Below are 64,680 nucleotides of genomic sequence, written 5' to 3' on the forward strand. Positions count from 1 at the left end.
ATTCTGAATACAGATTTGGAACCGAAGGGATCCAAAAGGGCACCTAACCCAAAGCCTTCCTTCTGCAGAGGAGAAGACTGAGGCTCAGAGCGGGCCCGTGACTGGTGATCCCACGTCCAGCACTCTCCACCGGCCCACGCTGACTGCTAACGCGGGGGGCCATTCCCCACGCTGCAGCGCCTGATCCACGTGGAGGAGTCACGTCCTTGGCTGGTGCTTACTTCTGCCTGCACCTCCGAGGCCATCACTTAATGCGGGACGTTACGGGGGCCGCCCTGGACCTACAGACTCGTCTTCGGTGTCAATCCGACCTGAGGGACCCCGGGCCGGTCACGTCACCCTGTCGGCCTCCGTTCCCTCGTCTGTAAAACGAGCTGGAGGAGGCGGCCGACCGCCCCGGCATCTCTGCCCAAAGCCCCCAGCGCGCCTCGACCCAGGAAGCACGTGAGGACGGGGAAGGGGCCGCGCCCCGCCTCCCACCCGCAGCCGGCATCCCGGCGGGGCCTGCGGGCCGGGGAGGTGACTGGGCCTTCCGCGGCCTTCCCCTCCGCCCGGTACCGCTGGAATGCCGAGCCCCTCCCCGAGGACGATGAGGTCACCCTCTGGGGCGGAAACGAGGCGATGGATGTTTCCTCTGGGGGGGCCGGCGGGAAAAGGGGTGCTGGGTCGGATGGATGCGATGGCCCCTTCCCTGTGGCGGCCCCCGTCCTGTCTTATGCAGAATAAAATCTGGGTCCAATGGACCCCACAGGGAAAGACTCCGAATCTCTCCCGGCATCCGCCCCCAAAGCGCGTCCTTACGTCACGGCTCCGCCGGGAGGCGGGGCGCATGCGCGCAGCGGAGGCCCGGGTGCGCACGCAGCAGTCTCCTCCTCTCCCTTCTTTGCGCCCCCCTCCCCCCGTCGCGGCTCTGTCCTCCTCTCCCGCTCCCTGTCACTGGTCGGCGGCTCCCCTTCCGGCTGGGGATCAGTCCGGATCGACCCCGGCCCGGCCAGGCAGCCCTCGCCATGTCGTACGGGCCCCTAGACATGTACCGGGCGGCGGGGCCCTCGGGCCCGCAGGGCGCCCAGCCCCGGGACTTTGACAGCATCTTCAGCACTTGCTGCGGCCACATCCAGAGGATCAGCTACGCCAGTGAGTGGGGCCCGCGGGCGGCCGGGGAGGGGGCGACCACGACGGGTGTGGCCGCGGGAGGGCTGAAGGCCCCCGGCCCCGCGCCGGGCCCTGGCTGCCTGCGGGGGCGAAGGCGCCGCCCCGCCTGCTCAGCTCTGCCCCCTTCCCTCCGGGCCACGCTAGAGCTGATCGATCGGCAGGTGGGGAAACTGAGGCCCGAGAAGGGAAGGGGCGAGGCCAAAGCAGAACCAGCCGGAACCTGGAGCCCCAAGCCAGGCTTGTGCTCGCCCCAAACTGCTTTCCTGGGCTTGGAGTCCGGTCCTGGGGCTGCCTCGTTTGACCAGCCCCTGTTCTTCAGCCTCCAGCCACCCCTCCTGTCCTTCCCAGTCTGCTCGGCTCAGATTATGTGTAACAGTGTAGCTTCCGAGTCTGCATTCTCTGTGGTCCTGGACCAGCTGGAATTCAGCGCAAATGTCAGCTAAGGTGAAGTGAAGGTTGCGTGACCTGAAACACCTCCTGAATGTCATGGTCGTAAGGATGTGGAGGGGTATGGAGCCTATGGGTTTGTCTTCTGTTTTAATTTCCCTTGACAGCCCAAGATCCAAGGAGTACAGCTTGTTTTATTAATCTCCTTGGAAGCTTTAAATTCAGAGATTTCCTCGTAGTCCATCCAGCTGTTAGACAGCAGCAGTCAGTATTTGGTTTTGATCGGTCTTATTCGCTGTTTCTTGAAATGAATTTCATATACAGAGAAGTTTAGTGACTAACTCCAAATCGCATAGGAGTGTATGTCAAGCCACAGTGAGAGGTTCTGTGTTTGGGACTTGTCTTACTTTCTCATTATGTAATCCCTCCCCGATGTGGGGGGAGAACAATTTAAAAGTATCCCCCTTCCTGAGACAAGGTCAAGTAGCATCATCTTTGTACAGAAAGGTATGCATTTTAGGGGTTCCAGCTATCATCCTAGACTAGTTGTTAGTAGTCATTGATCTTGAATGATTATATTTATCAGTTCATATTAACAGCATATTTATAAAGCTTATTTAAGATTTGCAAAATCCTTTCCTCACAACAATCTTGTGAGGAAACAAAGTATCTTATCTCCACTTTCTATACGCTGGTTCCTGATCCTGAGACCCGTGCTGTTTCTATTACCTCAATGCTGAAGTTTAAAGAACTGTGTCACATTTTGCTTTGCCTTTAATTAGTTGTTTAAGAAAGCAAGAAACAGTATGTGGTAGAGAGAAATTCTGAGTCAAGTAAACTAAACTTACTAGCTGATTTTCCCAGTTGTATTTAGAGATGGCTGGCTGTAATACAAGTTAACCTCACAGCCTTGTTACAGGATTCATGTATTTCAAAATATATGCAAGATACAGCTCTCTCACATCTTAGTAGATAGTCCTCAGGGGTTACTGTAGCACAGAAATTCGTATTTGTGGACAATAAATCTCACCAAACTTGCCTGAAGTAGTCGTTGGACAGTAAACTTTTGACCCCTGAGTTTGCACTTGAAACTTAATTTTACTTGAGAGATCTTGTGGAGCTTGTATTCAACTAACCTAGCCTTTGAAAACTCGGGATCATCTCCATGCCATGATGAGACACTGGAAGATGATCTTAGTGACAGGCTGCTATGATCAGCTACTAATAACTCTCATTTATATAGTGTTTTACTCTTTGAAGTATATAGTGCAAATATTAGCCCTAGTTTACTAATTTTGAAATTGAGGCTCAGCTAGGTTAAGGGACTGGCCAACATCCCAGAGCTAATAAGTGAAAGACCTGGGGCTCAGAATTATGTCTTCTGACATTTCAATCTCTTGCTCATTCTGATCCTGTGTATTTAATTTCTTGTTCTTTGGTTTTGACAGTGCAGATATAATAGACTAAAGTTCATTTTAAACATTACCCAGAATTAGTTTTCACTGGGGAAGATTGGCAAGCAAGGAGTAACATTGTTATCATTTCTTAATTAGCAATATTAGAGGCCCATCAATGTTACTACTTCAGGTGAATGAGTGAACTTATTTTTTCTCACTTAAGACAAATTTGAGAATGGGAACTCTTTTTTTCCCCCAGCTTCACCTTGCCAATTACCATTGTAGGATCTTTTTACTTTTCTCTCATTCTGACTTTGAACCCTCAGTAATTCTGGCTGAAGTGTCTGTCCTCACTTGCTGCTCTTTGTGGAGAATCTAAGATGCCATTCGGAGATGAAATAGGAAGAATACCTTAACTGTTTCCTTATTTGTCATCTGGCTACATTCACACACACATCCCAAACTTCTCCGCGTTTTCCTGCCTCACTATACTCACTGTATTATACTTCAGTGAACTGAAAGCGTGATGCTCAAGAAAATAATTTCTTGTCCTTTGTATTAGATACAAGGATAAACAGAAGACATCGTACCTACATTGTCCATTTCTAGTTTGTGGTAGAGCCAGGCACTCTCCACATTTACGATGTTTGCAGTTGTAGTAACATTGTTAAATCTTTTTTTCTGGATAATTTTAATTGCAGTTTTTTTAACTGAAAATGCAATTTTAATTTCTGTGCTGGTATATTTGGGAAACTGCAGGGTCATAATTACCGCATATCTCCATAGTCTGACTAATGTACTTCAGTTGTTTTCTTAAGATACTGAGTCATCTGGTGGTTCAGATGCTGGAGAGCTGTTGTCAGTATCTTTCCTATCAGTGGACTTTATGTTTTGAATGGATCAGAGTTCATTTGGACACTGTTATTCTCTGAAGCCCCGATGTTAAATTATGGAAAATATATTCATTTTAGAACACTTTGATCTTCATTTGAATCATAGGATGTTAGCACTGAAAATGTTTTTAGAGGTCATCTAATCTCATCTTATAGATAATGAAATGGAAACATCAGCTGTTGTTAGACTGCCCCATGATTTTATTCTTAAGTCTTTCAAAATTTTTTAGCCAGTCCTTGCTTTGAATAAGATGTTGGTGATAGGAAGTTAAGATGTCCTCATCCTTAAAATACACATAAATGACTTTAAAGGAATACTGCACTACTGAGGAACTTGCTTGTGTATTGGTTTGGACCATCTGGTTTCTGATTATCAGCGTTTTTTAAAAATAGGAAATCCTGTCACAGGATTGTTTTGGATCATCTGATTTCTGATAATCAGAGTTTTTTGGTTTTTTTAGACAGGAAGTCTTGACCATTATCTTGAAATAAGTAAATCTAGAGTAAAACATATCTTGCAGTATGCTTTCAGTTGGGTGGACAATAGTTGTAGCTTTGTAAATTTTCTGATTTTCTGCAGATTAATCAATCAACAAGCATTTATTAGGGCTTTCTATACGCTAAGCCCTGTGCTAAGTGCTGGGAATTAAAAAAAAAAATAGCAAAACAGCTGTTTCCCTAAAAGAACTTGCATTCTAATGGGCAAGGCAACTTATACATATGTAGGTATATACAAGACATATAAAAATTAGAAGTGAAGTCACTAGCTGCTGGGGACATGGGAAAGGCCTCTCAAAGAAGAGGGTCCTTGAGTTGAGCCAGGGCTTCTAAAAGGCAGAGGTAAGAAGCATTCCTGGCATTGGGAATAGTAGAGAGTAGATGGAACTCATGTGTGAGAAACAGCAGGTAGGCTGTGAAATTAAACAGATAGAAAGAGGCCAGGTCAACTGATCAAGACTTGTCCATTCTTGTGATTTAATATGAGTGAGTGTTTACTCTGGCTATTTCTCAAGTCCAGTCATTTAGTAAACTCCAGCGGGTCCCTATTGCCTTCTAGGAGCAAATACAAAAATGCTGTGTTTGGCATGGAAGCCCTCCCTCCTCCTTTTTCAGTTTTCTGGCACAGAGTAGGCACTTAATAAATATTTATTGAATGAATGAATGAATATGTACGTCAAAGAGAAAGAGTTCTTTCACCTCATCCAGTAAGTGATCCTGTGCATTCTTTTCTATATAAAAAGCTTAGCACTACCCTTTGCACACACTAGGCACTTAAAAGTGTTGAACTGGAGAACAACAAACCACCCAAACCTACTATAGTTTCAAGAAAGGAATCTAGAAAAGCTCAAGATGAAAAAGAACTTTATAACCATATGTTATCACTGAGAACATGCAGAATTGCTAAATATTGTTATCTCCAAACAATAAAGCTGTGCATCCCAGTATGCTTGATATGTGTTAAGTTGTTGTAAGCCACGTGAGTTATTCATATCATATCTTTGGTTTCTGAAGAAAGCCTGCTTTTCTTTCTCTCTCTCTCTCTCTCTCTCTCTCTCTCTCTCTCTCTCTCTCTCTCTCTCTCTCTCTCTCTCTCTCTTTCTTCCTTCCTTTTTCATTTTTAGCAACTTGTTCAGGGTCACACAGTCCTCCTGATTCCAGGGCCAGTGCTGTATTCATGGCACCACCTAGCTGCCTGTAACCTACTTTCTTGATAGGATAATTAAACCATACAAAGTCAGTTTGAAGGTCTCAGAACTGAGGTTTTACTCTGCGTAGCACCCAGTCATTATTATTGATGAGGAAGCTGTCGTTCAGAGAAATGGAGTGAGTGTGTCAGAGGTGGAATTTGAACCCAGTCTTCTAGGTGCCTTCTATCCACTGGCATGCAGTATTCCCATCTATAAAATGGGGACAGCCTCACAAACCTCAGAGGGGAATTGCAAGGAAAGCACTTTCTAAATCTCAAGATTTAAATGCAAAGGTCAACCACTGTTTGCTTGACTGTGACAGTGACTCTGAGCTTTTATCTTTTGGGCTGGTTGTAACCCTTCTTGGCTTTTCCATTTTCTATCATGACTGTAACTTTCTATCAATACTCAATAGATTTTTGTCCAGTGTTTTGGAAGTCTTCTGGTTATTTGTTTGGTTTTTAATACTTTACAGATACTAGAGCAGCATTCAGGCCGTCTCCTAGAATCCCTTGCTGTACTTAGCACACATCTTTTGGTGGGGGCAGCAAGGTGGCAAAGTGGATAGAGCATTGGACCTGGAGCCTGGAAGGTCTAAGTTCAGATTGGGCCTCAGATGATAGCTGTGTGACCCTAGGCAAGTCACTTAACCCTGATGAAATGGAGAAGGAAATGGCAAGCCACTCCAGTATCTTTGCCTAGAAGACCCCAAATGGAGTCACAGGGAATTGGACATGACTGAAAACAACAGACCAACAAAACAGAATGTTCTTGATGTGCTTTATGCACTTCTGGCATATGTCATTGCTGATAATACACCTACCATGAATCTTTCCATTACATTTTATGTCACCTATAATTTTGATTCTGAAATCATGTTGTGCTTAATCATTTGCAGCCCTAACATTTCCATTGAAAGCACCACACAGTTTCCCATATGGGATCCAGCTGATTCTGTTTTTCCTATTCTGGGGGCTAATAATTGTCTTTCATTAGTGCCTGCCCAAGCAGTGTGTACTAAGGAGCTTCCTGTCCTACTGCATGTCACAATCTGGGCAGTTTACATTCATCATTCAGTTGTTTTTTCCTGTGTAAATTGCTCGCCTGATCTCTTTGAAGTGACCATAGACCTCATTGAAGAAGCCCTATAACATGGAAAAGGACTTCCTTCAATCAGCACAATGGTATTCTCAAATAAGAGCATCAGGAAATCTCACCATCTATAGAAACCCACCCTTACATTTGGACTCTGACCAGAATATTCTCCATTGTGCTAGTGAACCCCCTCCATGAGCCTTTAAGTCCTCTTTTATGTCTCACTTGATGGTCAGTTTGTTGAGAACATGTCTGTATATCTCCATGGTTGTACCTGTCAAGGTTCATTCTTAACATAGGCACAGAGGATTCTTGTTGAACAAGAGCCTTTGAGCCTTCTTTTTGTTTGACTGAGTCCACTGCTTTTTCATAACCAACAAATAATAAAAACAGGAGATCTCTTGTTCTCTGCACCTCTTGATCAAGTCTGAGATTGTGAAGGTGCGTCCTGTTATAAAAATGGTTTTACCTTTCTTATGATTTCATCAAGCATACCCTTATACTAGATGGACCATTCTCGTTATTGGTTTTTTGTCATGTTTTAGCAGTCAGTTATTTCTCTTTTTTAAAAAAATTATTAAATCCAAGTATACTCCTTCCACTCTGTGTCCCCTCCCACCTGCGACTAGGAGCCTTCTCTTGTTTTTTTTTTTTAAAGTGTTCTACAATCACTACCATATGACTTAGATTTTTCTTCCCTCCTTCCCCTTCCTCCCTTCTCTCCCCAAGACGGCATACAATTTTATATAGGTTCTACACATACATTCCTATTAATGACATTTTCACCATAGTCATGTTGCATAGAGGAATTAAAATGAATGGGAGAAACCATAAAACAAACCAAAACGTAATACAAAAGAAAATAATCTGCTACATTCTGCAATCCGATTCCATAGTTCTTTCTCTGGATGCGGAAGGCATTTTGCCTTAAAAAACCATTGGGAATTTTTTAGGTCCCTGCATTGCAATGAAGTTCCAAGTCTACCAGAAAAAACTCTTGCACACTGTGGTTGTTGCTGTGTACAAAGTTCTCCTGGTTCTGCTCCTTTCACTCAGCATCAGATCATATAAGTCTCTCCAGGACTTTCTAAAGTCTTCCTGTTCATCATTTCTTATAGCACAATAGTATTCCATTACATTCATATACCACAATTTATTCCCCAATTGATGGGTATCCCCTTGATTTCCAGTTCTTGGCCACTACAGAGAGAGCTGCTATAAATACTTTCATACATGTGGGACCCTTTCCCATTTTTATGATCTCTTGGGGATACAGTCCTAGAAGCAGTATTACTGGGTCAAAGGGTATGCACATTTTTGTAGCCCTTTGGGCATAGTTCCAAATTTCTCTCCAAAATGATTGGATCAGCTCACAGCTCCACCAGCAATGAATTAGTGTTCCAACTCTCCCACATCTTCTCCAACATTTATCATCTTCCTGTTTTGTCATGTTAGCCAATCTGAGAGGTGTAATGTGATATCTCAGAGCTGTTTTGATTTATATCTCTCTAATCAATAGTGATTTAGAGCATTTTTTCATATGACTATAGATAGCTTTAATTTCTTCTTCTGAAAACTGCCTGTTCATATCATTTGACCATTTATCAGTTGGGGATGGGAGCCTTCCCTTGTAGCAAAGAAAAGTAGTTAAGCCAAACCAACTAATAGCAGAGACCAAACCTACAGTCTTTTAATTCGCCAGTGAAGGGAAGAAAACACTCAGCTGTTAAGCCCTACTGTGCACCAGGCACTGTGCTAGCGCTTTACAAATGTCTCATTTGATCCTCCCATCAACCCTGCAAGGTAAATGCTATTATTATTCTCATCTTATAGTTGATGAAACTGGAGCAGATAGAGGTAAAGTGGCTTTCCCAGAATTACATAGTAAGTATCTGAAGTCACATTGAAACTCCTGGTCCAGTACTCACTGAGCCACCAGCTGCCCTGAGGCAGAGTTGGAAGAGGACGAAAGGCAGGTACATTTCCTCATCCATCAGTACAGTTACGCAGTGTTCAGTTTTGTTTTAGTGTTCATCTCATTTACCTTTTTGCAGTCATTATGCACATTATTTTCTTTATTCTCCTTACTTCACTGTTAAACAGTTTGTACAAATCTTCTGATCTTTCATCCTCATTGTTTCTTATGGTATGGTAATATTTTATTACTTTTTTATACCACATTTGTTCAGCTGTTCCTATGTATTGATTTTCAACAAATCTCAAAGAGAAGACTCCCCCCAAACTGGATCATTGGTGATCATGGGTGATATTGCTGCCCAAAAAAGTTGAGAAAGCTATTAGCAGCTACCAATCAATATATATACACCCTGTCTCATTCCTATAAAATCTTTTGAGCCATTTCCTAATGTGTAATTAGTGAAGGGATATGTATAACTTCCAGAACCAAATAATAAATAGGAAGAATTCAGAGAATCCGTAGAAGACTTGTGTGACTGATTTTGAAGGAATCAAACAGAACTAAGAAAACAGTATACACAATTACCACAACAATGTGGATGGAAAGAGCAGAAAGGGACAAATGAAGTTACGCTAATTAAATTTGGCCCCAGAGCTGAGAAGAGTCATCTCTTTCCTTTCATTGCGGAGGTGGGGACTATGGGTACAGTTTGCATCTCCTGGAAGATGTGGTTGAGGTTGGCTAATTTTGCTAAACTGATTTTTGTTCTTTCTCTTTTCATCTTTATTACGAGGGAGAGCTCATTGGGTAAGGAATGGAAGAGGGTTATATATAATCTTCTATAAGGATTTGTTTTGCATTTCCTTTCTGGTAGCATCATCAGGTACTAAAACACTTTCATTGCTTAAATTTTGAACAATATTTTTTACTATTTTCTCCAGCTGAATTTGCCAAATACTAAGGTATATGTTGATTTAATTGAGAGAATCTTGTCAGCCTTTTCTTAGTTTCTCTCCTTCATCCTGGGTACTACTTATGATGAACAAGTGACCTATGAAATGCTGTTTCTTCATGTCTTTGGGAACACAGTGAAAGCAACCTCATTAGCTCCTTTATTTGGCCCCAGGGAGAACCGGTGAATTGTCCTCCTCATACCTTCTGTATACCTTCTTGTTTCATTCAGAGCATGAATAGCAGTGTGGTTGTGGGAAATTGCTCCAGTAATGAGTCAGTCACTGGACAAGCATTTCAACATTAAGCATCAGCAGTGAAATATCATGAACTCTTTAAAATAACTGGTTCTTTTCTGTCATTTTGACTGTAGAAATGGAAAAAAAGCCACACAGAACCAAGAGTCGTTTTATATCTTTTACCTGTTTCAGAGTCACAATGGCCAAACAATTTATCTTTTGTGATCAGCCTACTGGTGATGATCATTTTTATTTTTTTACTGATCTTGGTCTTGGGTCAGCAGACAATTTATGGCCTGGGACCATTCTCAGAGCTTTTCTGGCTTACTATGGAAACTGTCAGAGCTTGCATGCACTAGCATATTCTCCATACCACAAGAAGCATCAGAGGAGAACTTTTGTAGAGGGAGCTATTGTTACTGTCATAAATAACATTTTATTGACCATAGAAAAGTATTGCTCGTCAATATATACATGAATTAGTCTATTTTTGGTAACAAGGGAATCTGGGCACTTCAGCTTGAAAACAGTATCAGGCATAAATCAGTGGCCTGATGACTCCAAATTCCATAAATTTGAAGGGCATTGAATTATGAAATGAATTTTTAACAACAGAAATTTTAATTTAATTCATAAATAATAACTAGCATTTATATTGCACTTTAAAGTTTGTAAAGCACTTTAAAATATTATCTCGTTTGATGTTCATAAGAACTCTAGAAGGTAGATGCTATCAGTATCTCTGTTTTACAAATGAAGAAATTAAGGCAGACAGAATAAGTGACTTACCCAGGGTCACAAAGGTAATAAGTTTAGAGGCAGTATTTAAATCATGTCTTCCTGACTCTAGGTCCAGCACTATTCCATTGTGCCACATAGCTCAATTTGTTGCATTCAATTCTGCTGTCCTCCAACCTCTCCCACAAGTCACCCATTAAGCCACCTGGAGTTGAGTCAGATTTTAACAATGATCCAGAAAGGATGGGAAAGACAGTTTTAGAGTAGTGTTGTAATATGAAGATAAAATATGGTTTATCTGTGCAGAAAATTTTCCCTCCAAGTGTTCTTATATCATAGCCAGCTGTCACTACATTATACTTTAAGATGCTACCATTTTTCAAAATCTGTGCCTGTGTTGGTATGGATACTCCCATACCATCTGTCAGATTACAACCTCTCTACAACTCAGGAGATTGTCTTTGAGAATTGCTGTGGCCAAAAATTTCATTATCCTGTTGCCAACTGAGTGATGAGTCTCTTCTTAAGTTAGCTAGATTGGTCCTTGGATGACAGACAAACAGTCTGTCAAATGGGACTATAATGAATAAACATTTCAGCTTGAGTAGGATATGCCAAAGTCTATCCTTCACATACAAAACCTTTGAGAATCCAAAATGACCATGATATCATGATGAAGCATTGGAGGAGTCTACCAGTTTTATGCAGATGGACTTTATGAAAAAAAATGTAGTCTGAAAATACATGCCATTTTGGGGGGAAAAAATCAAACTCTAGACCCTAGAAATCCAGGGACTTGGGGAGGATAAAATTGAACCCAGAAAGATAAGTGTAGAAAGAAGGACATTAAAAAATAAGAATACTGCATCTAGTCTAGCGAGTCTTAAACTGTGGGTCATGAAAACATGGGATCATGAAAAATTTGGCAACAGTAAAAGGTTTCTGAGTGCACAGTGACCAAAAATTAATTCAAAACCAAATGCATAATGAATCCGAGGTGTTTCTGGCAGCCCTTGTCCATGTTGAATAGTACAACTTCACTACAGCCTTGGTTCTGAACACAAAGCATGTGCACTCTGCACTGTGCATGCCCTCAGGACACACAGTGGCCAACAAACTCTGCCTAAACGAAAAGGGGTCATGAGTGGAAAAAGTTTAAGACATAGTCAAAACTTGAAACTTGATGAGGAAGACAACCTAGTGTGTTTTTTTTTTTTCTTGGTGCTCATTGAAATTTGGAATCATAAAGTACCTGGCAAGGTTGACTTAATCCTCAGCTGGTGGTAAAATGACATGTAGTAGGTCTGGGAGAATGTGGGTGAGATCTTACTTCACAGCAACAAAACAGTACCCCTCTTGTCCATGGGAGACAATTTATGTCTAGGGAGCATATGGTTATACTGTGAGAGAAAAAGCTACCTCGTCACTAGTTTGGGATAGAATAGATTTTCCCAGGTTTTGATCCCAGCATGCTTCCTCATAAATAAGTAGTTGGGAAGGTATGAAGACATAAATAAGAGAAATGTAGGGCATCTGTGAATCTGATGAATGCACTCTTCCTTTTTCCATAACCTCACTAAAAATCTTTCTCTATTTCTTTTTTTCTAGCTGCTCAGATCAAGAATTTGATGAGCCAGCTGGGGACTAAGCAAGATTCTAGCAAATTACAGGAAAATCTGTGAGTAACTCTATAAGAAGACTAAGGCTTTTGAGGCCCCTTGATCCTTCGGGGCTCATTGAAGTTCAAGGCTCTTGAGGTTAAGATTATAGGTTGTGGAATGTTAAGGTCATAGCTGGATCTGGTATAGGAAGAAGCAGAACTTAATGCTGTGAGCTTTATATTTCAAGGATCCGTGATTTTTATTGTAGTGGGTACTTTTCCCATTGACGGAGATCCTGAAATCTTCAGTGCTGTGAGACACTGTGTGAGTTTCCCCTGCTGAATTTTGTGATGGCCAAGTTTCTTTGTACTTAGACCAAGACATACATCTCTAAGCTCCAAACTGAAGCCTTTCTAACTTGATAGCACCTACTATAGTTTTTTTCCTCTCCCCATCAGTCACTTCCATGGCACCAGGGTAGGACTTTAGTGGAAGGTTATAAGCTTCCCTAACCTAAAATTCCACTTATCTGGCTTGCCTTCTTCTTCAGGCAGTTTAGCATAGCTTTTAAGGGAATCTGGAAAGGGACCTCCTTGCATTCCCAAATTGTAATTAGGGCACAGTAGATAGAACAGTGGCCCTGGAGTGAGGAGGACCTGAGATCAAATCCAGCTTCAGACACTTACTAGCTGTGTGACCTTGGGCAAGTCACTTAACCCTAATTACCTCACACACGTACACCCAAAAAATTGTACTTAGGTTAGAATCTTTATTGAAATGAATCTCATTGGTAGTTATTGCACACGAAAGTCTATAATGGGAAACCAATTCCAAACAATCTGTTTCATAATATTAACAGTACATTTATTTTTAATAGAAATATTTTTAAATACATTTATTTATTTTAAATAAGGGCCATATTTTTCAGCCCATCTTTAAACCTTAACTTAGCTACTAGATATCTAAATGTGAAGGCAAGCAATGTGAAATCATCCTGGAAAGGTAGACTGGGGCCAGATTATGAAGAATTATAAAGGCCAAGCTGAGAATTTTGCAAGTTAGTCTAGAGCCATAGAAGATAAGGGATAGGATCACTCACCACTATGTTTTAGAACTGTCATTTTGGTAGCTGTGTGAAGGATGGATCAGAGAAGGGTGAAACTGGAATCAGGGGGACAAAGCAGGACATTGTGGCAATCGCCTGTGCAAGAGCTGTTGAGGGTAAGAGTAGGTGACTGCTGTAAGAGATGAATGTCATTGAAGAAATATTTCATGAGACATTTGGTCATCTCATATAAAATTTGCAAAAGGACCATCACCAAAATAATGATAGCTTGTGCTTCAACATGGGACAGCTAGGTGATACAATAATAGATAAAGTGTTGGGCCTGAACTCGGGAAGACTCATCCTGAGTTCAAATTCAGGCTCAGATACTTACTAGCTGTGTGGCTCTGGACAAGTCACTTCACCTTGTTGCCTCAGTTTCCTCATCTGTAAAATGAGCTGGACAAGAATTAATAAACCACTCCAGTATCTTTGCCACATGGAGTCATAAAGAGTGGAGCACAACTGAAAACAACTGAACAACAACACTGCTTCAACATTACCTTCAGAAGATGAAAAAATAGAAATATTTCTATGAAGAACTTAATAAGACCCTCTCAGGTAAATCATCACATACTTTAAAACTTGCTCCTTTCAGTGTGGAGGTGAGCATAAGGGAAGGTGATGAAAAATATTTTGGAAAACATAATATGAGCTAGAAAAGAGAGGCTAGAGCCTTGTAGATTATATACAGTGTCCCAAAAGTCTTAAAAGCTTAAAACTGCATTGAGACTTTAGGACTTCATCTCTATACCATGAATACTTTCTTCTAGAAGAGTCAGGATACAATTCAATTCAATTTTTGATTCAATAAACATTTAGCAACACCCACTTTGTGCCAAGCACTGTGCTAAACCCTGGGGATACAAATAAGAAAAAGACAGTTCCTGACCTCAAGGATCTTACAATCTAATGGGGGAAGATAATGCACAAAAGGAAGCTGCAAAGAATGGAGTAGGGCTGTACCCCAGAAATTACCTGGAGGAAGGCAAGGTTTGGGAGGGGTGGAGCATCAGGCATCTTATTCCATGGAGTTGAAACCAGGCATAACTGCAGATGGGAAGTAGAGGGAGTTGGAAGTCCAATTTCTGTTCTCTGTAAAGGAAGGCTTTGAAAGGACTCTAGTACTCCACCCTCCAGACCTTCAGTCAGAAAGGAGAGGAAGCTGAGGGACATTCAAGGCTTAAAATTAGTGGTCTGGTGATGAAAATGAGAAGTGATGGGCTTTATCTGAGAGGGGCAACCCGGCAAGGCTGCAAAGGAGAAGTGGAATGACCAGTGGATGTGGGGAACACCAAACAGCATCACAAAGAATGAGATCACTTATTTTTTAGTAGATGAGAAATTACCAGCTTACCTTTGTAGGAGTCATCTGTGAATCAATTGTGTACAGTTAGGCCATCAACAATCAATCCCTTCGATTAGGAGAAAACAAAATTAGTTATAGTACACAGTTGAATGGTATTCCATCTTATCTAAATAACCTGTCAACTCTGGATAGACTCACTAGCTAGTATAGTTTAACCATTGTAAATCTGCCACAACAGAGAAACCAAGAGCCTAGAAATAGCTTCAGCCAGCAGGCATTTGATCTCCTTGCCAAAAGGAGAGATAGCCATCAAGGACAAAACTGGTTTAGAATGTAAACTTGTTTGAGGAGGATGGAAAGTCATGAGCAGTATTTCCTTGTGAAACAGTGGAGGGACAGACATGTTTACAGAAAGCTTGGTAAGGAACCCATTTCCAAGAGCTTTAAAGATGGAACAGGAAGGAGGACAATGATCAGTTGAAAAATGGAGGGAAAAACATGTCAAGAATTCTGTAACAGTTTCCTTTTTCCATCAGTAGTAATAGAACCACCTTGATGTGCCCCATGAGGACTCCTTCTTCTTTTCTCTCCTTTTTGTAATCCCCCAGCATTTAGTACAGTGCTCGATCATCATGCTTGTTGATTGATTGAAGTAGGAGTGGCACTCAGATAGAAAGGACCAAGCAGCTGACCAAGATCACTTATGCGCAGAGGAGGTAGAAGTGCTAGAAGTGATCAAAGTTTGAAGGATCAAAATTCTTAAGATAGTTGAAAGAATAAAGACGCCAAAGAGAAAGGCAACCAATAAATGATTACTAATGGCTGGTCCATGTGCCTCCTTTCCAATCTCTACAAAATCTTCTGAGTAATACACATCTATATATAAAGTGGTTTTTTTTAAGGGCACAAGGAGGCTTTACAAATGATACTCCACTGGCATGCTGAATTCCACTTTGTTTTGACTCTATTTATGCTTTTGGAACTGCAGTTTCCCCATCTCTAAAATATTTTTGATATTTCCTCTCCCATTTTGTTCAGAGGATGAGAAAATGCTTTTCATGTATTGGAACTTCTTTGCAGAAGCCACTAAATACCACGTGGTAACGTGGTGTACCACATTTAGGAAAGTGGGACTTGTCAGGTCCCTCTTTCGGTTACTTCCTCTGGTCTAGAAGCCTCTTTTCAGTGTCAAGATTTAATAAACTGGAAGCACGTGAACCAGTATGGGAATTTGCATTACATGATGCTGCATTATTTGTTACATGGATTTTTTTCTTTCTTTTTTTGGTTCAGTTATGGTGGATGGGGGAGGATGGAAAATAAATGCTTGTTAATTTAAAAAAATGATTAAGTTAAACTAAAAAAATAAAAAGTACATGGCACTGCCATTTCTGTAGAAATCTTCAAAAAGGGGGCAGAAAGAAGGAAACTCTGAAGAAAAGGAATTTGTCTCCTATTTCTACTGCCTCCCTTATCATAACTTCTCCAATCTCACCTCATAGATCACATTTCCTTTACTCTTTCATTCATTCCATTCCCCACCCCTTGTAAGCTTTTGCCCCCTAGCTACATAGGGTATCTTGTGTTGGTTAGGAGAAAAGCCTGGCAAGATTGGAAGTAGAATGGAGATAGAGGCTTGGATTGAACCAGCCCAGGACCAGAAGCAAGTATGGAGCCAAAACTAAAGCCAAAAATATGGCCAGTGTAAGGCATGAGTCTAGAAATAGGTCTTTAAGGTAAGAGAACTGTAGTATCTATCACACATTTATTCATATGTCTGCCTGAGATTCTGTCTGTAGTAAGTGGACTGTGACCAGTCCCAGGCATACAGGACTTTGTGTATGTTGAACTCAGAAGCTCAACTAGTCAGATTTTACAAGAAGCATAAATCATTCTTCTTCCACATTGTTAAAACTGGCAGCCACATTCTAGAATTGACAGAGGATAGCTGTTCTTTATTTACTCTTCACTCATGTTTTTGTGTATCTTTCTGCTGAAATAGTTAAAATTTTAATTTGTGGTCGCTTTAGAAAGCCTCACTAAGATAGGTCCCTAGTACTCTTCAGATGCTGCTTTGCTGTGTACTGGAAGGAGAATTACCTTGGCAACATTGCTTTGGTTCTGTTGAGCACCAGAAACTCATTCCCACCCTCGCCCTTCAAGTGTCCTTCCCCTCAGTTGTGGAATAAAATGATCCATTCTATAAAAGCCCTCCGGGAAATGAAGACATTCTTAAAACGGTCCTTTCTCCCTCAGACAACAACTGCAGCATTCTACAAATCAGCTCGCCAAGGAGACAAATGAATGCCTGAAAGAGCTGGGATCATTGCCACTTCCTCTGTCTGCTTCAGAACAGGTTGGTATTTTCCCCGTTTGGAGGAAAGGTTATCATAAAGGATTTTAGTTGAAGGAAAATCTTGATACTTATTTCTATCTGGTCAATGTTTAACAGTTGTATATTTGCAAAGCAAGGTTAGATTCTTTCCCCAAGATAGAGTTCTTTACATAATATCCCCTTCTCTTTCCCTACCCAGAGTGAGTCCTTCACAGGTTGAACTGTTCTCTGAATAGCCTAGTGGACAGCAGTAATAAGAAAAAGGGATTCCTCTCTTTTAAATATACCTTTTTTTTTTTGCCTTTTAAGACTTTTCCAAAAACAGCTTGAGGTTTATTTACTGGCACATGGGCTGTGTGCTTTCCCGCTTTTGTGCCTTTGTCCCCAGTATTCCCCTGTCCTGGATGCCTATTTCACTATCTACCCCCACTTAAAATCCTGCCTGCTCTTCAAGGCCCAGCTCAATGCCTGCCTTCCCCACAAAGTCTTGCCTGATTACCGGGTTCATGGAGGCTCCATCTGTAGGAAGGTCCGAAGTGAGGAAACACATTCTCACTAAGTCTAGCCACCCCTTTTAACAGCTCAGCCCTAGGAGTAACACAGAACCTAGTAAGTCTGAGGTGCTCGTCTTCCTCCTTGACAGTGACGATAAAGTGAAGCTTTTCCTGATAATTACAAGTTGACTGTTTACATATAGATGGTTAGTTTTGGGGGCGACTCACTTACAGATGAGTACATAACATCTAACTTCACTAAAGCGTTTTAAGGGTTACAGAGCGCTTTACATTTATTACCTCATTTGATTCTCACCACAACCTTGGGAGGTAGGTGCTGTTATTATATTTTTCTTACAGAAGAGGAAACTGAGGCAGATAAATTAACTGATTTGCTCAGTCATACAGACGGTGAGAATGGTGGGATGCAAACCCAGGTTTGTCCTGAGGACATTCCTTGTCCTTTCCATTGTACCTTGCTACCCCTGTTGGCTGAAATAATTACAGATCTGCTATATAGAACAAAAAGTAGAGGACTGTCATTGCAGAAATACCTCCTTTGTTCAGCATGGTACCACCTGCCTTTCCAGCCTTATTACTTCCCCATCTCCCACTCTTTGTTACAGCCATACTGGCCTTCTTCCTCGCACAGGGCAATCCATTTCCCAACTCCAAACTTTTGCACCAACTTCCCTTATGACTGGAATGCACTTCTGCCTCACTGTTGTAGAATCTTCTGTTTCCTCTGGAACTCTGCTTAAGGGACACCCATAGCCTTTCCCCATCCCCCAGCTGCTGGTATCTTCCCTATAAAAAAATGTATGTTGTGTGCAGAGAGTGTGTGTGTGTGTGTGTGTGTGTGTGTGTGTGTGTGTGTGTGTGTGTGTGTGTGTGTATTGATCCTTTTTGATCGAATGTGACCCCATTCATCTTGATTATAACAATCCTGGCTTTGTTATCTTTTTGCCACACTCAGGGATCCTGAAACCCTGATCTTTGTGTGCCTTCTCTGCACTATCCTTTGCTTTCTTATGATCATTTGGTATTTAGCATATACCTCATGGTATTAAATCTTTTTAACACATATGTCCCATGTCTCTAATTAGGTTGTAAACTCTTTGAAGGCTATGCTCTGCACATAGTAGATGCAAAATATTTTATATCACTTCATAATGTCTCTCATACCTGTCTCTTTCCATTCCCTCAATATCTTGTACAGTATTTTACATTTGCTAGGCACACAATGCATGACTCAGAAAATGAGCAGATTTGGGTTCCCAAGGATTAGGTCTGTTGAATGAGGAGACTATTTTGTAGTCACTTTTTTGTTTCCAGCAACCCAGGAATGTAGTTTTGGTTATAGTGAGAATTGCCTATATTTAAACAAAGTCAAATTTGAATTTAGTAAGAAATAAATGGTTGTTGATGAGGGCAGGAACATCCCATTCTATAGTTTAGGCAAGTACTACAGCTGAACTTTTAACATCACCAAGACTCAGCCCTTGAACATTATAATGAAGGTGCCTCTGGCACCTGTGGCAACTGTGAGTGTTTTCTAGATGAAAGCTTTCTCATTCTGGCAGAAGGCTTTTTTTTTTTCCTTTTTTTTTTTTTTTTAATTTTTTAATGTTTAACAATCACTGCCATACAACTGAGATTTTATCCCCCCCCACCTACCCCCCATTACCCCCCTCCCTCCCCACGACTGCATACAATTCTGTATAGATTCTACATATACTTTCCTATTGAGTATATTTTCACTATAGTCATGCTATGTAGTCAGACTAAAATAAATGAAAGAAATCGTATAACAAATCTGGCAGAAGGCTTTTTGAAGAGAAATATCTATTCTGCATCTGGAAGTATTTTTCCCTCCACATCACTTGTTTTTGTGAGGAATAAAGATTTGGAATTCCCTTTTGAATTTCTGAACAAATAATGTGAAATGGTAATGTTGGTTAGCTTAAAAGAAGGAACAGCCAGTTTGGCCTAGAAAGTGAATAGACTGGGCTTCCCAAGAACAGGAGGAGGAGACTACTTTGTGAGCATTTTTTTTATCTTCTGCAGCCAAGGTGTGCATGTAGATTTGACCTCAGTAGGAATCGAATATTTAAGTTCAAATTCTAATTTAATATTCCATTTCATCCCCTTAGCGCCTGCAGAAACTTCAGAAGGAGCGTTTGATGAATGACTTCTCTGTAGCCTTAAACAACTTTCAGGCTGTTCAGAGAAAAGTGTCGGAGAAGGAGAAGGAGACTGTTGCCCGAGCCAGAGCGGGATCCCGCCTTTCTGTAAGTTTGTTTCCAAGAGGAAAGGTTTTCACTTTCCTACTTTTTCCCTCAGCCTTTATTGTTTGGCTTTTGTTTTCCTTGCTGTTAAGCATGAACGCAGTCCTCTGAAAATGCCAGGGTGTTTTTGAAGTTGCTCTGTCTTGTGCAGACTCAATTCCTAATGTAATATTGATGTCCATACTTCTAAAACCTGTCTCAGTGACATTTTGTGTTCCTGTGAGTTTCCAGCTTTTCCCCACTGGCCTGGCAGACCATGGCTCTTTATAGTCAGTTTCTTCAGTCATATCCATTTTCTCTGTGGTACCATTCAAGCACTCTTCCTTCCTAAGGCTAGACCTGAGTACAGATTTCACTTTAACCACTTTCTACTCAGACCCTCATTCTTGCCAGAGTGTACTCCTCTTCAGACCTCATCACGGCTGAGAAACGTCTCTTCCTTTCTTATTTAAGCAAAAGCTATCAAGTGTGCTGTGTGTCTCTGGTGTGTTTCTGGATACCAGCAGCAATAATCCCTCCTCTTTCATAGGCGGAGGAGAGACAGAGAGAGGAGCAGCTTGTCTCATTTGACAGGTAAAGTATGATTCTCTCTCCATTTTGTTAGATGTTGGGAAATGGAATTTAACTGTGTTGTAATTTTTTAAAAATACAGAGCTACGTAAAGTACAACAGCTAAGGGCAGATTTAAGATTCTTGCTTTGTGGTGGAACCAAGTTCAAGGAAGGTAGAAATTTCCAAAAGGAAGCTCCACCTTTACTGTTGGTCGTCCTGATGCACTGGACCCAACAACAGTCATCAGTCTTAGAGACCAGGAATTTGTATGTGCTTGTTTCTGTACCAGGCTATGATCATTTACATTTTTTTTAACCAATGTCATCTCATCTGTAAAATGGACACAATTTCTATTCCAAGGAACATTTAGAATAATATGAAATAAATGAGCAACAGGTGCTTGACACACAGAAAATGTCCAGTGCTAGATTTTTAGTGTAACCTATATGTCTCTTCCTTTATCATCTTTGACATGTGAAAATAAACCTGTTTTGTGTCCTTTGATTTTATATCAACTTTTCTCCATTAGTGTTAGGGTAAAAAGAAATGTCCGTTGAAAATTAATCTAGATAGGTCCTTCATTATATACAGGATATCCCAAAAGTCTGAGTGCAGTTTTAAGCTATAAAAGTTTAAACTCACATTAAGCTACCAATGCTTAAAACTGCACTCTGATTTTTTCAATACTCTCTATTTGAAGAGACAAAGGAAGGGCAAGCTCAGATTCTAGTCTAGGCAGGTTATGCACCTCATCGATTTAGAGCCAAGAGGAATCTTAGAGATGATCTCTGGTTTTGTCCAACCCTTTCATTTACAGGTAAAGAAATTGACTTTAGATAATATCATATGGATAATATGGAGCAGAATCAGAATTCTAGCTTTTCTGGGGTCCTTCGACCACAAATCCAACACTCTTTGTACTGTGCTATTATGTTTCATAGAAGAATTTGAGATTGTCACTTTCTCAAGGAAATTCCTAACTATATAATTCCTCTCTGATACTTCATTTCCTACTCCATTCTCAATTTTGCAATCCTATTTAAATGCCATAATTCCCCAGAGAATTACATCGATAACCAGGAGAGTCTTCTCTGGCAAGCCAGAGGTCCCTGTGTATTATGCGTTGTGTGCATCTTGTGCTCAGAGGCTCTGGAGTCTCAGTGGCCATGTCTGTCGCTCCCTTAGCAATGAAGAGTGGAATCAGATGCAGTCACAGGAAGACGAGCTGGCCATCACAGAGCAAGACCTTGAACTTATTAAGGAGCGAGAGACTGCGATCCGGCAGCTGGAGGTAAGAGGTGATCCTGGCCTTTGCGTTTTACCTTATCCATGAAACTGTCAGGGTCCTTTTGTTGTTTTATCCCCCAGGAATTTCTGTCTAAACTCATGAGTTTATGAAATAGAGCCATAAGTCCTCAGCCTGCCATCCACGTCCTATGAGAGCCAGGCTGGCAAAGTCCGTGGATACAGGTGAGAGGGTGGCCTCAGAGGGCCATGTCTGAGCCTCATTCAGCTTAAGCAGTTGAATGAATGTTTTTATACAGGAAAGTTCACAGAGTCGAGTCGCAAAGCACAGCCTTATACGATAATGCAAATGTGAACTGAGGTAGCTGGTACGTATTTGAAGTGTGTACATTCTGTGTACTTTTCATGTTCAGCTAGGCTTGGGTTTCTGTAGTCTCACTGTTTCTTGAAGGTGAAATTGCACATCCTAATACATCAGTAATGTTGGGACAAATTCACTTTTTCAAAACTAGATTTTTAGCAGAAGTAACTATACTCCCCAAGTGTTTGTTTGTGGGAATCCTGACAAGGACAACTGTCCTTGAGAAGGACGTAATCCTCTACAGCAGGCCTGCATATCATATGGCCCACGGGCAGCATGTTGTGCAGGCCTGCTCTCCAGGCACCCTTGGTCCCATTGTATCTTGTCTTCTCCAGCATAGTGCCATCTCTATCATCCCCACTCTCACTAATCTGCAATCCTTCCCTACCTGCTGGCTGCCTCCCTGATGTTTATAAACATGCATCTCCTCCTTCCTTAAAAAAAAAATCTTCAGTTGACCCAACCAGACCATTCTTGCTATCATCCTACATCTCTCCCCTCTTTCATGGCTAAACTCCTTGAGAAAGCCATCTACAGTGCCCTCCACATCCTGTCCTCTTGCTCTTTTCTAAACCCTCTGTCTGTGATTTCAGACTTTATCATTCAACTGTTTGACTATCCCTAATTACTTCATCATCTTTACTCACAATTTGTGGGGAAATAGTCCTGAGTGTATGTAAGGTTAAATTTATAAACACTTGTAAACATATACATTCCTCTTATGTTGCATGGAGCAAGCCTAAGGAGAGAATAGGGAAAATGAATCAAAACATTGCTTAAGATTGTTATGTTCTTATGCCCAAAGGGCTATAAAAATGTGCATTCCCTCTGACCCAGCAATACTGTTTCTAGGACTGTATCCCAAAGAGATCATAAAAATGGGAAAAAGACCCACATGTACAAAAGCATTTATAGCAGCTCTTTTTGTGGTGGCCAAAAACTGGAGATCAAGGGGATGGCCATCAATGGGGAAATGGATGAATAAATTGTGGCATATGAATGTAATGGAATACTATTGTGCTATGAGAAATGATGAACAGAAAGACTTCAGAGAGGCCTGGAAAAGCTTATATGAAGTGATGCTGAGTGAAGTGAGCAGAACCAGAACATTATACATAGTAAGAGCTACAGTGTGCTAGGACTGTATCTGATAGACTTAGCCTTTCACAGCAATGCAAGGACCTAAAACATTTCCAAAGGACTCATGATGCAAAATGCCATCCACATCCAGAGAAGAACTGTGGAGTTGGAGCACAGAATGAAGCAGACTGTTTTCTCTTAATGTTACGTTTTGTTTTGTTTTGTTTTTTCTCATGGTTTCTCTAATTCATTTTCATTCTTCCATGCAACATGACTAACGTGGAATGTGTTTCATAAGAATGTGTGTGTAGCACCCATGTAAGATTGCGTGCCGTCTTGGGGAGGGAGAAAATTCAGAACTTATGGAAGTGATTGTTGAAAACTGAAAACAAATAAATTAATTATATAAAAATGAGATTGTTATGTTCCTCAGGCTGACATTTTGGACGTCAATCAGATATTTAAAGATTTGGCCATGATGATCCATGATCAGGGAGATTTGATTGGTATGTACCATTGTTGATTTAGCAAAAACAAAAAGGGAGGAGGGGGGCCCTGAAAACGCCTCGCTGTGTGTTTGCATTTGTGTTAAAAAAGAGTACAGTTAGATCATGTGCAAGAGCCTTGTGTGTATTGTTGGACATATTGAAAAATAATTCCCCTAACAAATGCCCTCTTTTTTTAAAAGTAAGAATCATGGCAGACTTTCTTGCATTCTAAGCTTCATTTGCCTATTTCTGTCTTAACTCTATCACTTAAGTGTGTGCCAGGCTGTTTTTTGCCGTGGGTGTTATTGTGTCTAACCTTCAGCTCCCCAAACCACACAAATGTAGCATCAGTGTCTTGTAACTCCACAAGCAGCTAAGATGCTGACAGCAGCCCCAGAAAGGGAGAGGAGCACCAGAGGGACACCAGGGAGGGCTCTCAGTTCATTCCCTTGGGAATGTGTGTGTGCGTGTGTGTGTGTTAACAGCCAACGTCTGTTGCTTTTCCAGATAGCATAGAAGCCAATGTGGAGAGCTCTGAGGTGCACGTGGAAAGAGCCACAGACCAGCTGCAGCGAGCTGCCTACTATCAGGTGAATGTGGAGGGCAGGCTGTCCCAGAGGACGCCCCGGCTGCCCCTGAGTTTATGCTGGAGACAAGCTGCTGTGATCAGCTCTTGGTCCTGTTCATTCTCTGCTCCTGTAGGCAGTGTTGGAAATTCACTTGAATAATAATAGTCTCTATTTATATCATACCTTATACTTAGAAACAAGAGAATTCTCCAGTAGGTGGTGAAACGTGCTCCCTGTTCATGAGCTCCATCTTACAGAAGAGAGAGGGAGGCTCAGGAAAGGGAAGGGGCAAAGCCACGGCTTGTGATTTGAAGGTTAGGCCTTCCTCCTCTGCTACTTGTGTCCTGGAGTCAAGCATGACTCTGAAAAATGAATGGCTGAGCTTTCGGGCCTGTATTGACTAGAGAGTGGGCAAGCTGGGTTGAGGTGATCTGTGCAGAATTAGCCTTTGGCTGACTCAAGCTCTGCAAACAAAAGCTGGAGGTTTGTGGGGGGAGGAAGCCTGCCCATCCTAGCTCTCCTGTGCAGAGCTAATAGAAGTTTACACCGGGCCTTGGTCAGTCCAGGTTTCTCAAGGTTAGGCTGCTTCCGTGTTCTCCCGATAGATTCAAGCCATGCTTTGTTTGTAAGTGCCTGCTGGGTGCGCTTCCTGAAGGCAGTATAAAATTTAGGTGGAACATTGTGCCTTGAAGTTGTCCTCAAGCATATAAAGGGTTTTTTATATATGCAATCTCATTTGGATGTCCACAGCATGTGTGTCAGCTAGATGATATGAGTGAGATTTGCCCCATTTTAGATGAGACAAGGAAACTGAGGCTCAGAGACCCTGAGAGTAGTAGTACTTGATCTTTGTGAGGACCATGAGACATACATGGATAACTTTTTTTTCCCTGGATCTGTGATTTCATTGGTATAGGGAGCTCCAAGGAATAAACTCTCTATCCATGCAAAGTAACACCTTCTCTGCAGTTTAGGATCTTAATTGCCTGGTGGCACCAAGAGCTGATTTGCTCAGGATAATACAACCAGGACATGTCAAAATCAAGACGTGAACTCAGGTCTTTCTGCCTCAGAGGGCAGCTTTCTATCTCTTACTTCACCCAACTTCCTGTGGGAAACTTGAAAACTTTGTTACCAGCTGGGGCAGAGATGAGTGGAAACTATGGAAAGGAAGGTAGTATTGAGTTAAGTAATAAACTGTGGGTTGGAGTTCCATATGCAAACAAGGAAAAAGACTTTCTAGTGAGGAGAAAAGGCTTGAGCAAAAGTATGGAAGCTGGAAAGACTTGGGGGGGAAGGGGTGCATCTCCTTGTCCAGCATAGTTGGAACATAGAATTCTAATTCTTTCTTGTAGTATAAGTAGGATGAAATAAGGCTGGAAAGCTAAGATAGTCCCAGCTTATGCTGGGCCTTGAATGCCCAACAAAGTGGTTTAAAGTTATGTGTTAGACTAGCTTGTTGTTCAGTCATTTAAGTCGTGTCTGGCTCTTCATGACCCCACTTGGGGTTTTCTTGGCAAAGATACTGGAGTGATTTGCCATTTCCTTCTCAAGCTCAATTTACAGATGAGGAAACTGATACAAACAGGGTGAAGTGACTTGCCCAGGGTCTCCGAGCTATTAAGTATCTTAGGCTGGATTTGAACTCAGGAAGATGAGTTTTCTTGAGTCCAGGCCTGGCACTTAGCTGTCCTAATTTCAAAGCCTGAGGGGGCCTTAATAACAGACCACCCTTGTTAGGCTTGCACAAGCCCTAAAGGTTTTTGGGAAGAACAGTGATATGACCAAAACTCCAGATGAGGAAAATTAGGTTGTGGAGCCACTATGAAGAACAGCCTTAAGAGACAAGTTGTTGTCCTTTGCTCTTGAAGAGACCAAGATGATATCACTGTATCAGGGCAAAGACACTGTGGCCGATCAGACCAATCAATACGAGCTCGGATCAGGCACAGTCCGTGTGAACCTTTGGGGTGGAAATGTCTCTAAATCTGCACATCTCATGTTTCTTTGGAGCTACTGCCGTTCTGCTTCTCTCATAGAACACAGCCCCTTATTTGATGGGGCATGCCGTGCTGCAGCCTTTGCCAGCAGCTCCCAAGTCACACAATCATTTCCACAGTTCTTCAGAGAGATCTTGAGGGCCACGTGAAGTTGTTGTCATTGATGTTAGTGAAGCCCTGGGTTCACGTGGTGATATGGGAACAGAAAGCAGGGCCCAAAGGCAGGAGGTGCTGCCCCCGCGAGACTGGTGCACCTGATAGTTCACTGGATATGAGCAGGGTAGGAGAAGGGAGGGTCAGCTGTCCCAAACAAGATTCTGCATGTTGGCAAGAGCACTGACAGGAAGACCAGATGGGAAAGATGTCAGCAGATCCTCCTAGAGACTCCCATTGAACTACTGAGTGTGCTAAGGCACAGTATTAGGAGCATGACAAGTATCAGGGGCTCCTATCACCCCCCACCTCCAACTTGTGCCATCACATTTAAAGTCTTTTCCTTCACATCATTAGGCTTGGGGGCCTGCAACTGAATTTAATATAAATTCCATTATCCAGTACTTAAACTAGACTAGTTGGATTCAGGGGTCCTAAGTTTTGTGCCCTCTCTTTAAGTAAAATCTGCTGGGAGGGGGCAGGAAGGGGGCAGGGAGGTAGGAGGGGAAGGAAGAAGCAGGTCACCATGAATCTTTGTGTAGCAGTGTGTGTTATTCAGAACTACTAGGAGAAGGCAGAGGTGTAAAGCCTTTTGACGGGGCACTTGGACAACCTGTATATAAAGGCTAGTAAGCTGTTTTCTTATCAGTCTTTTAACTGTTCTTCTCCTTAGAAAAAATCCCGGAAGAAGATTTGCATCCTGGTGCTTGTGCTAGCAGTGGCTATAGGAATCTTGATATTCATCATCGTGTGGTTATCCAAATGAAGTGGTCAATTCCCTCAGAGTCCACTCCTGCTGAACTGCTTCCAAGCAAGAGTGTGTCGGCATCTCCAGAGCAAACTGATCCCCTCAAGAGAGCATCCCCAAGCTCCCTGTTAGTAATCTAGGTAGAAACTAACCGCTGGTGACTAGATTTTGGGGTTGGGGAACCGTGGAGCTGGTGTTTATCGGTTTATGTACAAATTGTATCAGTTTTGCAAATTAGGAATTAACTTATGTGGGTTTTTGCTTTCTCTCGTATTGATTGCTCTCTGTCCCAAATGTCCGCTGACGAGTGAGTCTTCGGAGATTCCGTTCTTGAAGTTCTTGTTTGACAGGTAACACACTACATTCTTGTGCTGTTGTATTTTTATGTGTGTGCCAGAACAGCCTTTTTACCAGCAAGTGGAACAGAAGGATTTTCTGGCACCCAGTGTAATGGAGGCCATCAGGAACCTTTTATAAACCAGCAATGTTTCCTACTTGCCATTTTAATTTGGAATTTCCAAGAAAAATATTTCCATTTGCTTTGGAAGATTTCAGCTCTGTGTTTTTAGCTGAAAGTGCGAACTGGTCAGTCTTAATTAAGGGCACACCTCCCATTTGACTTCAAGTTTCATCCTTCAGTTTGCTGCTGAGGTCAGTTTGTAGTTGCCCCATTTGGATTTTGTTCAGATAGCACTTTTTGGTTTTCAGATGAATTAGCCAATATATTTATCAACACTCCCTGGGGCCCTTCTCTCATATATTTGTAGAAAGAGGATGACTGAGCAGTCATTGCTGTTTAAAAGTGGCATTCTTATAACAAGCTAAATGGGAGCAAACAATTTGTAGTGACTTAAATTTACTTTCGTTTAGTTTGTGACTCTACGTTCCTGGTGAATGGTAATTGTTGCTGTCACAAAGTTGAACACCTACCCAGCCCTTGCCCCTCAAAAGCTGCTGAGTGTCGAATGAAAGAGATTTTTAAAACTAGCCAGAAGTTTTCTTTAATAACTTGTCCTATGAACCTAAGGCTAGAGTAGGTAAAAGGTTCATTTTGTAAATAATGCTGGTTCAGAATAGTAATGCTAACCTTTGAAACTAATTTATGAAGAGGAGACTCACCTCTCTGCATATAGTTTAGACTGACTGAAAATGTTTGAAATCAACCCACCCGCATGCCACACAAATGTGGCCTACTTCCCCCATGTGTCGGTTTAGAGTGAATGGAGTTAGCACAACCTTTTCAGCTCTGACCCAAATGTGAACCAAGCTGCCTGATGGTGAGCTAGCTAGCACATGGCCAGTCCAAATGTATTGACATCCTCTGCCCTCCCTCAGCCTCCCTTGGTGTTTGTTTAATTCTCTTTGACTCGTCCAGCTGTGAAAATTAGGGAAAACAAGGCCCCAGAATTGCACACATTTCTTTGCACTATTGCACCACCATTCCATCCAATTAATATCAATAAACCATTTTTAAAAGTTTTTCGAGTACATTTATGTGAATCAGTGTCCTGATAGAATGAATGGTGAATCCATACTCTACTGTCCCCTAGAAGCAAAGGTGGTGGTACCAGATGAGTTCTGGGGGCAAAATTGTGGGGTTAATCCCTTCTCTAATACTTCTGGAAATAATGTGGGCATTTGCTCCTTCTACTCATATAGATCTTAGCCAGTCCCTCTGTGACTGGGAGAATGGTCTGTCCCAAAGGAGTGGTATGACTGAAAAAATGCAAGATACAGTAATAAGCCTCTCTGAGCTCAGTTCTACTGATCCCCAGAGAGTATCTATACTATATCACTCTGTTGCTATGTCTGTACTTGGAGCCTTTTCAGGTTTGGAGGCCCTGCCACAGTTTGTGATCCCCCAGGACGGCCTTTGAGATCACTACCATGCCTCAGTGAGCCATTGGAGGATGACTCTAAAAGAGGCCTCCTTGCAGCACTAAAATCCTACGGTTCTCAGTCTGTACTAGCATTCCAGGGGATTTGGTTTGTCTGTCCAGAGTAATGCCAGATGGATGCCTCATGAGCTGTTCATCAGTCTCCTCCATCGCTTCCAAAGATGTGGAGACCCCTAGAGAGTTTGAACAAAGCCAGGAACCCCTCTTCTCAGGCAAATCAGAATTGTATGTTCCAGTTGGAACCTACCTGCCCATTGGGAGGATATTGAAAGTAGGAGTCTGCTAGGTCCTCAAATGATCTCAGTCTAAGTGTAGGACGAAAGGGTAGAGAGAAGAGTGTCTCATGGCCCACTGGTATCCTGGGCTCTCAAGCAAAAAAAAAAAATATGTCTAATGCAAAATGGATTCTAGAAGGAAGAACTGCTTCTCTTCCTCCTCCTCCTCCTTTCATGGATGTTTCAACTGCTCAGAGGCTTGTTGAGGATAGTATTTGTACTTAGGATCTTCATGGTTCCTTCCTCAAGATGAAAAGGCCCTTGGCCACAATGTAAGGAATGAAATTAGGATTCAGTTCCAGCTCCTACAGAATGTACCTTACCCTGAGGCCTTGGAGATAGAAGAGGAGAAAACTATCTAGGAGATAGTCTGTGCCTCCCAAAGTTTCAATAAATACTTTTCTGTTCAGTCTCTTCAACTCCACGAAGCATGGCGCCTTTGAAATCTCCAGGACCATCTATATGAGCTAGGGAATGATAGCTCTCCCATTGGCACTTTAAGGTTTGTAAGGCAATTTACACCCATGAAGTAGGTGCCAGGTCATCAACATTTTAGAAATGAAACAGACTTAAAGAGATGAAGGGATTTGCCCAAGGGATTTTACAATTAATAAGTATCTGAGGCAGGGCTGGAAGCCAGGTCTTCCTGACTCCAAATCCAAGGTGTTATCCATTCTGCCATGATAACCTCACTAGAAAGATACTAAATGAGAGATTCCTTCTTTGGTGGACTTTAATCCTAATCTAGACTTTGCCTTCAGATGGCTTGATCAACTTGTTTGGTGGGAGAAAGAATTGTTATACTTTTCCCCAAAGTGAAATTTGACTAGAAATAACACCCTTATGTGGAATCTTAAGCTCTACAGAGTGATTTAGTACTTTCATCTCCATTTCATAGATTAAGCATTGGAGGCTTAGAAAAGTGAAGGGATTTACCATGATCCTGGCAGATGTGTGTAAGATAGGGTCTGATTGCAGATTCCCTGGTTCTTGTATTCCCATACTGCCCTTCAAGTACTGTAATCCATTGGTGTCAGATAGTCAAGTGAGTTTTCAGATTCCAAATGTGCCTCCAATGTCTTCTGATTTCTCTTCCAGGAATTCATTTCCAAGTTTTAGATCGGTTCTCCTTTTCCATCTGTCCCATCATGGATATATCAGAATGCAAAGGCAACTCCCCAGGCTCTACAGATCACAATGTTGAGGACTTAGATAGCTGCATCCCAGTCTGCAAGCCTGTCCTGACATCACTGATGATGCGAGTACTCAAACAAAGAGATTTTTTTTTGCATTATAAGAGGGCTAGGTAGTGCAGGTTGTCCCCCTATACCAAAAGGGTTGTGTTCACATCCACTGTGCTGGAAACAGAGGGAACATGGCTAGAACAGAAAGGATTATAGGGGTAAGAAAAACATTTGAGGCTTCTTGGGCTATGGGACTACCAGATTTTGGGGGAAAGTACACCTGGGTATATTGATTGCTAAGAAATGGAAAGGCCAGAGAAGCTTCATCTAGGGTAATGATTGAGAGTGGCCAATAGAGCTTAGAGGTCATCTTGTTTAACCCTGTCTTTTTCTAGATAAGGAAACAGGCCTAGAAAGATTCATTCATTTGCTCATGGTCACACAGGGAGTAAGGAATAGAGCTGGCTTTTCTCTACCTCTAAATGTAGAGCTCTTTCCACTCTACTGTTGACCAAAAGTTACCACTACTTAAGTATGGATCAAAAGGGCAGAAAGCTTTAATGGTTCCAATCCCTGGAAGTTAGTGAGTGAACCTTGGTCTCCTTTGTTGCTTAAAGCATTTTAAAGACATAATTATTTCTCAGAGATCACTCTGAAAATAAGGTGTGTAAATTATTCCCATTTTCCTGAAGTCATGAGTCACAAAATTGCCAGGAGAGAAAGAACAGAGGGTGGGATTCAGCCTGCCAGTCTAGAACCTATTTTATAGACTTTCACAAGGTTGAGGTGATAGATGAAAGGCAGTATTCTAGCCCATTACTGTCTGCATGGCGTAATGCTCTTTGAGCTAGCCAAAAACACATTTCTGTTTCTGGACAGGAAATTTGCCTAGGAAGAGGTGATCCTACAAATGTACTGAGCTAACCTGTTTCCCAAGAGTCCAGAATTTCTTAAACTCAAACTATATTTCCTATGTTACACCTTGAGCTTCTCACCAGGTGTTAGGCCCAGTTAGTTTGAGATACCAAATCTCACTGAAATACACAAAGAGGACTAGCTCTTTGCTGAGGTCTAAGTGTTGTGTGCTAGCTGAGGTATTTCTGGGAGAATACAGGATCTGTTGGGGTAGCAGTGGTTCCCAGTACTCTTGAGTTCTTCATGTGTTGGCTGGATGGCCACTTGTATGGGGCTGCTGCAGAGGGGGATCATTGGGATACAATTTGAATTTGCAGACCTCTGAGGTTCTTTCCATCTCTGTGATTTACAGGAGTACATCTCATAGTAAAGGCTCCTGAACCTTGATTTGTATTGGAGTGTGTTGTTCTTTTGCTGAGGTCACTTTAGCTCCACCTAGAGGCAACTAGGTAGCTCTGTAGATTGAGAGCTGGGCTTGGTATCAGGAAGACCAGAGTTCAAATTCTGGCCTCCGGCACTTAGTATGTGTGAACCTAGGCAAGTACCTTAACCTCTTTCTCAGTTTCCTCAACTGTAAAATGGGGATGATGATAGTAATAGTACCTGCATCCCAAAGTTATTGTGGGGATCAAATGAGAGAATATTTGTAAATCACTTAAAACTACCTGACACAGATAGGCACTTAATAAATGTTTGCTTCCTTCCCTTTTTTTGGATCCAAGAATTTGTTTTCTTTGAGGAAAAGAATGAGGAGACTTCACTCCCCATCCAATAAAAAGAAAGGAAGGGCTGGACATAGCATAAGAGTACAGATAACCAGCAGAACTGATGCCTGGCTGATGGTGGATTGTGTTTGGCCAAGATGACTTGATACTTTTGCCAAGGGAGAAAAGTCCACCTCTTTTGCAGCTAATTTCAACTTTGTATTATAAGCTGCTGTGTAAGTTTTATCAGGTTCTCACAAATAGCATTTACTCATTAGAAGCCCTGGATTTCCATTTTGGTTCTCAGTGTAAGGCTTTTCCTTAATTTCTCATTTCTCTCTGTGTATAGCTGCTGCCTTTCTCCAAAACTGATCAGGGCTTTAGAGAAGGTGTCTATTAAATCCCAGTACTTTCTAGCATGGCATAGCTTTAGGAAAGTAGGACAGACAGAGCATGTATGTGTCTCTGAATCATCAGTATTGGAAAAAAAAGAGTAGACTTCCAGCCCCTTTTCCTCCATGCCTTCATTGATCTGCCTCAGGAAAGGCTTTTATCTGTTTTCCATTTCAGGCATACCACTGAAGCATCAGTGGTTCTGGGATCTTACTGACATGTGGACTCATCAGAGAAGATAGATCCTAGGAATCCTTGCTTTCGCATCCTATGTACATCTTATCTATGTCATTCCATAACTCCTATTTAGTTTAAGTACTGGAAGCCTTTCTCTGGACCTTTTAAATATTTCCTGGACATCGCTCTACAATTTGGATCTCCTATTTGTCATCACTTGTTTTTTATGTGATCAATCTATTTCTTTTCCTGGATAATATATGGCCTTGATATAATCATCCATCACAAGTCATGGCTGATAATATGTTACAACCTCCTTAAACCTCTAGCAAGTCCCTTTCTTCAGTTGGTTTAAACTGCAGAATACTACAATACAATTGGAAGTTCATTGCAGAAATATCAGTGAGAGCTGAGGTCTCTTGAATGAAGGTTTATGTGAAAGTTCTGTAAGCCCTGGGTGAAAGGAGAAATTTCTAGTCATTTTTGAATGAGGTAAAAATCAGTCATGGGACTGTTCTACATGTTTTTCAGTTACAATTCAGCTACAAAACAGGATTCCTGTTTTGAGTTTGTGGAAAGGCACTGAATGAAGGTGCTGAGTATATGAATCATAGGTTCTAGAGCAAGAGGGGAACCTTGGGACACCATAATCCCTTTTAATTTTAGATCACAGGGTATTGGTTCTGGGAAGGCCCTTAGAATACAGAATGTCAGAGGTAGATGGGAACTTAGAACATGGAATGTCAGAGCTGGGAGCAACTGTGAAATACAGAATGTCAACAACTGAGCTAGACTATAGAACACAGAATGCCAGACTTGGAAAGAGGCTTAATACATAGAATGCTAGAACACTGAATATATAATGTTAGAGCTGGGAGGTACTAAGATACCTATGTACACTATCAAAGTTTTGTTGTTGTTCAGGCATGTCTACTCTTTATGACCCTATTTGAGGTTTTCTTGGCAAAGATACTGGAGTAGTTTGCCATTTCCTTCTCCAGCTCATTTTACAGATAGGAAATTGAAGCAATCAGGGTTAGTGACTTACTCAGGGTCACCCAGCCAGTAAGTGCCTGAGCCCATATTTGAACTCAAATCTTATTGACTTCAGACCCAGTGCTGTATCCACTGTACCACCTTGCTGCCCTAATATCAAAGCTGAAGGGGCCTCAAAACAGAAAGTGACAAAGCTGGAAGCAGTTTTAATAACAGAATGCTAGAGTACAGAAATCGTGTGTAGGACAACACACATAGAATGTTAGATCTTAAAAGAGCCTCAGAGCTGGAAGGGGCTTTAGAACACAGAATGTCAGAACTCGACGGTACCTTAGAATGTAAAATGTAAAAGTTTAAAAGAGTCATAGAACACAGAATGTCAGACTTAGGAGGAACCTTACAATACAATGTCATCTGGAAGCAGCTGTAGAGTATAATGTGTCAATGCTGTGAAGGACTTTAGAACATGGAATATTACAAGTAGAAGGAAAGAGGGAAACAAGTATTTATTTAAGGATCTACTGTGTGCCAGGTACTGTGTTAAATGCTTTACAAATATTATCGCATTTGATCCTCACAATAACCCTACAAGGTAGGTGCTGTTATTATGCCCATTTTATGGTTGAGGGAATTGAGGCTGCCTGAAGTGAAGTGACTTACCCAGAGTCACACAGTTTGTAAGTGTCTGAGGCCAGGTTTGAACTCAGGTCTTCCTGAGTCCAAACCCACTACTCTATCTATTGCAGAATGTTACAGTGCTCGGGGGATGAGATCTGAACCCCTAAAAGGAAAAGCCCCTGAACTTTCCCACAAATTTCAGGAACCTGGTCCCTGGTGTTTGTCTGAGGCCTCTGACCCACCCCAGCCCACCTTGATTACTTAATTAGTTTACTTGATATTCCTTAATGCCAGCCTGATGTCTTTCTTTTTCGTGGCCTCATTAAAGGAGCCATGCCCTGGCTACCTCTTAAACAGTCCTATTCAATGAATGGGTGTTGCCTCACCCTAAGTGAGTACTTGCAAAGACCTTGGCCTCAAGGTCTCCCATTGCATCCTGGGTCATCTCCAGTCATCCTGATGAATATCTGGTCACTGGATTCAGATGGCTCTGGAGGAGAGGTGAGGCTGGTGACCTGCACAGCCCTCCCTCACTCAAAACAAAGTCAAGTGCAAATCATGTCATTATTTCTCTGATGGTGTGGTCTTCTTCCCCAACGAAGGATGAATGCAATCCCATCCAGACCCCTTTCCCAGTTAAGGCCCAATCACCCCAGCCTACTTTCCATTCCTTGATTCCATCTAGACTTTCTCACTGTCTTTTTGTATATAAAAGTACCAATCTTACTCCTATTAAACTGTGCAGATTCTTAGAACCTCACCGGTCTAACAGGTGTTATAATAAAACCTCACTACTCTGACTGAAAGGGCCTTGAGTGGTTGAATTCTTTCGAGGCAGATCCCCCCTGGACCCTTGAATTTTGGGATTCCCAGCACCCCTAGATTGCATCAAAAGCTGGAGGGACCTTAGAACGTGGAATGAACGTCAGGGCTAGGAAGGACCTTGGCACACAGAGAGGCCTTAGAACTGGGAATGTTGGAGCTGGAAAGGTCCTTGGAATATTAAAATATCAGGGCCTGGAGGGGCCTTAGAGTACAAAAATACTGCCATCAGGAGGGCCCTTAGAACCCAGGATGTCAGAACCAGGAGGGCCCTTAGAACCCAGAGTGGCAGAACCAGGAGGGCCCTTGGAACCCAGGATGTCAGAACCAGGAGGGCCCTTGGAACCCAGGATGTCAGAACCAGGAGGGCCCTTGGAACCCAGGATGTCAGAACCAGGAGGGCCCTTGGAACCCAGGATGTCAGAACCAGGAGGGCCCTTGGAACCCAGGATGTCAGAACCAGGAGGGCCCTTGGAACCCAGGATGTCAGAACCAGGAGGGCCCTTGGAACCCAGGATGTCAGAACCAGGAGGGCCCTTGGAACCCAGGATGTCAGAACCAGGAGGGCCCTTGGAACCCAGGATGTCAGAACCAGGAGGGCCCTTGGAACCCAGGATGTCAGAACCAGGAGGGCCCTTGGAACCCAGGATGGCAGAACCAGGAGGGCCCTTGGAACCCAGAGTGGCAGAACCAGGAGGGCCCTTGGAACCCAGAGTGGCAGACTGGGAGGGGCCTTGGAGAGGGGCTCCAAGGGCTGGAGTTCTCTACTGGCCCAAACGCCAGGGCCAAGGCTCAAGCCACCAAACCCACGTGCAGAAGCGAGGGGCGGGGCAGAATGGCGCATGCGCTCTCGGAGACCTCGCTATTTGGTCTTCGAGATGGGGGGGTCTATTTCGGACGGAGCGGGTGGAGGGGGCGCATGGACTGCTGGGATCTCTCTCCTCGCCTCCCCTCCCCAGTTGAGTCCTCCCACTTCCCGGCATGCTTTGGGTTCTCCAAATGGGAGGGGGAGACGCAAGATGGCGGCAGCCGCGAACTCAGGCTCGAGTCTCCCGCTGTTCGACTGCCCGACTTGGTGAGCGCCGGGGTCCGGGCCTGGCCTGGCCGGGCCGGTGGGGCGGGGGTGTCTCCGGGGCGCGGCGGTCAGGCCTCAGGGCCTGGGGCGGGCGGGCGGACGAGGGACGGGGAGAGGAGGCGGCCTCCATCCTCCATCCTTGCTTCCGTCTCGCCTCCTCTCCCCTCACCGGGCGGCCTGGGGCCCCCGGGGTCGGGCTGGAGGCCGCTGGGGGAGGGGGAGGGCCTCTCCTCCCTCCCCCGCCTCCTCCGCCCCACCTAGGTCCCGGAGGGGCCGGGACGCCGGGGCCAGCCCTGCTTCTAGAGGGAGGCCGGCAGGCGGGCGGGCTGGGGGCAGAGAACCCGCACACGTCCTCCCTTCCTGCCCGAGGGCCGCTGCTCGGGGGGCCGGGAAGCCCGGAAGGGGGTCTGGGTCTGAGGCCTTCAGGGCCCTCCCCCCAAGCCGGGGCCCCAAAGACCCCCAGAGGCGGCGCCTCCAGCCCTCCCCCTTTGACAGGGGAAGGAAGCCAGGCGGCCGACTCCCCGGGGGTCCTGCGGCGTGGGCTTGTAGAATTTGGGGAAACCTCCGAGGTGTTTAACCGGGAGGAAGATGGGGAGCCGGGGCTGCAGAGCCAGACCCGGGGACTCCTCTTGAGCGGGGCGCAGACTTGGCACCGCCGCTCATGCCGTGCTCTGGCCGCGGGCACCCCTTCTCTCATGCTGTGCTAAGCAGGAGGTGGTCCAGGTCGTGAGATGGCCGTGCGTGTTACTCCTGCTAGTTGGGACAGACATCGGGGGGTCGGACAGACAGACACGGAGAGGGTTGCCCTGAGGGCTAGCCCTAATGCCCCCAGGCTTTCATAGGAAATGAAATGATACGGTAGAAAATGGGCGATCTCCTCCCCGGTTCTTGTTCGAAAGTTCATCCCTGGGCCCCTCCTGGACGGGGTCTCATTGGAGGCTGAGATGACCATCATAGCTGTGGTGGATGTGGGGAAAGTACGACCTGACAGGGGCAGCCGCAGATGCTTCCAGGACCCCTTTGTGCCTTTGTCCTCAGAGGATGCCAAGGCAGGGAGGAAGGGGTTCCTAGGCCAAGGTCACCTCGGACTCCCAACTGGGCAGCACACCTTTTCCTTTCGGAACTCAAGGTCCAAGTCCGGTCCCTACTTGTACTGTGAGCCACCAACTTTGTGCTTTCCTGACATGTTATTTCACACCTGCAGCCCCAGATTCCTCTTAGCTTATTCTGCCTTTTCAGATTCTAATTGGCAGACCTTAGCATCAAGCCCAGATTCCCTGATCCGCTGCGCCGGAAGCTTCTATCTTTGTAGGCCTGCCCTGCAAGGTAGACATATGGTTTAAAAATATAGGTTTCTTTCCTGCTGTTCTAAATATTGCTTAACTGAGGTCTGTTTTGGAGCAGTTGAATCATTGGAGAAGTACAGCATCGAAAGTGGAAAGAAGCTGTAATAACAGCGAAGGAGATGGCATTTCTACTTGAATGTGAACTAATTATAGGCTGTTTGGAGAGCTGTGACACTCAATGGGAACAGAAACTGTAAATAGCAATTCATTGTACTCATCCTGAAGGTGTTTTTCTCTTTATTTTCTAGGGCAGGTAAACCCCCACCTGGTTTACATCTGGATGTAGTTAAAGGAGACAAGTTAATTGAGGTATGAAAATACATATCATGCATTTTTTCCAACATGGGAAAACATGAGTCATTTCCCACCCTCATTCTTGTGCTTTGTTTTCCAGTAATGCTATTTTCAATTTCCAATTTTTTCCATTAAAAGCACTTAATGGTATAATACATTGAACCACACTATCTCTTTGCAGACACTGAGTTGTATGTTAGCTTCTCCATCTTCCCGGTGAGGAGTTTTTAATAGGTCATGGATCTTTGAACTGTAAGGAAAGGACGTGGGCAAAGGACCTATAAGAAGTTTCTGTCACTCTTTCTGGGAAATAGCATGGGATGTGTGGAATGCACTGAGAATTAATTAGCTGAATAAATCACATGAATACAGAGCTTGAGAAAGAGGCGTCTGTAAGAATTGTCCCTGAGTTTTGCTCAGAGGATTGGACAGAGCTAATAAGGAGCCTTTTAAAAGAGGAATGGGGAGGATGACTTTATCTGAAAGAGCCCATAATTGGAGGCTGAAGCTCCCTAACCATAATCTGGATAGAACTTTTTAAAAGAGCTTTCAAGGTTAGAATTGTTCCTGGGTTGTGACATATTTGTCACTAAGAGTTGGTGAAGTAGTGTAAGGAGATGGGCCAAAGAGCCTCTGTGACTGAGATCAGTTTCAGCACTTAGGATTTTTAGTCCAAGCAATATTATTGAATTATGATTTCTCTTTGATGCACATTGTTCATTGTGCTGCCCCACCATCTGCTTGCACTATCCACTCCTACTGTGAAGGACCCTCTTGACACAGTTTGTTGTTATCGGTCCCTGTTGGAATATGCTGAATTAGAGTGTGAATTGAAATGAGGAGCTGGCTCCGTTCTGTGCACATACAGTGTAATCTCAGGTCAGTCACTTGTAGTTGTTATGTCATAGGTCTGCTTCTGAAAGTAGAACTTTTAAGACCCCCCACATTGAGATTATTACAAGAAGTACTTCAGAAGATCTGTGAATCTGTGGTTTCAGCAGCGCACCAGTGCAGATCATAGCCCTTCCACGCTTTAGTAGACAACCCATTCATAAAGTACAGTGTCCAAAACTCCCCAAAATTATCACCTGGGAGTCATCTACTTCTTGCCGAATTTTCCAGACTTAGCTAGGCTAGGCTCTAGTGACAGATAGATGAATCCATCACTGTTCTCTACCCAAAGGTTTTCAGGCTTGGTATAATTTGCCAGACCTTGCATTTCAGTGGCATGGCCTTCCAAGAGCCCAGGGCATCTCTGAGACATGGTAAGAAACACCTGGGAAGTTTAGTGGAAGATTAACATGAAATACTGCATTACAATGTATATGAAGTGTTTTATAATAGAGCATTCCAGAAATGCCTAATAGTCTTTGCTAAAGGATCCTTAGGGAAGAAATTTGGTTACTATTGCAATGACCTTCTGGTTGATCTCCCTGCCTCAAGGCTCTCCCACCTCTAATCCATCCCCCCCCTCAGATCTTGAGTAGATTTTCTAAAACTCAGGTCTAACCATGTCACCCCTTAGTTAATAATCTCCATTAACCCCTCTTCCCCCCCCCCCCCCCCACTCCTCCAGATTAAATAGAATATTCTCTGTTTGGTGTTCAAAGCCCTTCATAACCTGCAGCCACCCTCACCACACATATGCATGCACGCACCCCCATGTACCCTGCAATCCCATGACACTGGCTTTTCTTATTGTTCCTCAGGTAATCTGCCCTGACTATCCCCCTGCCTGGGCTTCTTCTCTTCCTCATCTCCCCTTCCTGACTTCCCTGCCTAAAATCCTACCTTCTACAAGAAGCCTTTCCTAATCCCTCGTAGTTGTGCCTTCCCTCTTATTTATTATCTCTCTTTGTTTATTGTTTATTCATATTCTCCATTTATTATCTGTTATCTTCAGCTGATCCTGTCTGAATCTTGTTTGTAGATAGTTGTTTGCATGTTGTCTCCCCCATTAGACAGTGACCTCCCTGAGGGCAAGGACAGGATTTTTGTCCTTTTTTTTAAATCTCATCACAGTGCCTGGCACATAATAGGCTTTTAATAAATTCTTGACTAGAATTCAACTGATATCTCTATTATCAGTATGGGGGGAAGAAGACAATTAGGCATAATTTGTAAGATTGGCTGTTAGTTCCTAGAATGAAATCTCTTTAAATGCTCCCTTAAACGACTGGGTGAAACATATCTGGCAAATTATGATCGAAAGAGTGTCTTTTGGTCATTTTTATTAGCAGCAGACCAGGACCGGTCTTATCTCTATGGAATTATCAAGCACTTGATACTAACCAAGCTATCTGTATCCTGAGCTGCTCTAGAAGGTTGGGATGTGTCTTGTGATAGCTGGGTTTTATAAGTGCAATATTATAGTAAACCATGAGTCTTTTAAGCCCAGCATGTTGAGGTGAGCACTCTGGGTTATAACTCAAAGGTACAGTCCTGATGATAGCCCGACTGGAATAATGGCTGGAGTGAGAAGCAGAAGACCAGCCTGCTTGAAATGTATTCAGACTGAGATAGTTCCTATAGTCAGAAGTAGTTGTAACATTGTGAAGCAGGGACATTGAGAACAGTGGAGCGATTTCTGTCAGACTTACTGTAAGCCTCACTTTATTTGATGCTAATCTCAGGACCTGTAAAGAGTCAGCTTGCTATCATAAGTCACGATCTATATTTATAAAATATGAGTGGAGAATGCTATGAGAAATTCAACCTATATAGGCGTTATTTGTTTTATATATATATATATATATATATATATATACATATATATATATTTTTACAATTTGTGGCCTACCTCAGAATTTCAGCGAATTCAAAAGAACAGACTTATATTAAAGCACTTTACTTTGTCCAAGTTGGTGAGGATACATAAGATGATGGGACACATGGATACAGATAACTCTGATACAAGGCAGAGGGAGATAAATGCAAAGAAGAAGTTCAGACAAAATACTGTGAGCAATTTGAGAAGGAAAGTCACTTTCACCTGAGGCATGAGCTCTAGAGGGCTCTGGGAAGAGCTTCACGCTGGACATTGGGTGGGATCACAACAGAGATGGAAAGAAGCTGTGTTAGGCACGGGGCACAGAGACAGTGCAGGAGAGCGTGCAAGACAGAGACCAGTCTGACTGGATTGAGAATATGTGAAGAAGACTAGAACGAGATGAGGCCAGAAAGGGTTGGAATCAGAATGTAGGGGGCATCTGGAGTTTATATTTTAGGGAGTCGCACCGAGGGCATCCTTGAAGGTTTTTGAGTGAGGAAGATTGGGAAGATTACTTGGGAATCCAGTGTGAAGATTGGATAGAGAAGGGATAGGATAAAGGTAGGACGGGTAGTTAAAAGTCTGTTGTTATAACCTACATACGAAGAGAATAAGAATGGAACTCAGGTATTTGTGGGGGTGGGGGGGAAGGAGGGAGGATTCAGAATCAGACTGAGGACAGTTAAGTGGCATTATGGATAGAATACTGGGCCCAGAGTCAGGAAGACCTGAGTTCAAATCCCACCTCAGACTCTTACTATATGTGTGACCCTGGGCAAATCCCAAAACCGCTCTGCCTCAGTTTCCTGATCTGTAAAATGAGGATACTAATAGCACCTGTGAGGGTCAAATGAGATAATATTTAAAGCACTGAGTGCTGTGCCAGTACCTGGCACATAGGAGGCATTTAATAAATGACTTGATCATTTCCTTTGTTCATGCTGTAGAAGTGCTCGACGGCTGCTAGAATGTGTGGGGTAAGGGGGGGGGAAAGTTAAGATTGATGTCATTGGGGTCCTGGGAGAGTAGTGATATCATTAACCAGGATGGAGGAGGTGAGGGAGGGAGAATGAGTTCATTCCTAGACATTTCTGAATTTAAGCTTCCATTGGTACATCCAGATGATAACATCTAGCCAGAAGTTGAAATTTCAGCCCAGGAGCCCTAGGGAGAGAGTGAGGTGGAAGATGGGAATTTGGGAGTCATTTGCATAGTTGATAATTGAAGCCATGGGAGTCGATAAGATCCCCAAGGAGAAGAGAAGCAAAGAGCAGAAGTGTGGGAGGTCTCATGCTCAGATCCTTGCTTGGTTACTTCATGAACTGTGTGACCTTGGGCGAGTCATTGCAACTCTCTGAGACTCCGTTTACTCAACTGTAAAATGAGAGCATGACAGTTTTAGATGCACAATACATGAGCCAGAAGAGGAGAGAGGTATCAAGAAGGAGGGCACATGCTACAGAGAACTCAGTAACTGAGTGACTCAGACCTGGGGTCTGCCAGGCTGAAACTGGAAACCATCCTGTGAGTGACGGCTGTTGAACATTGTGCGTGTTGAGAGTAGAACCACATATCCAGGTTAATGTGAACTTAATTTAAGCTGAGCCCAAAGTTTGAATAATAAAATTACCATGCCCATGACAGGTGTCAGACATGCAGTAACAAACTGAAATGTGCTTGGGAAATATTTAATGAAATAAAATAGAATCAAATATTAATAAGTGATTTTCTAAGTCACTGTGCTGCTGCAGGGATCTTCTGTGCATTTTAGCAGCTCTCTCTTTTTGAGTTTGATGCTCTTACCTCGCTGCACTGGGCCTGTCCCTACTGCACTGCACTGTCTGCTACTGATAGAGCTTATTGAAAACATAAATAAATTAATGAAAATGTTATGACCTCAGTGTGGTCGATTGTGTCTTCAGTCATTTATCTCTCTTTTGTAATAGAAAAACTGAGGCAGCCAGGGAAGCAGTAGTCTTCTCTGGATCCAGTAACTGAGAATTTCCTGGTTCCCAATTATGCCATTCCCTGGGCTGCCTTTCCTTATTACCCTACTTTATCTAGGAAAAAATTGTTTAAAAAAATGAAGTTGAGTTTAAAAGGAACTTGGTTTTGTTTTTATTTTTTTATTTTTTTTTATTTTTTATTTTTTAATGTTTAACAATCACTCCCATACAATTGCGATTTTATCCCCCCCACCTACCCCCCACTACCCCCCTCCCTCCCCACGACTGCATACAGTTCTGTATAGATTCTACATATACTTTCCTATTGAGTATATTTTCACTATAGTCATGCTATGTAGTCAGACTAAGATGAATGAAAGAAATCGTATAACAAATCAGAACATGATACACAAACACATACACATACACAGACATGATCTGCTACATTATGTGAGTGACTTCCCTATTTCTCTCTCTGAGTGTGGCAGGCATTTTGCCTTGAGAACCACCATTGGGATTTTTTTTTTTTTTGTAAGAAGTTCTTGTGTTATTACAAAATTCTAAGTCTACCAGAAAAAACTCTCACACACTGTGGTCGTTGCTGTGCATAAAGTTCTCCTGGTTCTGCTCCTTTCACTCAGCATCAGGTCATATAAGTCCCTCCAGGCCTCTCTGAAGTCTTCTTGTTCATCATTTCTTATGGCACAATAGTACTCCATTACATTCATATACCACAATTTATTCAGCCATTCCCCAATTGATGGACATCCCCTTGACTTCCAGTTTTTGGCAACTACATAGAGTGCTGCTATAAATATTTTTGTACATGTGGGACCCTTTCCCATTTTTATGATCTCTTGGGGATATAGTCCTAGTAGCGATATTGCTGGGTCAAAGGGTATGCACATTTTTGTAGCCCTTTGGGCATAGTTCCAAATTGCTCTCCAGAATGGTTGGATGCGCTCGCAGCTCCACCAACAATGAATTAGTGTTCCAACTCTCCCACATCCTCTCCAGTATTTATCATTTTCTTGTTCTGTCATGTTTGCCAATCTTATAGGTGTGATGTGGTACCTCAGAGTTGTTTTGATTTGCATCTCTCTAACCAATAGTGATTTAGAGCATTTTTTCATATGCTTATAGATAGCTTTAATTTCTTCCTCTGAAAATTGCCTGTTCATATCCTTTGACCATTTATCAATTGGGGAGGAACTTGGTTTGAAAAAGAAACCCAGCCCTGTCCTGCAGGTATGAGGCTTGTCCTCCAGAGTACCTTGGGAGAGGCCACATGCTGCCTCCTTTCCTTTTCTCTGGAGTTGCTTTTACTTTTGGCAGCTGTCTTCAGAACCTGTGGTGTGTTCTTTTGTGCATCCTCAGGGTTGACAAAAATTTGTCCTTTGAAGGTGAATATTGTCAAAAGTAATATGGAGCTTCATCCAGTGAATAAGATGTCTGGTCACTCTGGAGGCTGGTGATTTTGGTCAAAGTCAAAGCATGATCCTGTAGGACTGAGCCTGTGCTGGGATGCGTAAATAGAATTTGTTCCCTGACTGCTGAGCAAGTGGCCTGGTGTGGAAGAAGTGTGTGACTTCCCAGGGTGACTATTGTGCTGAATAGCACTGGTTTGGATAGGCAAATCAGAATGAATGTGTTCAGGTCAGTCTCATTGCTTTGGTCATGCCTTGTACTTTTCCTTTTCAGTTTCAACTTGAAATTAGGCAGTATGAAATATTTAATTTTCAAATAGCATTGTTTTGTGGTGGTGGTGTAGAGAGAGAAGGTAATGAGGGGACTGGGGCTCTTGCCCACAACAGTCACAATTCAGCAGCGAGCATTTATTCAAAGCTGCTGTGCACCAGGACCTGCTGATACAAAGATAAAACTAAGTTGTCCCCAGGCTTAACAGGGAAACAACATGTATTTAGATCAGTGTATACAAAATAAAGACAGGAGTTTGGAGAGGGAAAGCATTAGCTGTTTGGGAAGTTGCCTTATAGAGTGGCATGGATCTAGAAAAAGACCACCAGAATGGGAGAAGCCTGGAGATAATGGCATTATTGAAGGATTGGTGGAAGAAGCTGTGGAAAATAGGAGGCCTACATAGAAGAGCCATGATTCCTCTTTTCAGACATTTGAAGGGCCATCACTTGGAATAGGGATGACTTTTTTTGCTTGACTCCAAAATATAGAGGTAGGCTCAATAAGTTTAGAAGTTCTAGAGATGCAAATTTCCATTCATTATAGGGGAAAACTTTGTAGTAATTAACTGTTCAAAAGTGGAATGGGAAGTGGAAGCAAATTAATTTCCAGTTGCTGGAAGTCTTTCAAGCCAAAGCTGGACTACCATTTATTTGGGATGTTGTTATAGACAAGATTCCTGCTTACATGGAGGGTTTGATTAGATGTCCTCTGCGTGCCCTTCCAAATGTGAGATTCTATGAGTGGAGGGAAAAAATTGAATTTTATTCCTGCATTTGACATGTGATCTCTATTGAGGAGAGGTGTTATGAAATATAATGAATCCATGTTATCAAAAGTTTCTGAAGTCTTCATCCTCATAGTCTTGAAAAATATTTTTGTCTTTGGTGAAGAACTATGAAAGCTTTGGGGGAAAGCTATCAATGCAAGATTAAGTAATGTTGTTTATTTGGTATTCAACCTTAGAAACTGATCATTGATGAAAAGAAGTATTACCTGTTTGGAAGAAACCCTGATCTATGTGATTTTACCATTGATCACCAATCTTGCTCTCGAGTCCATGCTGCCTTGGTCTACCACAAGCATCTGAAGAGAGTTTTCCTAATAGATCTCAACAGTAGTAAGTAACTTTGCTTCATGTAAAACTACTTTGATCTAATTGGTTTTTAAATAATGCTTTGCTGCTGATTAAATGAGAAATTAAGTGTTTTCATCTAGATGGTTTTGCAAATATAGCTTAACTCTTGCCTGCTCTTTCCAGCCATTGTAATCATCTTCCCTTGAAATAACTGATGATGGAGACTGGATGATAGATGGGGAGAAGGCCTATAGGAAAGGCTCCCCTCCCTTTCCTTCAGAGAAGGCACTAGGAGAACAGAGGGAGAGACAGCCTACCAGGGGTTGAGGGGGTTGGGGAGACACTGTCTTCTGGAAGCTAAGAATTCATAGAGAAACTAGTAAGTTATAGAACCTCACTTGGGCAGAGTCCTTAGTCATTGGCCCATAGACCCAATATCAGTGACTGCTCCTGTGAAAATATGGCATTCCATGAACCAGCATTATGGACAGCGTTTAGATCTGGGGAAGTAATATTCTAAAATGGGCCTCAAATTCAGAGGATTTAATGACAGGGAGGGCTTGAGCTCTCACTCAGTTTGTCACTCATGTCTTGAGGGGACAAAGCAGCAGGATCTGGTTGTAGCATAGTAATGCTATTAGTGTAAAATAACAGAGGACAGGTCATAGTGTTGTGCAGAGAATGCCAGCATTAGCGGTGCTAGTGAAGAGAGGGTAATGTGGGATTATTTGACTTTGGAAAGTAATTTGAATTTTTTATTGCAGAAAATTCATCTTCCTGATTGTTTTACTTTGACTGATAATAAAATTGCTTTGTGACTAATCCGAATAAGTGCCACACTTTTATCCCAGAATCTGGCTTGTGCAAAACTTGAGTATAATCAATTGTGGTATGAGTTTTAACATAGACCTCTCTTCCTTCCCTTCCCCCTTGCTCTCCGTATTCGTGTGTATTTGCATACTGTATATGTACACATTTCTTATACACACACATTTCTCCCCCTTCATCCTGTCCTTTTGGAAGAGATCTCATTTTAGGAACGTTGGCCTACTTGGACCAATAATTACTGACATTTATAAGCGCCTGTGTGCTGAGCACTGTGCTAACCTCCTTATAATTGTTATTTCATCTCATCTTCACAAAAGTTAGTACTGTTATAATCTCCATTTTACAGATGAAGAAACTGAGACAAACAGGTTAAGTGACTTGCTCAGGGTAACCCAGTTATAAGTTCTTGAGGCCACATTTGAACTCAAGTCCTCCTGATTCCATGCCTGGCATTCTATCCATTGGGCCACCTAGCTGCCCCAGTGAATCATTGACAGTTTTCATTTGTGCCCAAAGCACATGACAACTAATAGCAAAAAAGGCAGCCTTAACATATGCTGAGTGACTACAGGGAACCAAAATTGGATTAAAAACTTGACCACAAATTTAGCTTGAGAGTCACTTCAGTGAATCTGAAGTTTCACCTTGTTCATTTCCCACATGTGTCCGTTGCAGGAGGTCTGGCTTCATGGCTACTCAGCCCCTTGGTTCACTGTGAGTGACACATGATGGCACTGGCATTGCCTTAGGAGAGCCTGATCTCCCACAGTCCTCTGTTCACTCGTATGTATGTCAGTCTCTGAGCCTCATTTTGGTGGAGCCCAAGTGGGAAAATCTTGGGAGGGAATCAGGATGGTCCTGGAACACTCATTCTTTTAGCCAGGTCTTATTCTGTTTTAGGGAAATTCAAGTTTACAGGCTGGCCACTTTGTAACCATTGCATTGGTGCACATTGTGGTAGTTGGTAAGAACTAAGACATTTCTGCTTCACCTTAGACTGGACCAGGGCAGCTGGCAGTAGAGTAGCATTCAGAATGCTGGTACAGTTGAATTTGAATCTTTATAGGGAATGAGCTGGAAACCTTCAAAGTTCAGGAAAGGGAGCCAGATTTTTAAAAGGCAAAAAGAAGGGGGTGTCCAAGCTGGGGATTGTAGGAGAGTCAACTTGGAGAAGCATGAATTTTCTGACCAGAGAAACCTGATTGCAACCATTAAGTTGCAAGAAATCTTACACATGGTCATTCTTACAGGCAAAATTGTCTCTTGACCTGGTTATTTGATGTGATGGGTAGGGACAGGAGACCTAAGGTCTTGAAATCCCAGCTCTGATAGTTCCTGGCTTTGTGACCTTGGGCTAGTTACTTTGTCTGTCTTGACCTCAGTTTTGTTATCTATAACATGAGAGTAAGAATACTTATATCACCTGCCCAAATTGTGAGACCCAAATGAGAGAATATATGTGAAAGTATTCTGTAGCTGTCAAACTTTAGGATAAACTGCTGGGAGTTAGTGAGCTGGGAGGTCACTGCGATTTGGGTCTGGAAAGTCACAGAGAATCTTCTCCCACTCCAAACTCAGGGATGCCAAAGAGGGTCTCATTTCTCACTCCTACCTTTCTGATCTTTCCCAGCACACGGCACATTCTTGGGTCACATCCGATTGGAACCTCACAAGCCACAGCAGATCCCCATCGACTCCACGGTCTCATTTGGTGCATCTACCCGGGCATACACTCTTCGTGAGAAGCCTCAGACGTTGCCATCGGCGGTGAAAGGAGATGAGAAAATGGGTGGAGAGGATGATGAACTCAAGGGCCTTCTGGGCCTCCCAGAAGAGGAGACTGAGCTTGATGTAATTCTGTGGTATTGTTTTGAGTTTTGGACTAGTGCTTGAGATGTAAATGATGCAGAGACATTCTCCGACTTTGTCACGTGTCATTCTCCTCTTGGGAGAACCAAAGAATCAGCAGCAAACAGAGCCTCAGAGTCCCATAATGTACCTCAGCATTGTTGCTGGGTGGTCATTGTGATGCAGGCTTCCTTCATCATAGCCGGAAGTAGGGAGATTATTTGGTGAGGGGGGCTAAGCTCATCTGTCTCATGACATCTCATCTCTCTTGCTTTGTCACCTTCATGGGCTCATAGACCACATTGTAGGCTGTGAGTTACAGGTGTTTGTCCCTCTCCTCTAGTTGACTGCGTAAAGAGAGAATAGAAGCTTTAGCCTTTTTATTCAGCTGTTCCTTTGTGTAGACCACGAAGTCTAGAAACTCTCAGGATGTTAACACAGGACTCTCTGGTTTTCTGGGCCTTGCTGCCCACAGGAGGAAGCCATTTCTAGAGCGGTACAGTCTGCCTTTCCTGGAAGCTGCTTCCCGTGGGTCTGCTGCTGATGCACCTTAATATGAACTGACATTTTATAGAACACTTTAAAGTTTGCAAAGAACGTTTACATGCTTTTTTTGTATGGACCTCACAGCAACCCTGTGAGGTAGGTACTATAGGTATTATTTTTCACATTTTACAGTTGGGGAAACTGAGGCTACAAAGTGGTTCGGTGATTTGCCCATGGTCATAGAGCTCCTGAGTGTCTGAGGAGGGATTGGAACCTAGTTCTTACTGAATTCAAGTTCAGCTCTCTGTGCTATGGCATTTTACTGCTCACCACCTTGGGTTACTTTTTAAAGTGGAAGCAGGTCCACTTTCTACTTTAGACAGTTACATAATTATCACCCTAATATATGCACAGATGTGTTTGATCCTTTGTTTTTTAAAACCCAAACTTATAATTTCTAATCTTCAGGACTGATTTGATTAGAGCTAACATGAAAAATCATCTTGTTCATAAAACTTGTAATTCAGTCAGAGTTTTACATTTTTTAATTTAACTCCTGTATTCCTCTGCTACTTGGCTGGATCTGTGATCTTATTTGTGTGGGTGCTCTTTATACCACAGTAATTGTAAACCCCTGTAGGACTCTTATGTGTTTTTAGTCTGTATTGCTCATGGAATCCTTGTCGAGAATCCACCCCGACACTGGAGATCCTCTAATGGATACCAACGTGGCTCCCTCGACTCTCCCTTCATTTATGCTTTATTTTTAGTCCTTGACTGGCCTGTTGCTTTTCCAGTCATTCATAGCCTCCATGATATGCCCTGTGTTAATTTTTTTTAAACTGCTAAGTCAGCCCACAGTGACCCCTGAAATGAATTGGTAGGATAGCTTTTGAAAACTGATTTATGTGTTTTTGAACTCAAAGGTTTTTATCTTTTTCTACAGTAAACTTCACATTGTTTTGAAAGCTCTGAGTCTATACATGGGCTGATAGTGCAGGTAGAGTCACGTGTGTGTATGTATACATACATTTGTACACATTCACAGGTGGAGATAATTGCTCAGAGCCATAGCTGCATAGATCCATAGCAAAACTGGAGCAGAACTCAAGCCAGGTCTCCTGACTCCCAGAGTTCTTTTCATGACAGCAGTTTTTCATTTCCCTGGCATAAACTCACAAGAGTAAAATTAAACTTATTCCTCTTGTTTGCTCTGGAGTATGGTGATTATATGCATAAGATTTTAGACAGGCTTTGTGTGCCATAGGTGCATGTATATGTGATTATTTTAGACAGATGTATGTGTAGATATGGAAAATGAGAGAAAGTATATCATTTTAGTGTTGCTAAAATGAGAAATTAATGTGGTGGAAAGAACCCTGGAGCCAGGAGAGATGGATTATTAGTCCAGCTTTGGCACTGTGACTTTAGGCAAGTCCTTTTGACACTCTGAGCCTGTTTTCTCCTTTGTAGAATGGGGAGGTTGGGCTTGATCATTCCACAGCCAGGCATTCCTTTGGCTGTTACTGTCTCCTCTTTATTCTCCTGCCTTTTCGTCATGAATGCCATCCTCCTCTCCAACTCTTAGTGAAATGCTGGGAAACACTGCAGCCAAGAAGCCTGTAAGGACCGGGCTCCAGAAATTGGAGTGTCCTGGGCTGCATTGCAGATTGGAGTAAATCCAGCAGAAGATAAAGCAAGTAACTGTGCTGAAGACAGTGTCAGTTATTGAGAAAGATGGATCCATAGGGATGAGTAGAATGGGGAAAGATGAGGAGATCAAAATCTTAAGTGATCACAGGGGAAAGGGGCTCCTTGTTCTTTGCAGTTTTTTCTTTTTGCTTAAACCAAGTTCTTTGGGGCTCCCCTAGTCTCACTGCACCCAGCTGCCTCCCTTTGCCTGTCGTCATAATACACATAAAAGACTAAACTTAATCACGTTTCTTCAGGCAAATAATTCAGCCCAAGTAATATTTGCCCCTGCTTTCTCACTTGGTTTTTTTTTTTTAATCTCTGTTTCACTAGTCAGGAAGGAGTTCCCAAATCCTGATAAATAAGGATCATTGGGTATGTAAACATCCGATCAAATTAAATTGAGACTTTTAACAATGACATAGATCCCCATCTGTCGAGAAAGGACAAGATGAATTTTCAAAGGCTCTCCGAGTCCTGATACTCTTATCTTGTTGCCCTGCCCTGACACCTTTATCTGTAGGTGCACTGACTCCCTGTCTCCTCTGTGAACCCATCCTTAGAACTTGACAGAGTTCAACACAGCCCATAACAAACGGATTTCCACTCTCACCATTGAGGAAGGGAATTTGGACATCCAGAGACCAAAGCGGAAACGGAAGAACTCTAGGGTAACATTCAGTGAAGATGATGAGATCATCAATCCAGGTGAGCGTGTGTTCTTTCTGGTTCCCTGAGGAGAATCTTGTCCTTTCAGAGAACCAAACAAAAGTTGTCTTTGGTGGAGAGAAAGCTGGGATTGGAGTTAGAGACCTGGGTTCAGATCATGGCTCTTCTACTTGTTACTTCTACTTAGGGTCTTTCTTCATCTCTGAGTTTCAGTTTCCTTATCTGTAAAGTGGGAATGATAAAATTTGTACTGTCTGCTGCAAAGTGCTTTTGAGATGGCCAGATGAGATAGTCTATATAAAGTACTCTACAAATACTGTTTTTTTATGGCTAAGTTGGTAGCTAACACATAGCAGAACTGGGATCCCAACTCAGATCTCCTGATTCCAAGGCTAGCTCTCTATTTACCTAACAGGGATTCTTTATATCACAAAAGGGTTCAGTGTAGGGTTATTTTAAAATAGGATTTGGGTTGTAGAAATTCATTTTATGGACCATTTTTGTCAGAGATACATCAGTTTGTATAGGCAGGGCATTACTTGTGCTGCCCTTCTTTACGTGGCTAGTATTTTTGGTCATTTTAGCTGATCCGTCCCCTGCTGAGTGTGAGAGAGACCAGGAGCAGGATTATGGCTTAGTAAAATGTGTTCTCAAGCTACAGAACTGGAGCTAGTTACCCCTGTCTGCTGCACAGCCTAGTTAATTGAGCCCTCGGAGATTTCAGGTCTTTTGGCAAAGTGTGGCCTCTGGATTATTAGTTAAGGAGTTCATGTCAAAGTGCTAAGCACTGTTCTCCAGTGTTTATGTTGGCTTGAGTGGCAGGTGCTGGGGTAGGTTTGTTGTGGACGTAGGCCTCTAACATCACAAATTGTACAAAAACCTAATGTTGCAGAGGGACGTTAATGCCACAGGAAGAACTTTATAGAAGGTTTGTCTGCATTCTTCCCCCTGAAGCGTCCAACTCACCTTGTTCTCTTTCCTCTTGGCAGAGGACGTGGATCCTTCTGTTGGCAGATTCAGAAACATGGTACAGACTGCAGTGGTCCCAGTTAAGGTATGTGCTAGCCTTGGTGATGTTTGCCACCAGCTGTGGAGGTGGTCTTGTTTTTAAACACCCTTTCCTCATGTAAATGGGGTTGGAGCGCATAGTTAATTACGACTTTGGCTAGTTCTTGGGGTTCTTTGTGTCAGTCTCCTCATAATTCCTTGGTTTTCATCTGGCTGGGCTACATGATGCTTGTGAGGCATCATCCAACCAGCCAGTTTGGGGTGTTGTCCATTGTGGATGTGGGTACAAAAAAGCCTTTTCAGCAATGGGCCTGTTTTATTTATGTATCATTTCCAGAGGGGTTCAAGGTTGCCTTTTATTTCTTGGCCTCTTCCCTCTCTGTTATTTGAGTGGTTAGACTGATTGACCTTTAAGGTCCTTGTGAGTCTGTGAATCTAAGACAGCAGTACAGGTAGAAGAAGGAAGTTGGGGAATTGTCTTGTACCTTTACCTTCGGGGTTATCATAGAATTTGACATAAGCAAAGGGGTCTATCCATTATTTTACTTCACTTTTCTCCTTTCTTTCTTTCTCTCTTTCTTTGCAAATCCCAGAAGAAACGTGTCGAGGGCCCTGGCTCTCTCAGTTTGGAGGAATCAGTGAGCAGGCGCATGCAGAACTTTCCATTCAGTGGAGGATTGTATGGGGGTCTTCCCCCTACCCACAGTGAGGCGGGCTCTCAGTCACATGGCATCCATGGGACTGCACTCATTGGTGGCCTGCCCATGCCCTACCCAAACCTCGCTCCTGAGGTAGACTTGACCCCTGTTGTGCCATCAGCAGTGAATATGAACCCTACACCAAACCCTGCGGTCTACAATCCTGAAGCTGTAAACGAGCCCAAGAAGAAGAAATATGCAAAGGAGGCTTGGCCTGGCAAGAAGCCCACACCCTCCTTATTGATTTGATATTTTTGGTCCTGGGGTGGGATGGGAATTGGGTGGAAGGGTGGTTTGGGGGCTAATGAACTGAGGAAAAAAAACTTTCCATGTGTGCAGTATCGTCTTTCAGAATGTCTCTTGGTGTCCTAACCATGTAATTTTAAGACTGGGGCTGGGGCTGGGGTTGAAATATCCCGTTAAAGATCTGTTTTCAGAACGCTTCCTATGTATAGAAATTTATTTCATGCATCCTTTGAGCTAAACTGCCCAGTTACCTTTTCTCCAGGCCCGTCGACTTCCCTTTTAGGATATTTTTTATTTGAAGTTTTATACATATATATGTCATTTGTGATGAACACCAGGCCCTCATCTCCGAAAATTCAAGATGAGTTGGATGGCCATATAGCAGGAAAGCTGCTACTGATGATGTAGGTCATGTGACCTGATTGTATTTGCTGTACTTGAAATTTCCAGATAGTTTTGATTTTAATGAATTTTCCCTGTGATAGTGGGGATCTTATGGATTATAGACTGGTCAGAAGAGGGTTCTAGAGTTCTTCATGGGAACTTTATCTAGATTTAAACTTAAAGCTTTTCCCCAAGTCAACAAGTTGAGGTCCTATAGTTAGGCCTTTCCCCTTCTGTTCTTGCTATTGGGATGAGACTGGTTAGATACAGGTCTGTAGTTTGGGGTTACAGCGTGGTTTTAATTTTACTTGTGTTTTCTTATAAAACATCAGCACTCCATTTGCAAATGTTTCTCATTTGATTTATGGTACTGTTTTCCCAAGGCTTTATTTCTCCTCTCAAAATGTGTTATGAAGATGATTTTTTAAAAAGTCTCTGACCATTTGAAGGTAGTTTAAATTGAACATAAAATGATTTTATTTAGCGAGTGACTGACCATCTCTTGAGGAGGATGACTTTGTGGCTAGATTCAGCAGCTTTTCCCCTCCCAGTGAATGTAAGTCCTTGGTAGCTCAGAGTTCTAAGGCTGGTCTTGACCTACACACACAGGAGGCTAAGGTAGGAACATCGACGTGAGCTTTGCACAGAGCTTTGTACATTTGTGAAATAGACTTTTTCCCACACTTTCTGTGTAGCTTTTTACCTGTAACCTTGACTACATTGTAAATTAAATGCGACTTTTTGCCATTTCGGCTGGGTCAATGTTTTAGTCCCCCTCACCTGCTCTCCCATGGTTAGGAAGTATTTTCCATCCCAGGATACACTGATCTGTTCCGATTTTGGCGCTGCAAATGAAGATTCCTAATGAAGGTAGAAATTCTAATTAGCTATGTAGGTCCCCCAGCTGGAGCTGAAGGATGTAAAATAGGTTAATATGTACTGACCTTCATCATGGAGAGAAAACTTCTGCAACCCTGTCCACCAAGGGTTTGTGCTTGGTGTGAGAATGGTTTGTGCAGAGCGGTCCTCCACCTCCTCGGACCAGTTACACTTTTTTTGAAGCAGTGTGGTGGTGGAAACTAACTAAAGCCAAAGGTTAAGATAGTGGAGTTTTGTCATTAAATAAAGGTAATAGCTTTTTAATTAAACTTGTATCTCTTGATATTCTGGCATCCAATTTTAATGTGAAATAAATTGGACAGGATAGAGAGGAATGAACCATTTTTGGGAGTGGGGATAGTCTTGTCACTTGCCCCTTTTACAGTAATTGATCTAAAGGATGGACTTTTTTTCCCCCAAAGAGTTATTGGTAAGCATCTCCTCCTGGATGATGAGGAGAATGGTCTTAAGTGGGCCCCCCTCAGTCCAAGCAACTGAGCAGGCTAGATTTACTGGACCCCACCATCAATTTGCTGATGGAAAAGTGCCTTCAACTTGGGTTATTTGGGTTCAAGAGCAGACCCTGGCATGAATACTTCCTGAGTGCTGTGATTACTGTAACTGGGCTCCCATAGTTGGCAGGGATAACATTCCCTTTTAATTACAAGGGATTCTGTTGTGAACAGCAGCCCAGAATATACTGCATTTTACACATGGGGCATCAACCACAGGATTGGGGGGTTGGTTTGGTTTTTTGTTTCCATTTTACTTTTTTAACTCCAGGAATTAGACCAGGAACCAGGGGCATTTTGACTGCCCCTAGCATTTCTTCTCCAGCTTCCTGAATGCTTCTGTAAGATGCCTCCAGCCTGAAATGAAAAGCAGTTTCTGGTAGATGATTGACATTCTCCAAAGATCTGATTTCCTCCAAGTCTCCCTGCTAACCAGCTGTCATAGTCTCATGCAGCTTGCTTTTTCCTTTGAATTGAAGAGAAAGCAGATAGAAGAACTCAAAATCCACCACTTGGGTGTCCAAAACACTTCCCCCCCTGACAAGTGCCTCTAATTTGTTGATATCAAGTCAAGTCTCTTCATTTCACAGTCAGAGGACAAATAACTTGCGTCTGGACAATATTTTTGCCACGTGTGAGTGTGTATCTGTGTGGTATATATGTATATATATACACACATGATTGATCTGTAGCTGTTTTTTAAATCCATGGGATATATTTGGGCAGAGGCTCAACAATGTGTTAGGTGGTAATGAATTTTCTCATCTAGATAATTATTAAAAGCATTTTGAGGACTGAGCAAGTGGGATTTTTTTTTTTTAAGCTGCATATATGTTGTATTCAAAGCAGAATTTGGAGGCTTTTTGTATTCTGTTCCTCCCTGATGAGGTGGGTACTGTTCAGCAAGCCCCCTGGCCTATGCCTTGCTAATAAAACTCTTGTGAGAGATGCACATATGGTGTTCCCCTCTGTATATGGGGCAAACCTAACATATTCCCTCTGCTCTCCTTCTGTCGGTTTCAGGAGCCCAGCTGAAGGAGGAGGTGCCTCATTCTATATCACAGCACTCTGGGGCGCCCATGATGGCATCTCCACTGCTCAGCCCTCACCACAAGCTGGGCACCTTGCTGCAGGATAATGGAACTGTGCCGTTAGCTGTTCAGATTCACACTACTTTGAGCAAAATTCTCTTGTTCAGCATGGAGCGGAGAGAGACATGGTCACTCATAGACCCACTGCCTTTTGAAAGGTAAAAATCCCCACTTAATTTTAAATAAGGTTGGCCACATCACTGGGATGGCTGGATTAGGAAGGGAGTTCCTACATTGCAAGAGGACTCCTTTTGAGTTTCAGCTCAGTGAACAGGAATCAGTTCGGCCTCTTAGAGTGCTGAGGAGTTTGGAAGATGGAATAAGTAATTCATGGCTCAGGAGAAATGCTTCGTAGGCCAGACCTTCAATTCAATGAGCAATTATTTAAGCTCCTGTTGTGTTCAGGGCACTGAAGCCAATACAGAGATAACTTGCCTTGACTTCAAGGAGCCTACAGAGAGATAGACAAGTATTTTAAGTGCCTGTTGGACAGCTGAGCCCTTGAGGTGATAGTCCCCAGGGTGGGGAGATAACAGAACCAAGGAAATCAGTGAAGCCTTCCTGGAGGAGGGAGGGGATGGGTGAGGTACCTGAACAATGTGAAAATGGTCTTGGGGTTTTGGTGAACTGCACGCTAACTGGGAGTGGATGTGTTACATCACATACAAGCAGAGAGGCTCAGGCTTCTTTAAGGAAGGCCTGGTGTCTGGAATAAGGGAGTGGTTATGTGTATGGCTTCCCAGTTAGGCAGCATCTTCATCACTGTGTTCTTGGTACCACCTTTTGGGAGGAATGTAGATAAATGAAGGTGACCAATGAAGGGTGGGCAGTCAGCATGATGAAAGATATACTACGCTATATCACAAATAGTTGGAGGAACAAATGAAATCTGGTCCAGAAGGCAGAAGACTTTGGAAGTATGATAACTATCGTCAAGTCAAGTATCTGAAGAAAAGTTTCATGGAGAAGGAATTAAATGTACCGTTGTCATGAATGAAATTTAACAAATAGTTAAACAGAGCAGTTCTTTGAGCAAGATGTTGTTTAGTATCAGGAGCACGTAGCCTGATAATAAAAAGGTCAATGGCTAGCTTCTGTTTGTGCTAGAGATGCAGGGCAAAGCCTGAAAGGGCTTCTTAAGCCCAGGTGTATTTCCTTCTGGTTGGCCTGATTTGGATCTCCCCTAGCAAAGGCAAGGCAATCCTGATTGGTGGAGGTGAGTTAACAGTTCTCAGCCCTTCCCTATTCGTACTAGGGTGGTGATGGGAAACACAACAAGACTAATTCCTGGCCAGAAAAACATAAGCCATCTCAAATTAGACTTTCTGGTTTGGTTTCCCCAACATAGACCATGTCACCCTAACTTTGATTAGGAAAAGCAAGGACCTCGATGAAGCTAATTAATGAGAAGATGTATTGGGGGCCCGGGAGTGATAGCTTTTCTTGATCACGTCACATCCTTCAGAAACTGCCTGACTTTTAGAAGTGGGGTCTGTCAAAATGAGAAAAAGGATGGATCACAGAGAAATATTGGTTATTAAGTAATATTAATTTTCCTCATTGTAATGACCTCACAGAGTGCAGAACAGGAAGCACCCAGGGAGAGGGGGCAAAGAGGAGGCAGATTCTGATTTGACATAAAGACCCACAAGTAGTGTTCCTAGAAGTGGGACCCTCACCAAGGGTCTTCTACTGAAGTCTGGTGACCATTTATTGGAGAACCTGAAGATGGGATTCTCAGGGAGGTATGGGGCATGTTGAGGGGACTTCTGAGGTCCTTTCCAGCTCTAAGTCTGTGGGCTGAGCTTACAGAAGTCAGTCTCTCTTGGGAGAGATCATTCTAGCCACAAAAGTAGTGTACACAAGGCCAAAGGAATGGCAATCAGAATAAACTCAGGAAATAATAAGTAGTCTGGTCTGGGACATTGAGCATAGGAAGCTAAAGAATAAGGATACTGTTCGCATATGTGATGCTTCGTCTCCCATCCCTGTGCCTTTGCCCAGACTATGACCAGGCTTGGAATGCTTTCCTCACTTCAGCCTCTTAAAATCCATGGTTTCCTTCAAAACTTAGTTCAGATGGCAACTTCTCTATGAAGTTTTTCCTGATGCCCTTGCTTGCTCTCAACTTGACCTTCAATTTATTTTGCATATAATTTACATAAAGTATTTGGTGTCTCCCCAATAGAATCTAAGTTCCTTGAGGGAAGGGAAGATTTCATTTTTATATCCCCAGGATCTAGCACAGTACCTGGCACATAATAGACTTTTAATAAATTGTTGATTATTTGAATAAGGATGGATTTGAACTAAGTTTTAGAATGCCAGGCTTTGTTGAAGAATTTGTATTTTATTCATTGAGCCCTGGGGAACCCACAGAAGGCTTTAAGAAGGCAAATAATGTAATCAAACCTGTGCCTTAGGAAGACTTCTCTGGCAGTATGTGCAGGATGCTCTGGAGGCAGAGAAAACAGTTAGGAGATCATGACACCATTGCTGGTGCCAGGTCATGGGAACTGTAGCTCAGATGGCAGCAAGAGGAGTGGAGGGGGGGATAAGGCAGGCAAGGAGGCGTCAACCGTGAACCCTGTGTGGGAGGTGAAAGAGGGAAGAGTCTAAAATGAAAAAGATAGGGCTTGAAGGCTTGGTGAGTGCTTTTCTCACCATATGTGTGATTCTCTCCATTTCCCAGAATTCTCAAGAGGGTTTAAGTGACTTCCCCAGGGATCTTTCCACCACCCTGCAATGAATGATTGTTAAGTTTGGGGCCTGGGTGACTGGCAGTGATGATGGTGGCCTAGGCAGAAATGGGAGGGAGAGCAAATTCTGGGAAAAGAGAAGGCGCTGAGTTTTAGGCAATGCCAAGGCAGCCTGGAGAAGGATCCCCAGAGCTAGAGAGAGTCTGAGCAGCAGCCTTCCAGGCCTGTTGGGAGAGAGAGTACCCAAGTGGCTACTCTGTACCATGAGTCAGCAACTGCATTAGAGCTGGCTCCAGGGCTTCTGGCACAGTCCGGTGCTCTTTCCCTCACCTCAGTGCAGGGATTGTTGTGGCTCATCATTTCATCCAGCCCTCCCACTTTATTGAGGAGGAAAATGAGGACACAGGATAGAGTGCAAAAGAGAGAAGAATGACACATGCTGAAGTAGAAATTATAATAGGCCATGATAGTAGAGGATTGCCCTCAGCTATATATGACTTTAGCATGATCCAGAGAACCAGATAACCTCCAAGGTCTTACTGCTCTGCCATGCCAAGAGCCAGGGAGCCTGATAGAAAGGACCTTTGCATAGGCGCCAAGAGGTTCAGGACAGATACTTGTATGGAGCCCCCTCAGACAAGGCAACAGGCCCAGAGCATACAGGGAGTTGCCCAAGGGCACAGAGGTAGTGATAAGTGATGGATTCCAAAACAAGCCTGAGCTTTTAGTCCAGTCCTCTTTCAAGCATTGCAGCAGGCTCCTTCACTTGGGTATAGATGGGCAAAGAAGTGATTCCATTTTCAACCAGTATGCACAGCCTACTCGTGTAGAGTACCACAAAAAATGGGTACATGCAAGAAGTAATGGGGGTAGAGAGAGGATAAGGACAATCTGTACTGCTCAGCCAAGGCAACCACAGCTTTGTCCTAACCTCCATTATCTTCACTACCCTTGGGAAAGAGCACATCACTTGCCTCCTCAGGATGTGGTTGGTGCTCTACAAATTCAGCAAGCATGTCTTAAACACCAACTGTATACCCAGGCCCTTGCCTTCTGTCATAAGAAGTGTGACTGGGAGAGGGAGGGCATGGATACAGGTAAGTATAATACAAGGAGGGAAGTGAGAACAAAGAAAAGCTCCAGTCAGCACATCTGAGGAAGGAGAAAAACCCTAGGATAGTACCAGAAGGGGACTCTGACTGGCCACTGACATCCTGGCTAAATTCAGATAAGAAGCTGTTGGAAGGCAGGGACTTTCGCAGTTTTTTCTTTGTATGCTCAGCACACAGCATTCCTGGCATAGGGTGGGCACTCAGTAACTGCTTGTTGAATTTATTGAATCAAATATTCTAAATGTCAGGAAAGAAAATGTACAGCTTTGCACTCCATGCATGCAGGCTCATCCCAGCGCCTATGTAGGTACAAGGGAGTACCCTGTGGGGGCTCCATGCTATGCCAGTGGCTACCAGGAGGTGGCATCCTTTTCTGGGAAGGGTTTGGTGGCACAGATTGTGCAGCCGCAGGGTGGCCAACCTCTGAGCTACTCACTGGAGAGGGAAATGGATTGTGCAAGTGAGAATTCTTCCACTACCTGCATATCTCCAGCATCACCAGCGGCATCTCAGGAGGGCCCTGGTGCAGGCAGCTTTTCCCAGCCTTTGTCTTCCCCACTTTCCCTCCTTCAGGTCTCTTTCTCCCTGTTTCTCACCTTTGCTTCCTCTACCTCTGTGCAAAGCTGTCTCTAGGGTATGCAAGGTCAAGACCATGGTGGTGGAGCAGGAGGGTGAGGCTGGGAGCTGGACAAGCCTTCTTCTGACCCATGCAGGGCTTCTACTTCTGGGCCTGCTTAACATTTTCTGCTTTTACATCACTGATGCTTCTCTGTGCCTCACCCCTCTTCTCTTTCACATCATCCTCATCATCTTCCTAGCTTACCTTTAAAGATTACAGAGCATGTTCCTCGTAGCAATCCTGGGGAGCTGTGGTTCAAATATTATCCCTGTTTTGGAGATAAGAAAACAGGTTCTGAGAAGGCTTGCCTAGGGTCACATGACTAATGTCCGAACCAGCACTCCCCCCAAACTCTTCTGATTTGATCTCTCCATTGTACCACATTACCTCATTTACTACACCCTTGCTCCCAGTACCTCCCTTGTCTGGTCTCCAGTGTCATGATTTCAGTCACTGAGACCTCAATCGATAAACAGTTATTAAGGTCTCCCTGTGAGCTAGGTACTGTGTTAGATGCTGGATATACAAGTATAAAGAATGAACTCCCTAATCTCATGGAGGAGGAGAGAAGTATATATATATATATATATATATATATATATATATATCCATGTATATATGTACAGCATAATTATGAAGTGGATATATATTACAAAGTTGAATTCAAGGTAGTTTGGGAGGGAATACAGCTAAGGGGATTAGGAATAAATTCATTCAGAAGATGGTGCTTGAGCTGCTTCTTAAAGGAAGAGAGAGATGATAAGGTGGAAGTAAGGAGGGACGAGAGCATTCTCGATATGTCGGATGTCATGTGTCCAGGCATAGAATGGACATGGAGAAGAGAAGACCAGTTGGATGGGATTACAGAATGTGTGTGTCCAGGGGTGGAAGTGGTAAAGTTCCATGGAGCCTTAAAGATAGGTTGAGGCCAGGTTGTGAAGACTCTTAAGGTCAAATGGAAGTTCAGAAAGATGCGCTGGAAATAGCATAAGAGGAACTGGGTTTGAATCCTGATCCTGCCACTCACTACCCATATGATCTTGGGCAGATAAATCATGTAACTTCTCACTTTCCTCATCTGTAAACTAAAAAGTTTGGGTTACGTGACCTCTCAGGTATTTTCTAGCTCATCACAGATCTAGGATTCAGTGACCTTGCCTGGGCAGAGATGGGACATTTGAATGAAGTGGCTCCTTGTTGTCAGTCCAGTTTTCTTTCCACAGCAATGTATTGTCAGAAAAAAAGGGACATGTTTCAACAATGCCTGTGGAGATGATCATGTTGTGAGAAGGTAAAAATTCAGAGTCTCCTTGTCCTATAAACGGTGCTCCCTCCTAACACTGCTGTGCTCTCTGCTATGCCATAGTCTAAGGATGGAGGCAGAGCTTCAGGAAGACCTAAACTCCCCTCCCCACCCATTGACACCTCCAGACAGATCTGGCAAATGAACCAAATTGAGTCCTGATTGGAAAATCCAAGAAAAATCAGCCTTTTTTTCTTTCTTTCTTTTTTTTTTTTAATGCAGGTCAGCCTATAGAGAGACAAAACAGGTCTTCCAGCACTGAGAATGGGGGTCTAGCTAGGAAAGATCTCACCAGGGACATTTTAGCACGAGGACAGGCAGTGTACCAGGGCAAGAAGAGGTTCCAAATCCATTGAAGAAAAAAATTCATCAACTTTGTGTAGGGTGAAGAAATGGATGCCAACTGGCAGCTCTGTTGCTCAGTACCTAGTTCCAAGGCTGAGAAGGGAACCTGTGCTTAGGGGTTCCATGGTGAGGAGCAACTGCAGTGATTTTGACCCCAGGAGAGGAGCAGTGGGGTCTTAGTTCCACCCACCAGCTTAGTTGCAAGCCGAACTAACCAAGGCAGGAATCCTAGACTGAAGAGAAGCTCTCAATTCTGTCACTTAGAACCAGTATAACTTTCCAGCTGACTGATAGTGCCTGAATCCAGCAGCAGTCTACTGGAAGTCCAAATGGAACAAACCTACAGGTGTACACTTCAGACCTAGACCCAGGTCAGGAACTTGCAGAGTTCAAACCAGGAAGATAGGGAATTAAACTTGGCCCTGGATCAGACCACCTTGGGAGCACTGAAAGCTTTCAGGCCTCCAGCTTGAGCTGTCCCTGAAATCCTGGAATGACCCAAATATCCCCAAGAAAGTAACAGAATGACCAACTCAAAATGTTCCCCTGGGAAGTATACTGAGTCTGGCCCTCTAATATTAAGTCCAAAGCCAGGAAGTAAGGTGGAAGTAATAGCAGATTATGGTGACAAGGACACTCAAGACAAACACAGAAGAGAATGACTCCAAGACAGTCCTATAAGCAAAGCCTCAAAGTAAAATGGCTTAGGTACAAGTTCAGTTGTATTCCTGAAAGAGATCATTTTTATCCTGAAAAAGATGAAAGTTTTTGTAAATGCAATCAGAGCTATGAAAGAAAGATTTGGGAATTAATAGCATGACACAAGATGGGTAAAGTACAAAACAATACAGGGAAAAAGACTCACTGACTATTAGAAAAGACCAAATAGAAATTAATGACTCCATGAGGCATTAATGCCAAAAGACTGGGGGAAAAAAAAATGAAGGTTTCTCATAGCAAAAACAGCTGACCTGAATAAACAGACTAAAGAGAAATACTTTAAGAATCATTGGGCTAATTAAAAGCCATGATCAAAAAAAAAAAAAAGTTAGACATCATATTGAAAGATGTCTTAAAAGAAAACGGCCCAGATCTCTTAGAACCAGAGGACATAATAAATAGAATACACTGGTCACCTCCTAAAAGAAACCTCCACATTAAAACTTCTAGAAGCATTGTAACCCAAATCTAGAGCTTCTGGGTCAGAAAAATTGCCAGCAACTAGAAAATACCAAGGAGCCATAGTCAGGCTCACACACATTTTTATAGCCACCATTTTAAGGGAGTGGAGAGCTTGGAATACAATATTCCAAATGTAAGTTTATAACTCACCCATCAAAACAGGTATAATCGTAAAGGATAAAAAATAGGACATTAATGAAATAGAGGACTTCCAACTCTTCCAGATGGAAAGACCAAAGGGGCCTAGAAACTTTGGTGATCAAACACCAGTCAAGAGAAACACGAAAAGGTAACATGAGCTAGCAATCGTAGGGGGCTAAGCAAGGATGAGTAGTTGGCTTTCTTCACAGAGCCCTGTTATCCCCAAAGGTCATAGAGGGAGTCTAGTTAGAATGCCAGGGAATATTTTTGTGATGTTTTAATTGTCTTAAGAAAGGGAAGAAAAGACTACATGGGATGGGAGAAATTATTCCACGATCTGACTGCAGAAGTAGAATTCTGCTAACACTTTTTAGCCATTCCCCCCAATTGGTAGGAACTCCTTGAGTTTCTAATTCTTTGCCACGGCAAAAAAAGAGGAGCTACAATTGTTTCTTTTTCAATCTTAGAGTTTGTTTGGCTTGGGACTACTCCTTTCCTTAATCTAGCCTAGAGGTGATAAGCTCAGCACATGTTGAGACATCTTTTTCTTGGACATAGCAAAGGCACAATTTGTTTTGCTCAATTATATATGTTTATAATGAAGGTTTGCCTTGTGGGGGGAGGGGCTTTATAAATTAGAGGGGGTGGGAGGGGAGGGAGAGAAAGTGGATTTTTGCTGATTGAAAATTTTTTTTAAGTATCCAGGGAAGCAGGAGATGCCACATAACTGTGGGTCTCAAGGGCCTGCAAAGCAGCCGAGGCAGGACACTTGTCCACCCTCCTGGAGTGAAGGATTTTCAGACTCAAGCTGCCCTAGGGAATCATGCCACTCATTTTTGCCCTAGGAAAAGTGATACCTCCTTGGGAGGGAAGAATGAGAGAGAACTTTAGTGGGTAAGGGATGAGTGGAATTTATATTAGCATGCTTACAGGCTGAGCAAGATTCCTCATAGATAGCACTCAGGTATGGACCTAAAAAACTGGGGGGACATGGAGGTGGGGGGTGGAGCAGGAATCCAAAATAGAATAAATAAAGGAAATAATACTATTTATATAACTGTACTTTGGGCAGCTAGATGGTTCAGTGGATATGGTGCCAGGCCTGGACTCAGGAAGACTCCTTTTCCTGAATTCAATTCTGGCTGTGTGACCCTGGGCAAGTCACTTAACAGTTTGCCTCATTTCCTCATCTGTAAAATGAGCAGGAGAAGGAAATGGCAAACCACTCCATTTTCTTTGCCAAGAAAACCCCAAATGGGGCACAAAGAGTCGGGTGTGACTGAAATGACTGAACAGTATAGTGCTTTAAGGTTTGCAGAGCACTTTATGTGTGTCATCTCATTTGATCCTCACAACCTAGGTGCTCTTATTATCTTCATTTTACAGATGAGGAAACTGAGAGGTTAAGTGACTTGCCCAAGGTCACACAGGTAGGAAGTATTAAAATTCACATTTGAGTTTTACAGACTCCCAAGTGCATCACTATCTACTGTGTCACCTAGCTATATCCAATAAGCGTTTGAATGAGGACACTGGACTTGGGAGTCAGAAGACCAGAGAACTCAGCTCTGAACCCTAGCTAACTGTGTGACTGGGTAATTTGCATGTCTTTGAACCTCAGTGTTTTCATCTGAAAAGTGGGGGGGAAAATACTTTCTGCCCCTCGGATTTATAGGGAAGGTGCCCTGTAGACTTCAGAATCCTATAGAGCTGTCAGGTGCTAATAGTAAAAATAATGGTCAAACTGTAAGGGACTTCAGAAGTTCTCTTAGTTCATTTTACTGAGGTTCAAAGGGGAGAAATTGTGCACGGCAGCACAGCTAGTTATGGAAGAACTGAGACTAGGACTCAGGCTGTGGCTTTAAAAAAATTTTAATGCAATTAATAAACAATAACAAATGTGAACATTTCCATGTTTTTAGAAGAATTATACGAGAAATATAGCAGTACTAGCATTGTCCTG

At 42.9% G+C, this 64,680-nt stretch overlaps 2 protein-coding genes and 1 non-coding gene across 6 annotated transcripts; all 3 read left to right on the forward strand.

Annotated features, from left to right (window-relative positions):
* Positions 1 to 1,005: 1,005 nt before the first annotated feature.
* On the forward strand, positions 1,006 to 28,265 carry STX12 (syntaxin 12). Its single transcript, XM_072609536.1, has 9 exons — positions 1,006 to 1,134; positions 12,067 to 12,136; positions 16,730 to 16,829; positions 19,456 to 19,593; positions 20,120 to 20,163; positions 21,328 to 21,433; positions 23,262 to 23,334; positions 23,824 to 23,906; positions 26,712 to 28,265. The coding sequence occupies exons 1-9, from the start codon at positions 1,008 to 1,010 to the stop codon at positions 26,802 to 26,804; spliced, it is 834 nt and encodes a 277-aa protein (XP_072465637.1). The 5' UTR covers positions 1,006 to 1,007; the 3' UTR covers positions 26,805 to 28,265.
* A 2,012-nt stretch (positions 28,266 to 30,277) lies between these two features.
* Positions 30,278 to 53,581, forward strand: PPP1R8 (protein phosphatase 1 regulatory subunit 8). 4 transcript variants are annotated; one of them, XM_072609534.1, is made up of 8 exons: positions 35,705 to 35,843; positions 37,438 to 37,498; positions 44,864 to 45,017; positions 46,479 to 46,590; positions 47,434 to 47,654; positions 50,393 to 50,537; positions 51,488 to 51,552; positions 52,100 to 53,581. In XM_072609534.1, exons 5-8 carry the CDS (start codon positions 47,589 to 47,591, stop codon positions 52,451 to 52,453), a joined length of 630 nt encoding a protein of 209 aa, XP_072465635.1. In that variant the 5' UTR covers positions 35,705 to 35,843; positions 37,438 to 37,498; positions 44,864 to 45,017; positions 46,479 to 46,590; positions 47,434 to 47,588; the 3' UTR covers positions 52,454 to 53,581. The 4 variants fall into 4 exon arrangements, with proteins under 4 accessions (XP_072465634.1, XP_072465633.1, XP_072465635.1 ...); XM_072609533.1 differs by lacking the exons at positions 35,705 to 35,843; positions 46,479 to 46,590 and adding an exon at positions 30,278 to 30,361; XM_072609532.1 differs by lacking the exon at positions 46,479 to 46,590 and having other exon boundaries at positions 35,603 to 35,843.
* Positions 39,759 to 39,925, forward strand: LOC140509399 (small Cajal body-specific RNA 1). Its single transcript, XR_011968723.1, has one exon.
* Positions 53,582 to 64,680: the final 11,099 nt, after the last annotated feature.

The sequence above is a fragment of the Notamacropus eugenii genome, chromosome 5 (genome assembly GCF_028372415.1).
Source record: "Notamacropus eugenii isolate mMacEug1 chromosome 5, mMacEug1.pri_v2, whole genome shotgun sequence".
NCBI classification, from domain to species: domain Eukaryota; kingdom Metazoa; phylum Chordata; class Mammalia; order Diprotodontia; family Macropodidae; genus Notamacropus; species Notamacropus eugenii.

Excerpts from the sequence above, each read along its gene's own strand:
- PPP1R8 (XM_072609532.1), top strand. The coding sequence starts at position 35,611 with ATGCGCTCTCGGAGACCTCGCTATTTGGTCTTCGAGATGGGGGGGTCT. Across the intron at positions 35,844-37,437 it reads CTGTTCGACTGCCCGACTTG|GGCAGGTAAACCCCCACCTG; the intron begins GTGAGCGCCGGG and ends TTTATTTTCTAG. Across the intron at positions 51,553-52,099 it reads CTGCAGTGGTCCCAGTTAAG|AAGAAACGTGTCGAGGGCCC; the intron begins GTATGTGCTAGC and ends TGCAAATCCCAG.
- STX12 (XM_072609536.1), top strand. The coding sequence starts at position 1,008 with ATGTCGTACGGGCCCCTAGACATGTACCGGGCGGCGGGGCCCTCGGGC. Across the intron at positions 1,135-12,066 it reads CCAGAGGATCAGCTACGCCA|CTGCTCAGATCAAGAATTTG; the intron begins GTGAGTGGGGCC and ends CTTTTTTTCTAG. Across the intron at positions 20,164-21,327 it reads CAGCTTGTCTCATTTGACAG|CAATGAAGAGTGGAATCAGA; the intron begins GTAAAGTATGAT and ends TCGCTCCCTTAG.